This window comes from Cyprinodon tularosa, unplaced genomic scaffold, assembly GCF_016077235.1.
Source record: "Cyprinodon tularosa strain WSP-4 unplaced genomic scaffold, ASM1607723v1 ctg542, whole genome shotgun sequence".
NCBI lineage: Eukaryota > Metazoa > Chordata > Actinopteri > Cyprinodontiformes > Cyprinodontidae > Cyprinodon > Cyprinodon tularosa.
In genome coordinates, this window is record NW_024039277.1 from 1 (window position 1) to 53,441 (window position 53,441).

General features: G+C 35.9%; 4 protein-coding genes across 4 annotated transcripts; 3 read left to right on the forward strand and 1 right to left on the reverse strand.

Annotated features, from left to right (window-relative positions):
- Positions 1-10,151: 10,151 nt before the first annotated feature.
- On the reverse strand, positions 10,152-17,716 carry LOC119796309 (3-mercaptopyruvate sulfurtransferase-like). Its single transcript, XM_038304807.1, has 2 exons — positions 17,026-17,716; positions 10,152-10,744 (listed from the first exon to the last, which is right to left on the reverse strand). The coding sequence occupies exons 1-2, from the start codon at positions 17,603-17,605 to the stop codon at positions 10,446-10,448; spliced, it is 879 nt and encodes a 292-aa protein (XP_038160735.1). The 5' UTR covers positions 17,606-17,716; the 3' UTR covers positions 10,152-10,445.
- Positions 17,717-18,070: 354 nt separating this feature from the next.
- On the forward strand, positions 18,071-24,905 carry rps19bp1 (ribosomal protein S19 binding protein 1). The gene is made up of 4 exons (XM_038304808.1): positions 18,071-18,256; positions 19,504-19,680; positions 19,934-20,031; positions 24,366-24,905. Exons 1-4 carry the CDS (start codon positions 18,202-18,204, stop codon positions 24,513-24,515), a joined length of 480 nt encoding a protein of 159 aa, XP_038160736.1. The 5' UTR covers positions 18,071-18,201; the 3' UTR covers positions 24,516-24,905.
- A 6,117-nt stretch (positions 24,906-31,022) lies between these two features.
- On the forward strand, positions 31,023-37,989 carry LOC119796317 (apolipoprotein L6-like). The gene is made up of 4 exons (XM_038304817.1): positions 31,023-31,088; positions 36,600-36,729; positions 36,836-37,024; positions 37,152-37,989. The coding sequence occupies exons 2-4, from the start codon at positions 36,700-36,702 to the stop codon at positions 37,569-37,571; spliced, it is 639 nt and encodes a 212-aa protein (XP_038160745.1). The 5' UTR covers positions 31,023-31,088; positions 36,600-36,699; the 3' UTR covers positions 37,572-37,989.
- A 9,133-nt stretch (positions 37,990-47,122) lies between these two features.
- LOC119796295 (apolipoprotein L3-like) lies at positions 47,123-50,928 on the forward strand. The gene is made up of 4 exons (XM_038304789.1): positions 47,123-47,228; positions 48,715-48,844; positions 48,993-49,181; positions 50,303-50,928. The coding sequence occupies exons 2-4, from the start codon at positions 48,773-48,775 to the stop codon at positions 50,726-50,728; spliced, it is 687 nt and encodes a 228-aa protein (XP_038160717.1). The 5' UTR covers positions 47,123-47,228; positions 48,715-48,772; the 3' UTR covers positions 50,729-50,928.
- The last annotated feature ends 2,513 nt before the right edge of the window (positions 50,929-53,441 follow it).

Here is a 53,441-nt window from a genome sequence, read left to right on the forward strand (position 1 = left end):
ATTTTTTTTTCAAGCCCTTTCCAGAATAAACAACCAGGGATGGTGAGGCCCCCCGCATTCCACAAGCTGTCTGTGAGAGCTTATCTTGTGTTTTATGACTTTAGGAATTCTAGATGCCAGGACAAGCTTCCGCCTTTCTTGTTAAAACAAAGAAGCAAAATGACCCCAGATGTTTGCAGTAAATAAGGGAAGCCCTAGCAGTGTCAGAGATGGCTTTTGGTTGGAGGACCGAGGGCCAGCCCTTTTTGAATGGATTAGATACAAGAGGATAAAGCTTTCTAAAAGAAGAAAAAGATCAGATTTTGCTCTTGCAAACTCTCCAAAGATGTCTTTAACGTCTTTGCTTTCTTTCCTCCTATGTCAGGTAATGGAATGTATGTCTCTGTTGTTCTGCAGTTTCTGGTGTAGGTTTGTGCATTGTCTTATTTCTAAGTTTATGCATGTCTTATATTGGATTAAAACTCTGTAATTCTGTGATGTCAACACGCCTTGCTGATTTTCATATTACCAAACGCAGCTCGCCGGGTGGACCTGGAGAGGGAAGAAAATGAAAAGCCAACCTTTTTCCAAAGTTAACTATGTTAGAATATTTTCTTCCTTTAGACTAGTTAATGACTTAAATTGTGATAATCAAATTGATTTATGTTGCCTTACAGAAACTTGGCTGCAGCAAGAGGATTATGTGAGCAAAAATGAGGAAACTCCTTCTAGTTATTTAAATGTTCACATATCCAGAAATTCTGGGCGAGGAGGAGGAGTAGCAACAATCTTTCAGTCTGACTTACTGATTACTCCAAAGGCAGTTAATAACTACAACTCTTTTGAACATTTAACCCTTAATCCCTTATCCAAATTGCAAAGCAAGAAAACCTCTTATTTTTGCTACTTTGTATCGCCCACCAGCTTCCTGTTAAATCCAGAATACAATTTGAAATTCTCCTTCTCACATAAAAAGCGTTAAATGGCCAAGCTCCATCTTATATCAGAGATATAATTGTTCCCTATGTTCCTAACAGAGCACCTCACTCTCGATCTGCAGGTTTATTAGTGGTTCATAGAATTTGTAAAAGTAGAATGGGAGGCTGATCTTTTAGTTATCAGACTCCTGTGGAACCAATTATTGTACCAGTTTTAGTCCACGAGAAGACACCCTGCCTACTTTTAAAGGTAGGCTTAAAGCTTTCCTTTTTGATTAAGCTAATATTAAGAGTTGCTCAGGTTATCCTGATGTATCTCTATAGTTATGCTGCTATAGGCTTAGACTTCTGGAGGACATAGGGACCCCTATTTCATCATTCTGCTTCATTCTATCTCTATTCCCTGTCATGATCTGCCCTGATAGCCCACCTAAATCCCTCATGCCTTTCACCTGCTTAACTCTCTCCAGCTCCCAATTGTCACTCATCTCATCCACCTGCAGGTTTCCCTTATATTGGGCTCAGTTCCAGCTATCAGGGCTGGTCATTGTTTGTTTGCTGTTTGTTTGTTCCCTGTTTGATTTCTGTTTCTCCGGTCGGTCAGTTTTAGTTAGTTCAAGGGTTATTGTCCCTTTTCCAGTGAGGAGTTTATTCTTAAGCCAGTGTCCTCAGGCAAGTTATTTCCCTTACCAGTGGTGAGAGCGTTTCAGCATTTCACTAGTGATTCTGTTTTCCTGATTCCGTTCCCTCTCATCCACTGGCCCTGTCTGGTCTGCTCGCCTGAGCCTCTGTTAGACTCCTGCTGGATTTTGCCTCAAAGGTGCATTTTTCTGTCTAAACTGGATGCTCACCACACCGGACCCTGGACCTTGAAAGAATAATTTATCCTTTATGGTACGCCAGCATTCATAACATGTAGGCGAATCACTGTCGAAGTGTGTATGAGAATAAATTATGAACAGTCTAGTTTGTGCCTTCAACTCGTTGCCCATAGTAAGACCATACTTGGAATACAAAACCGAATATCTTCAGAACAGCTCCAAATGACACAAAACTAATATGGGTAAGTAGAACATGATGTAATAACGTAAAATCAAGGGGTCAATGTAAAAAAAAAGGTGTTCCCCTTTAAACATACACCTCCATTCGGTGTATTTGTATGTAATTCGCCTCTTTTGATTGGACAACAATTCAGTCTGTGAAGAAAATTGTCTTTATAGCAAGAAAAGAGAGCAATGGATACTGGTACTGTAAGTCAATAATTACATAAAGAATATGTTTACACAAACTATAAATACATTTGAAGAACTGTCCTGTTAAGTTCACCTACTACGTTATGAACACCATAACTCTGACCTTTAACTAGCTTCTTACTTCCTCCTTTCATGACTTCAAAATGTCTTTGCTGGACTTATAGTTGGCAAGAAAGAAGTTGGCTGTTCCATGTTTAAAAGTAGGGTTTGTTTGCAATGCAATGCAAATTTTAACATGTAGGCAACTTTTTGATGGATATGCAGCTTCATGTCAGGGACGGTTGTTCACATGTGAGTAAAAAAAGCACATTCAGGTTTGGGGTTTTTTTTTTGTTGCGTAAATGTGTAATGCAAAATGAGTCAATGCTTCTCAGTGACGTGTCCTTCCCTTGAAGCTGATAGGGGATAGATTAAGTGTAAAACTCAGACTAAAAAAAAGAGTCCAAAAATAAAACGGAACAGGAAATAAAGAAGGAAGCTCAGCTGAATTAATGTGAACTTTATCACATTGCTCAACTTTGTGATATTCTTTCACTGAAAAAAAAAAATCATAATGACTTTTTAAAACCACCCTTTGTCCAGAATCCGGTTGTGGAACAATCCAACGAGGGAAATTATCTAATGGTCTGGCTCATGTGTGACAATCCCACAAGCTTCAACAGAAAACAACTGTACACATGTCCATCCATCCATCCATCCATCCATCCATCCATCCATCCCTCCCTCCCTCTGGGGAGTTGTGTTGCCCTGATAACAAGAATGAGGAGAATGAAGGTGCTTGTGCAATTAATGTAGAGGAACTTTGATTTAATCTAAAAGCATTTTTTTTTTTCAATTTGTACATTCTAGTGATTCCTAGATTTGAGAATGTATTTAGCTATGGGAAATAATGTCAAGGGATGGATGACGCTGCAATGACTAAAACATCCACCAATAAGTTGGTCATGGATCTGAAAACCCCTTTTTTGTGACAACCAACAGAGAGTTTAAACTATTTTCTAAATAGATATTAGCAGCAGGGCTTCAAGTTCTTCAATGGCATCTCTTTACTAAACAATTGCTGTACCTGTCAACATACAGAGTGAAGAATTGGTCCAATTTGTTTGTTGATAGAATAAGACATAGTGTCATGGTTTTGGTTATATTGTTCTTTACTTTGCTCTATGTTTCCTAGTTTTATTGGTTTAATTCCTTTTTTGTTGTATTTTCTAGATTTATGTTAGTTCTCACGTTTTTCTGTTGTCCTCTGTTGCCCTCTTGTGTGTGTGTGTGTTCCTTTCCCCTTGCTCTCTCGTTGTCTCCTCACACCTGCTTCTTGTCAGCTCGTTAGCCCTCCCTTTGTCTGTCAGCTACATATACTCTCCCTCTGCAGTCACTCCTTGTTGGTTCCTTGTTGTTCCTGGTCAACCCAGTCTCATGGGAAAATGTACCCCCACTACGTTGGTCCACACTGCAAAACGTAGTGGAGGTACATTAATGGCCATTTTTTTGTGGTACTGTTACGTTTCTTCTACCTATACGCTTTCTATTGTTTTACGTCCTAGTCACGTGACTTTCAAGATTCCAGCTGGGAGAAGAAAAAAATATATATAGATGGCCGACATTCGCTCATTTTTTGTGGAAAGATTAATAACTTGAGTTTGTTTTTGCATTAAAATGAGTTTTGATTACATTTCTAGTGAGAAATGTATAGTTTGTTGCCAGAATATTTACTCAGGGAATGTACATATTCACTTGCTTGTTCGTTTCTTGCAAAGATTTTTCAAGATAATGTGAAACTGTAACATTTTGGTATAAACATGGCTGAGATTTCTCTAACTTTTAGTGGGAAAATCAATAATTTCAATCAGTTTCTGCATTTAAATGGGTTTTGATCAAATTTATAGCGAGAAGTGTAGGGTTTATTTACATAATATTTACTTAGTGAACATACATAATCACCCGCTTGCTAGTTTTTGCTACGTTTTTCGGATCTCGTCAGGATTATGTGAAATTGCAACGTTTTGGCTGCTACACATCGCCTAGCATTTAGCTGCCGCCCCGATTCAACATTGAATCCTTTGTGATTTAACTCCATCTGACGGATCAAACCCTCGCCACTGCGTGTGTTGCGTCTGAAGTTGATTTTCAGATGCATTACGTCGTGGCATACGGGAGAAACTAATTAAACTAGTTTAAAAAAAAGGATCATGGGTTAAGATCGGATGTGTTTTATTTGGAAATCTACCGGATCCTTTGTGCATTTCACTTCCTGTTTGGTGCGATCTCATTGATGGGTTTTGACCAGATTTTGACCAAAGAGGAACTAAAAAAAAAATAAAAAACAATTTAAATACACAACCAGCATATCTGGAATGAATGACAGAGAGCATACATAATCACCCGCTTGCTAGTTTTTGCTACGTTTTTCGGATCTCGTCAGGATTATGTGAAATTGCAACGTTTTGGCTGCTACCCATCGCCTAGCATTTAGCTGCCGCCCCGATTCAACATTGAATCCTTTGTGATTTAACTCCATCTGACGGATCAAACCCTCGCCACTGCGGCGTTGCGTCTGAGGTTGATTTTCAGATGCATTACGTCGTGGCATACGGGAGAAACTAATTAAACTAGTTTAAAAAAAGGATCATGGGTTAAGATCGGATGTGTTTTATTTGGAAATCTACCGGATCCTTTGTGCAATTAACTTCCTGTTTGGTGCGATCTCATTGATGGGTTTTGACCAGATTTTGACCAAAGAGGAACTAAAAAAACAAAAAAAACAATTTGAATACACAACCAGCATATCTGGAATCAGTGACAGAGAGCGACTGGGACCAGAAGTTTATTAATTTCTCCCCACTGATTTCCATTCAAAATGTTTTCGATCCCACCGGGCTCTAGGGAAGGGGCGGGCATACCGCCACCTACTGTTCATGAGTGTGTAGCAACATTGTTTTACATCTATTAAATTCTATTTTTTAATTTTGTATTCTGAAGATAAATAAATAATGCTTTCCTTAATCTATAAATATCTTTTATATTTCCTTTATTTCCCAATAATCCTTTAAGACTCCATTCTTGGCCTGTCCTTTCAACTCTTTTCAATTCTTCCTTTCAGGTTCATATGTTTTGCAGTTCATCAATACATCTGCATTTTCTATCTCTCCACATCCTTCACATTTATCATTATTTTTCCTCCCTATTAAGTATAAATTGTCATTTAAATAAGTATGACCTACTCTTAATCTGATCATTATTATTTCTTCCCTTCGGTTTCTCTCATTAATATTTCTATTTAATACTGACTTTTGTACTTTATATAACCTTCTTCCTTTTTATCTTCATTCCACCTTTTTTTTTGCCATTTTTCAATTTCTTTCCTCTTAATAAATGATTTTCCTTCCCCTTTCCCTAAAGGAATTGTAATTGCTATTTGTCTACATTTCATTCCAGCTAACTTTCCATTAATTAGCTTGAAAACAGCACTTTGTAGGCACCCAGTTTCTCTAACAATGGCCCTTTTTGGGTTACCCTCCATGCATTGGGTGTCAGTTCAGTGGCAGTTCCAGAACATTTTCATAGGGTTGACCAGGCAGCACAATAATGTGCATGTGGCCAAAAAGTAATAGGGATCAAATTCGGTTCAGAGTCAAGCTATTGGGATCAGGCATCAGGTTCAATTTGCATATTTTCCTAGCCAAAACAAGGATTTGTTGGGCTACTGTAATTTTGAATTGAAAAACGTCCTGAATGGGAAGTCTTCAAACTTGAAAAACAAAGTCCAAAGTTTTTTTTTTTTTTGGAATGATTATGACCTGGATGTCTAAGAATCTTCACCAGCTTATCAGGGAAATGAATGCCCACAATGTCTATATTCTCCAAAAGAGAATAACAGAACAGACCTTCATGAGGCCCTTGTTAAAGCTATGCATATATTTATGCATCTATGCTCTTCAAATAACTTTCTGGTTCGACGCAACATTTACATTAAATGGGTTGAGAGGTTGTTCTTTACCAGTAAATACATAAAAGATTCCCAGATGACTGCCGATACAAACTCTCCCCTATAAAACCTGAAACTAATTCTTATAAGAGAGTAAAATCTGTATTAGTCTTCATTAAATGTAGCATATTGTTGTAAATAATCGATTGCTTTATTTTTGGTGACAGCTTTTGGTCAATATGCTAACCTTAAAAGGTCAAAGTGGGAAAATGTAGTAGTAGTAGACAAATTAGCAATTAGAGGAGGCAATAACAATTACAATTCCTTTAGGGAAAGGAAAATCATTTATTAAGAGGAAAGAAATTGAAAAATGGCAAAAAAAGGTGGAATGAAGATAAAAATGAAGAAGGTTATATAAAGTACAAAAATCAGTATTAAATAGAAATATTAATGAGAGAAACCGAAGGGAAGAAATAATAATGATCAGATTAAGAGTAGGTCATACTTATTTAAATGACAATTTATACTTAATAGGGAGGAAAAATAATGATAAATATGAAGGATGTGGAGAGAATGGAGAGTGGAGTGGAGAAAATGCAGATGTATTGATGAACTGCAAAACATATGAACCTGAAAGGAAGAAATTGAAAAGAGGACAGGCCAAGAATGGAGTCTTAAAGGATTATTGGGAAATAAAGGAAATATAAAAGATATTTATAGATTAAGGAAAGCATTATTTATTTATCTTCAGAATGCTAAATTAAAAAATAGAATTTAATAGATGTAAAACAATGTTGCTACACACTCATGAACAGTAGGTGGCGGTATGCCCGCCCCTTCCCTAGAGCCCGGTGGGAGCGAAAACATTTTGAATGGAAATCAGTGGGGAGAAATTAATAAACTTCTGGTCCCAGTCGCTCTCTGTCACTGATTCCAGATATGCTGGTTGTGTATTCAATTTTTTTTTTTTTTTTTTTTTTTTTTTTTTTAAGTTCCTCTTTGGTCAAAATCTGGTCAAAACCCATCAATGAGATCGCACCAAACAGGAAGTTAATTGCACAAAGGATCCGGTAGATTTCCAAATAAAACACATCCGATCTTAACCCATGATCCTTTTTTTAACTAGTTTAATTAGTTTCTCCCGTATGCCACGACGTAATGCATTGATCTGAAAATCCACCTCAGACGCAACGCACGCAGTGGCGAGGGTTTGATCCGTCAGATGGAGTTAAATCACAAAGAATTCAATGTTGAATCGGGGCGGCAGCTAAATGCTAGGCGATGGGTAGCAGCCAAAACGTTGCAATTTCACATAATCCTGACGAGATCCGAAAAACCGCAGCAAAAACTAGCAAGCGGGTGATTATGTATGCTCTCTGTCATTGATTCCAGATATGCTGGTTGTGTATTTAAATTGTTTTTTATTTTTTTTTTTAGTTCCTCTTTGGTCAAAATCTGGTCAAAACCCATCAATGAGATCGCACCAAACAGGAAGTGAAATGCACAAAGGATCCGGTAGATTTCCAAATAAAACACATCCGATCTTAACCCATGATCCTTGTTTTAAACTAGTTTAATTAGTTTCTCCCGTATGCCACGACGTAATGCATTGATCTGAAAATCAACCTCAGACGCAACGCACGCAGTGGCGAGGGTTTGATCCATCAGATGGAGTTAAATCACAAAGAATTCAATGTTGAATCGGGGCGGCAGCTAAATGCTAGGCGATGTGTAGCAGCCAAAACGTTGCAATTTCACATAATCCTGACGAGATCCGAAAAATGTAGCAAAAACTAGCAAGCGGGTGATTATGTATGTTCACTAAGTAAATATTATGTAAATAAACCCTACACTTCTCGCTATAAATGTGATCAAAACCCATTTAAATGCAGAAACTGATTGAAATTATTGATTTTCCCACTAAAAGTTAGAGAAATCTCAGCCATGTTTATACCAAAATGTTACAGTTTCACATTATCTTGAAAAATCTTTGCAAGAAACGAACAAGCAAGTGAATATGTACATTCCCTGAGTAAATATTCTGGCAACAAACTATACATTTCTCACTAGAAATGTAATCAAAACTCATTTTAATGCAAAAACAAACTCAAGTTATTAATCTTTCCACAAAAAATGAGCGAATGTCGGCCATCTATATATATTTTTTTCTTCTCCCAGCTGGAATCTTGAAAGTCACGTGACTAGGACGTAAAACAATAGAAAGCGTATAGGTAGAAGAAACATAACAGTACCACAAAAAAATGGCCATTAATGTACCTCCACTACGTTTTGCAGTGTGGACCAACGTAGTGGGGGTACATTTTCCCATGAGACTGGGTTGTCCTGGTCCTGTTGTCGCCGTTGTCCACTCACCTCCTCTCTCCCTGGCTCCTTGTGGGTGTTTCCCTTGATGTCTCTGTGGTTCTGGTCTGAGTTACATTTTAGTTGGATTTTTGGATTTTGCCTCTGTTATTAGTGTTTTCATTAAAACTACAAGAATTCACCTCAGCCTCTCTGCCTCTGCATTTTGGGTCCTCGTAACTACAACCAAGACGTGACATAGGGTGGCAATGCTTCAAAGAAACTCTGTCAGGAGATCTAAAAAAACAAATGAGAGGAAAATAAGGATGATCTTAAGTCAATGGACTGTCATAGGTCATTCAAAACCACCAAAAAGTTGCTAAATATTATCAGAGGGTATTATCATGCAGATACACCCTTCCTCAGACAAAAGCAGCCTACAGCCTAAGAAGCTGCAGATCAGATAATATAATCCTCCCTCACAACACAATGTGATGACGGAAATCTAACAAAAAAAAGAATAAAAAGAGCTGCATAATGTATCTCAGAAGTATTGCTGCAAATTCTCTGCACATGATATGCATATTTTATGAAACTGAGTGGACTGTGCAGATGAAGGCTAATTGCTCAAGTATGGCAACAATATATTTTGTAACATTTTCTTGGGTTTAGTTTGCTACAAACTCAAGTCAAAAATTATATTTTCACTATTTACTTATTTTTCTAGTTCTAGGTTATATCATTTTGGGACATTCTTCTAATATTCTGCAGCCCTAGAATTAATGGGTACAAAATGTTCCTCATTTCAGTCCTATACACATTTCACAAATATATGCAAAATTATCTTTGGGCTGCACAGTTTCGCAATGGGTAGTGCTGTTGCCTTGCAGCAAGAATGGGTTTGATTCTTGACCCGGGGCATTTCGGCATAGACTTTGCATGTTCTCCCTGTGCATCTGTGGGTTCTCTCCAGGTACTCCAGTTTCCTCCCACAATCCATAAACATGACTGTTAGGTTTGTTGGCTTCTCTAAATTAGGTGAGTGCGTGAATATACATGGTTATGTGTCTTTGTGTGTCTCTGTGTTGCCCTGTGACCTGTCCAGGGTGTACCTCGCCTCTTTCCCGGGGAAAGGCACCGGCCACCCTGTAAAGCTGACAAGGACCAATCGGGAGAAGATGGATGGATGAATAAATAGATGGATGGATTATTAACTTTCTGAGAGTTTTGTACATTACATTGATTAATAAATTGTTGCATTTTTTTCTTGTTTATTTAATTCTGCGAAATAATTTTACCCTGAATGTACAAATTGTAAAATAATAATCTAACAAATAAAATACTCAAAAACCTAAATATGTACAACATAGATTGTATAATCTAGAATGTAATACAGGTTATGTCTTTATTTACTTTAGTTGTTTATTTTTCTGTGACTGATTTATAGATGTTCTGCTTTTACAGTGCAAAGACAGTTTCAGCAGTTTACTTTTTTCCTTATGTGCACCAGATGAATTTCTTACTGGAAATACCTTACACTGAAAAAAAACACTCCACAAGCTCTATATGTGCAAATTATCACTGAGAACGAACATATTGTGGGTCAGTTGCACTTTTTAGCGAAGGCTGCAGGCTAAAGTTTGGATCAATGCTGCTTGTTTTCTACAAGCTCAAAGGTCAAAAGAACTAACATCAAAACAGGTTAAATGTAAACATGTAGTTTATTTTCCAACAGTAAACAAACTGAATAAACAGTTTAGTCTTCATATATTAGTTTTTACTAACATATACATTTTGTGAAAAACATACATGACACATTTGGATAGGGGATGAACGAACAAAGACAGAATGTGGTGTGAAGGTGTCCAGTGTTTCATAGCCAATGAAAGACCTTCTTTGATACCTCAGAAAACTAACAAAGACTCTTTATTTCAATGTCTCTATGACAGACTGATACCTGGTTGTAACTTTATATCTTCCAGTGCAAAATGCTGTAATTGTAATCTGGTCTCCGTCTGGTCTGGTTCCACACCGTGTCTTCTCAGTTGATTACAAATGCTTCCCCCTGCCTTCGGATATGACATACTCTGGAAGGGCACGGGTGTACCACTCGGACCATGCACCGTCGTACACGGACACACCCGGATGTCCACACTCATGGGCTGCTAAAGCCAGAGTGCAGGCCGTCACGCCTGAACCACACGACACACAGATGGGACGGCTGAGGTCCACTCCAGCACGGATGAAGAGCTCCTGGAGCTTGTCCTTAGGCAGGAAATGTCCAGAGTCGGACAAGGATGAGTGAAAGGGAATGCTGAAAGAACCAGGGATGTGGCCAGGCTCCGTGTCTGTTAATCAGAAAGAAAAAAGAAAGTGTTGGATCAAATCTTTTATTCTCTAAAACATCTAAGAGGATTTTCTATACCTAAAATGTTGATCATTGCTAAAATGAGACATGAATCTCGATTTTGCTTCAGCCTAAGAGAAACAGAAGGGGTAATGTATGACATTTAAAAAGGCAGTGGAAAATACAGATTTGGTTGCAACACCAACGATTTAGTCTAATTAACTGGTAAGTAAAACAAGGCATACACAACATAAAACATTTACTCTAACACTTTAAAATTTATTATTTTCTAATAAATTTAGAAGATGTTCTTAAATATGTCTTCTGTCCTACTTGTTAGGAGAAGGGTCCAACTGAGAACCTTACAGGATTAGTGTCATCAAGATATGTTTGTGATTGCAGAAAAAAAAGACTTGTTGCCACATTTTCCTAGTTCCATTTGTGTGAAATATAATTAAAAGCCATTTTCTAGTGAGGATTAAATTAGAACATGGCCAATCTTTATTCCCAAACTGGCTGTAATCAGACAGCTCCATTAGGTCCATTGCTCATTAAACCCTCCTCTCAGCATTTTGAAGGTTTGCCCCATCTAAACAAATGACATTCTATATGTTGTGCTCCTGACTTTTAAGGGGAAAGACCAAACCATGGTGAAATCCAAAGAGCTGGCTGAAGCCTTCAGAAAGAAAGACTGTAGATGTGTTCTGGGATTTAAAAAGTACTTTCTAAAGGAAATGTTAAGTCACTCCACCAAATGAAAATAGGTCTAGATTTTATGTCTTAACAAATTCACCCTAAAAGCAGGCCACTGTTTTTGCCTCCGCTGAGGAGGTTATGTTTTTGGGAGCGTTTGTCTTTTTCTCTGCAAAAGATAATTTGAAATGTTATAAACAGATTTTAATGAAATTTTTACCAAAGGTGCACCTCAGTCTAAGAAACAATCCCGTACATTTTGGTTATGATCTGCATTATAATCCGGATACAGAATAATTTTTAATTTAACATTATTTGGAGGAACAAACAGTTACCCAGTAAACTAGAGAGTGGCAGCAGTGACTATTGGCAGCATCAGACTCAAGGAAGTGTAGAAGTATTATCCTACAGGCAAAAACACAAGAAAGGTGATCCATGCCTCACTCCAAGTTTCGATATGCTGATAAACAAGAAAGCAGAGTGAACAAAGAAGGTAAAAGCAGAAGATGTGCTATTGATCCAGACCGTGTGCAAGTTTTAGCTGTAGGTGTAAGCTGGGCAGAGATCTGCACTCCAATTTTCTAGTTTAAAAATGTAATGGTAGCTCTATTTTTTTTCCTAAGATAAGAAGAAATTATTAGTCTAAGCTGTGGCAGGTTTTGAAAACCTAAAGCATATCCTTCTTCTAGGCCCCCCGTTGACATTTATTCAGTTATATTTATTTACATAACATTTAGGGTGAAAATATTTTCAGCAGGAGTTTACTGCATTATACTTATTGCTTTTACTAGAGTAACATTGTGAGCTACTTCACTTTAAAAAGAACAAGATAAGTTAAGATAGACTTTATTGATCTCACAGTGGAGAAATTAACTTGTTACATCGGCTCAATAATCAAAAGAAGGTACCATAAGGAGGAAAGGTGCATAGGGTATATAAAGTATATACAGTATACACAGGGTTATAACACAGGGTATTAAATAGGTATTTATATATAGTTATTGCACAGGGTATTACATATAAATAGGTTTTAATAAACGGTGCAATAACTATACATATATATAACTAACAACGTTTGTTTAAACAAAAATGCACCAGAGAGAAACACACCTACAGTTTATGTTTAAGTGAGCCTTCTTTTCTGCACTCAAATGTTATCTACTGACTATTCCGTGTCATTTAAAGTTCAAGTGAACATAAACTTCATCTTGTTACTCGATAAGGATTGATTTAATACGTTTCCTGGTAATAAAATATACAAAAAATATATTTTGATCAATGTTTTTTTTCCTTTCTGTCTTATTGCGTAATTATCTATGTTATATTGATTTTTTTATCTTATCATTTGAAAAACCAGCAAAATAAAAAAATACTAAAATAAAACCAGCATTTGCACATAAATCTAATCTGTTATAATCTACATAGATTCAGTTACTAAGTACTTGAGTAGCCTGTTTACTCAATACTTTTAAACTCTTACTTGAGTAATTTCTTGGATATCTACTTTTTACTTATAATTGCGTAGACATATGATGACGTCGGGAGGTGGCGGTCTAGTGGTTAGTGAATAGAGCTTGGAATCCTGAGGTTCTGACTTTGAGCCCCACTTCCACAGACTGCCACTCTGGCTCTCTGAGCAAAACCCTTAACCCCACACGGCTCCCCAGGCGCCGCATGATGGCAGCCCACTGCTCCCTAAGGGGATGGGTTAAATGCTGAGGTATATTTTTCCAATGTGAGATCAATAAAGTTGCATCATATCATTATATTATATTATAGTGTTATTCAGTGCAATTTTGAGCGCCCTACCATCATCATTTGTAGGGCTGTGTACTTATGCATCAGTCATCTTGGCAGCGAAATTTTAATGCATTTGAAGCTTTTCAATGCTGTTTTGCTTAAATGAATATATGCTTTCAATCATACAGATAAAAAGAATAATGAATATGCCTCACTATATATGCATATATTCTGAGAAGATCAAAAAGGAGCATTTTTCAAAGTTAATTCCACAGATTTCTACAATAAAATGAACAATGAATGAAGCATGATTGTGGAAAAAAACGATATGGGCAGTTTTAGCAGACTTCAATCATGTAATAAGCATCAATAAATTCAGTGATAAAACTTGTTGGGAAGACTGTTACCATCTTATTTTAAAGATTTGTCCAGCAAGGGTTTGTGATTGTATGTAAATGTGTTTATCTTAGGTTAATGGTAGTATGTAAGAGCGAAGGTCACTGACTGTAGGAATAAATCAATAGATTTGCTTGTTTGAGCTTATCTACCTGCTCTCACATTTTTTTTCTTGTTATTTTGGCATTTTAACTAATTCTTACGTACCTTAAACTGGAAGATTTGAATCTGATGTAATTTCAGACATTAAGAAACAAGGTTGCAGCCAGCTAACTCACTGATTCATCTTGTGTGTAATCCATAAAGCTGTGTTTTACTGTTCCCATTATTGGCTAGCCCATTGCTGGTCCCAACTGTGACAGAATGGCATGTCTAGGGTTGTTACAGCACTGTTTATTTGGGCTATACTTTCCATATGGGTTTATTTCTCCTGCAAATAATATTCTTTTCATGAAATAAGTCAACAGAATAAAAATAAAGTGAAGTCATGTCCCATAAAATGCAATTCTTGTTGAAACAAATTCTTCTCACCAGATATAGTTTAAATAAATAATTGAACCTTATTAATCTCACATTGGAGAAATTTACCTCTGCAGTAGCCTGCCATTGTGCAGCTCCTGGAGAGCAGTGTGGGGTTAAGGGTCTTGCTAAGGGAGCCAGAGTGGCAGTCTGTGGAAGTGGGGCTACAACCCAGAACCTCTAGATTCCAAGCTTTATGCCCTAACCACTAGGCCGACACACCAAATCTTTTGGATTTACAGATACATTTCCATGAAGTACAATATAAGAACCTAAAATAACAAACAAAAAAAAACCTGTAGATTGTTGTTTATTAAAGACAGTAAAAAAAAAAAAAAACTTTAAATGGGTCAATATTATTAACAAAATGTAAAAAACTTTCCTTACTCCTTTTGCTGTTCCCCTGAAAAAAATCCAACACTTCAAATGCACTAAATACCAAATAATAACAATTTCCAGACCACTGCTTTTATATTTTCTGTATTTTTTTTAACACCTGATAAAAAAAAATTTATGCTGTAATAAACATTTAGAGCAAACCTTAACCTCACCTGACTATAGTACCTTCTTCCATATTTTTGGTTCTGTTTCCCTAATGGCTTGTAATAACAGGATGTGCTTTGGACACTTTCATCAGAAGCTTTCTGCTCATCCTACCTACCTCCAAAGAGACCATATTTGTAGAGAGCATAATCTAAAAGTTGTTCTGACAACAGATTTTGTCTTCCGAGCTGTGGGTCCCTTCAATTCAGTTGCAATGGAGTTTAGCCAGTTTGACTAATTAATGCCTTCCTTGGTCTGAGGGGGTTCAAAGCTTGATAGGTTGTTTTAAAACTGAATCCAGATATAAACTTGTCTACAGCGGTTACCTGCAATAGAGTACAGATGGTTGAATAGCACACTACACTTTTCAGACTCATTTGTAAAATAAAAACAATTCCATATTACAACCCTGCTGTCAGTCTAACAGAGCAAATACCAAATAAAATGCTTTGAAGGTTGTGTTGCAACAAAAAGTGAATAAGTTCCAGGAGTAGGCCTATGACTTCTTATTTTTTTATTCACATTGTCGCATCTTTGTCTTAAAACAGAAACTTCAAGCTTCAATTGTCATTAAACCGTCACAAGTACAGAGCAACAAAGTTCACTCTCTGCATTTAACCCATCCCCTTGGGGAGCAGTGGGCTGCCATTGTGCGGCTCCTGAGGAGCAGCGTGGGGTTAAGGGTCTTTGCTCAGGGACCCAGAGTGGCAGTCCGTGGGAGTGGATCTTGAACTCAGAACCTCTGGATTCCAAGCGAATGCTCTGACCACTAGGCCGCCACTCCCCTAACTGTTTGGTGTTTTAGACCTTTTTCGCCCACGAGACCCTTTATCCAAACTTTTCCAGTTAGGGTAAGATGACTAGAAAATATAAAACCAATGTCTAACTGGAATTGTGACATGAACAGAAATTATAACTATTCTAATGAGACACTTGTTTTACACTTGGTATTTTAGTGCACCAGGATATCAAAAGTAGAATGTAGAGCTGAAAAACTAGATAAAGAGTGGTTTTGAAATGCACACTACCAGAGGTGTCAAGTAACAAAGTACAAATACTTATTTATTGTACTTAAGTACACTTTTTAGGTATCTATACTTTACTCCATTACTTATTTTTCTTCCTACTTCTGACTTCTACTCATTACATTTCCACACAAGTATCTGCTTTTTCTATTCCTTACATTTTTAAAACAAATGTTACTCGTTCCTCTTGGCTTCGGTTTAATGTTTATAAATAATTATTTTAGGGATGCACGATATTGGGATTTTGGCCGATTTCCGATATGTCGATATTTTAAAACTCATGTAGCCGATAACCGATATCGATACTGATGTTAAAACTGGACAAAAATAAGTAGTCATTAAAAATAGCAGTTTTGTTATCCATTTCTGACCCTTTGAAAAATAATATACTCAAATATATTATCATATGCTGATTTTAAAAACGCGGAATCGATATACTTTACTTTCAAAATCTCGTGAAATTTCATCGTTCTGTTACAAACTCTCGTGATATTTTGTAAATTCTTGTGAGATTTTGTTAGTAAAATAGATCGATACCGCGTCAATACATCAACATATAAAAATATGGCAAAATTTTGTGAATTTTCGGAGGATTTCGTAGCATAACAATGACATATAGCAATATTTCATTAGTAAAAGAGATTGATATGGTGTTTTTAAATGGCAATATATGTTATATGAAGATATTGTGATATTTTAATGTATCAATATTTTTTCCCTCGTCTTTATAAGTTTTTAAGTCTGTAAAAAATAAGTTTTTGAGGAAGAAGAAGAAGAAGTATTTTGGGGTTTTTTTTAGACTTTAGAAACTCAGAAGCTGATCAAATATCGGGTTAAATATGAGATGGCTGCTCACACTGAGCCTGGTTCTGCAGGATGTTTCTTCCTATTAAAAGGGAGTTTTTCCTCTCCACTGTCGCTACAAGCATGCTTAGTGTGAGGGATTGCATCTGAGTCAATGAGTCGATGCAATCAACTGGCTTTCCTTAGATAGAAAACTCTTAATCAATTTGACTATATGATCTGGTGAATTGTAAACTGCCTTGAGATGACATGTGTTGTGATTTGGTGCTATATAAATAAACTGAATTGAATTGAAAATGTAAGAAATAGAAAGTACAGATATTTGTGTGAAAATGTAATGAGTAGAAGTCTGAAGTAGGAAGAAAAATAAGTAATGGAGTAAAGATTATATACCTAAAAAGTGTACTTAATGAAAGTAACGAAGTATTTTACTTTGTTACTTGACACCGCAGCTGGTATTTAACAAGCCAAGGTGACAATGGAGGACACGGTCACCTTGTCTTAAAATTGTTGCCCTGCTCTCCCTGAGTTAAAAGTAACTTTGGATAAAAATCTTACTCACTATCTCTGGGTTCAGGCTCCAGTCCCCTGAATCTTCCTGCGGGCCTGGCATCCACCACCTGGAACTCCTTAGTGTCCAGGTTATCCAGCAGATCCTCGTAGGTTTTAATCCCAGAGCTCTTCAAATGGGCCTTAAACTCGGCGGGAGGGGGTCTGACATAGCTGTTACTCACAGGTCGACCCTCTAGTTCCCAGTTCCTGAACCCCCCATTTAGCAGAGACACTGCGTTGTGGCCAAACACCCGGAACATCCACCAGACGCGCGGTGCTGAGAACGCACCATAATCGCTGCAGTCGTATACAACCACATGCGTGTCGTTTTCTATTCCTAAATTCCCAACATAATCTGCGAAAACTTTCTCAGACGGCAGCATGTGGTCCAGAGGAGAAGTTTTATCGCAGCATTGGTCTATGTCAAAGAAAGCTGCCCCGGGAATGTGCCTTATCTGGAACTCGCTTTTGGCGTTTCTCTGCAGTTTTGGCAAATACCAAGAACTGTCCAAGATGCGCATTTTCCCCCGAGTCTTCAATGCGTCCGCGAGCCATTTAGTGCTGATCAGAGCTCCAGCTTGCACCGCCATGATCGGTGCTGAAAAGAAAAGTGGATTAAAAGCTGGCTTCCCTCACAAAGGTTGAACACAGCAGAGGGATCGAAGGTAACAGAGTGTAAACAAAGACGTCAGTTCAGCTTAGAGCGAAGGGCTCATTGTTCTACATTAATTCTAATAGCTAAAAAAAGTTCATCCAAACAAATGGTGACAAAAATATTAATCAGATTAATCATTGCATAGAACATCTGCATTGAAAGTATTTCAATTTGACCTAATTATACACCTAGATTAGTAGACCTAATTATAATTCTGACATTCCTGTGATTTATGCATATTATTCACCTCTTTTCATTTACATTTTCGAATAATCGTGAGGAACAGCTTCTGCATCATTAGTGATATTATGCTATTATGTCTTCCTTAATATTATTAGTAGGTAGGTGGGAGCGTTGTTATTTGTTGGGTAGGAACTAAATATATGTCAGCTGTTTACCGCAGGACTGTTTTCAGCAGCGCACTGAAGGAACCTGGCCGACATGCATGTTGTTTCTTAGTGATAATGCGAGTTTATTTAGATGTGAATTGAATTGTAAACAGTATAGCCAATCGTGTATTTTTAAGAAAATATGTCGGTGTCGTTGATCAGGAGAGGTCTGGAGCTGCTAAACGATGATATTAAAGGTCAGTTTTGCCTGTTAGCTCAGTGGAGATCAGTTAAGCTAACTTAAGCTCATATTTAGCGCACGCGCCTTCAGTAGAATTAAGTACTAAGGTTATTTGAGTCATTTCAATGAAATAAAAATAAAAAAACGTTCCATCAATCAGTCCAAAATTCTTAAACTTCGTCTAGAGGGGTGGGGGATCTGAGGCATGGGTGATTATAGACAGGGGCCAACAGTAGAACTGATCCTGGCCCATGTTGTGGCCCCTGTACTGAAAACATTGTGCTATTGGGGGGAAAAAAGAATTAATAATGATATGCGCTGGAACAGAGTTCTCGTAGACCTATTTAATTTTTCTTTACAAATCTGTTTTAATTATACCTTCGAATTAAGGTGATAGCCTCATTCTTATTGAGATTGGATCACAGTTTTCATCTTCTAAATGTTTTGTTTCAAATAAAAAAAATAACTTGTTACAGGTGAATTGATGTTTTACTTAAGTTATAATTCAGATTTGATAAAAAGCTGGTAATAGTATTTAGAACATGTCAAAAATATGTAATATTCCCAAATTAAGAATTTGTTTTAACATACCAATAAAAAGAAGGGCTTTATTTTATCTTTCAGTACATATATCTATTTAGCATCTAATTATTTCAGTTGCCTTGGTAAGGGATTTTAATTTTAACTTTAGGTATATAAAATTAACGTTTTTAATCAAAAAAGAAAAATTCTATTGGAATTACATACCATTTTAATTGGACTAAATTACATGGATTTTTTAACTTCCTTCATTGCAGATCCACAAGTAGAGCTTTGGTTCTCTGGCTCTTTTAATACGTTTTCGTTTCATGCTTTTCTGTGCCTCCACTAAAAACACATTGGTCCCAGCCTGGCCTCCCTAGGCAGAGGTGGGCAATCCAGGTACAGAAAGTAAAAACCCTGTACAGAGATTACTTCCAGCCATTTGCATATCTGCCTCTACAACACAGACTGAGTGCTAATCACCTTATCTGCTTATTTTACCTTCATCATGTGAGCATGATGAAGGTAAAATAGGCAGGGTTTTTATTTTGTGAACTGCGACCCACCTCTACCCCCTGAGTAAATTTCATCGGACTGCTACTGTTCTGAAGTTTCTCTGTGATATAAAGCTTGTGATTACCTATGCGACCAATAAATAACCCACAAAAACTCAAAAGAAGAATTGAAGGCACGTTTTGAAAAGCTTCCATCCTACATTAAAGTTCCCATGTCTTCTCCCAGATGGCAGTGGCGTAAAGAATAAGAAGAAGCAGAAAACCCCTAGTTCAGCTGCAGCAATGGACCTGGTCAGCACCAAGCGGCAGGGGATCACCAGACAAATCAAGAGGTTGCAGGGCCGCCTTGGCCCTGGAAAAAGCAAGGCCACAGTCAAAGACAAGTGGATAAGATCGGCAGTGGGTCAGGACAAAATTCTATATCTTTGTTTATAAAAGCTATTTGTGTCCAGAAATTGGATAAGTTGTGATAAACACAGCTTTCCAGTTGATGTAATTATTTAAAAGATACGAATGAAGCAATGCGTCTTTTTCTTCTCCCATTGTATATGATGCATCAATTTATTAAATGGAAAAGTTGTCAACTTTAAAAAAAAAAAAGCAAATCAGCATTTGTGATTCATTTAGATTTTTCCTCCTTTTTGTGTATATTGCAGAGGATTTTAGGAAAAACCAGCCAAAGAGCCAGATGAGTGCTAATCTGAAGTACTTTCTGGATACCACCTGCAAAGCAACAGCTTCTGATACGATGAAGGTGAGGAAGAGTTTGATGCTGCTTATCATCCTCGTGTTTGTGTCTTAGTTCAACCCTGATGCATACAGATACAAAAATAAAAAGTCAAAAAAGATTAGATTCGATTACATGTTTCTCAGGAGCTTGAACTGAATTTTATGGTCAGAATTAATTTAACTGAACGTTTGGAAATGCATTTCATGTAATGTCAGCAGACAGCAAGAAGCCTCCCAGATCTCCAGATGCATTTGAGATATCAAAAAAGTACTCCAGAGTGTTGTTCAGAATGGGGGAGTAGAAAATGAAGGCTAATCATGTTTTGTGTGTACTATTCCTTTAAGTTTGTGTGTTTTTGGGGCTATGATTACCGTGTAAGTCACTCACAGCTAAACAGTTATGTAAGAACGACTTAAGAGAATCAGTGGAGAGTGTTTATATTCTCCATTTTATTAACGATAACGTTTTAAAATTTTAACGATAATGCCACAAAATATCATAAGATGTTAAAGCCATATTGTCCAGCGCCACTATGGAGTCACGTTTTTCAGAGTCGTGCGAATTAACAAACCGATGTGCATCAAAAAGATGCAAGCCATGAACGTCAAGCACTGGAACTGATGAACCCTGCTGTAGGGAGCGGTGGCCTAGTGCAGTGTTTTTCAACCCTGGTCCTCATGGCACCATGCTCTGCATGTTTTGGATGTTTCTGAGCTTCAGCACACCTGATTCAGATGATTGCAGTTCAGCAAAGCCTGATAATCTGCTATCAATTGATAACAGGTGTGTGAAAGCTGGGAAACATCTAAAACATGCAGGGCAGTGTGCCTTGAGGACCAGGATTGAAAAACACTGGCCTAGTGGTTAGGACATAGGTCTTTGAATCCCAAGGTTGTGACTTCGATCCCCCACTCCCGCAGAATGCCACTCTGGGTCCCTGAGCAAGACCCTTAACCCCGACTGCTCCCCGGGCGTTGCATAATGGCAGCCCACTGCTCCCCAAGGGGATGGGTTAAATGCAGAGTTAATTTCGTTGCTCTGTACTTGTGACAGTGGAATGACAATAAAGTTGAATTCTATTCTATATGATTGCATTTCTTAGACAAATCTATTTACAAAAATTTCTTTTAATTATTTATTGTGCATTTCTTAATTTGATGCTGAATTTAATGGTATGTTTAATAGATTAGTAGATAAATCATGTGTTTAATATTTTAACATTTGTTTATTTCATGGGGAATTCACATTCATTGTGTCCCTTTCAGCCTCCTGTACTACTCAGGGGTTTATTATTTTTCTATTCATATTTTTAGGTAGGGTTTTTTTTCTCTGTTTTATTTTGTACTTTTCCGTTTTTGTTTTTGGGTGTGATAATAGAAATGTCCCACCTGTGGGGCTTTATAAGGCTCATCTTCTGAAAACAATCTCAAGACTCCCTAATGGTTTATTGCCCCTTTTTTTATTAGTTCTCAGTCTGTTCAGATTTGGATTGACTGTGTCAGCTCAACACGTTTAAATTCTTTTTTCATTACATTTGAGTCGTATTTCAAGGGTTGGGGGATCTTTAATGACAAGGAGGCCTCACAGCCTCAAGTGTTGTGATTTGCAGACATCACAATAGCATCCTAGACACACAAATGAGCCTGTGATGGCCTGCTGAAAATTGTATAGTATTGTGATATTTTCAGCTAACAGCCTTGGCTGGGCTTAAAATAAGATAATTGGTTAAATGTGATCTTAACCTGTTTAATTGGTATGTCATTTAATTTATGCTAAAAATAAAGTCTTGATTGATCACATAACTCAGTAATTACAATTGTAAATGAAATAAAGATTTGCTTTAATTAATCACTAAAAATGTATAGTATAAATACTGTTTTTGGCTTCATATGATAAAGCGCTATTGGAGCATACTTAGCAGATCCAAATCGCTGTGACTTTCGACTAGAATTAGTGACTGGTAGACGAGGCATCATTCAGCATTTTGACTCATTGCCAAACTATTGAAACTGAGTCGAAACTGTGTGACTCAATACTGACACCTGCTGGACTTTTATTCTCCCTACAAGCAGCCTTGTTAACAGACAACTGACACTAATAAGAAGACCAAGTACATTAATATAATTAAGTCATTGTATTATACTTTGTATTCTTTTAAGTCTTCATTTACATTTAAAATATCTTTGATATTTTCAGATACAGACAATAAAAAATGTGAAGTTGTATCATAACATGAACATTTAAGTGAACGTGTTGTGGATAAGGATGATTGTGGACTAGGTTTTAGTTTTTTTTATTATAAAAAATGTTTTTTAAACATTTAGAAATATATTAATTTGTGCTTTTTTGACGCAACTTTTCCAGCTGTGTTGCTCACATGGCACAGATGAGGCTGGAGCGCAGAAAAAAATTAAAGAACATAACATACCTGAAAAGGACAGCTGTTGTGAAGACGGTCCCAACTGGGGCTCATTTGTTTGCCTGATTACAGAAAATAATATGAAAAGGAAACTAAGAGTCAAGTGGAAATTAGTTTAAATTCCGATAAATTAAGGGAAAACTGCAAGGAACAAGATGACACAACAAGGAAATTTTGAAAAAGAGATTCCGATGCAAGATCTAAATTATCCCACACAGTTGAAACCTTTCTTTTGTCTTGATGGTGCTCCATAATTCTTCATTATTTTGATGATTAACCTTAAAAGATCTGATTGTTTTGGCAGATTCATCCCATTGATAGATATATTTGCTTATAAACTAGCACCTTAGAGTCTGTTCGAAGCAGCTCCTGTATCAATCACGCGACTCTTTCTCTCTCCATGAGCTCAACACAAGCATCGGTGTTGCGAGACCATGACTAGCACTTATAAGCTAGAGAGATCAAATCCACTCATATCTTCGAAACAAATAATTTAAATGGAAAAAACATTGAAATTATTAATTTAAGATAAAGAGTTTTATTAATATAATGCATCAATATAAAATTACTATGAAAATGTCACATTTGCAAATACACATTTAGCCACCTTTTAATGAATTACTTTATTGGAACTTTTGGATTTCCACACCTGCTGCCGTCCAGTTGTTGTGATTTAAGCTCAAAGTTATGATCAAAACCTTTCCTTAGCAGTTGAGGTTTTACAGCAGGATCCGCTTTATTCATAAAGATCCTGCTGTAAAAAAGGACCCTCGTTTTATTTATTTATTCTCACCTCCAGCCAGATCCCACAGATGCAGCAATAGACCCGCCTCATAGTCACTTCAGTCTTAAATAAGATTAGAAACAGTGCAGCCTAATGCTAACTTCATCTAGCAAAGAGGCAAAACAGTTTCCTGTTACAAACTGGTGAGATTTCAAGCTCCATCAGAGCGACAGAGAGACAAAAGTGTCAGAATTCCAGAGAAGGCTGTTGGCAGATGGATGAAGCCCACCAGATACATAGAGGGGAAGAGAGACCGCAAGGTATTAGATGGAGGGATCAGAACTAAAGCACGTCTGAAATTAAACGTATAGTGGAGGATTTTCGCAAATTTTTGAAAAGACCCACCCTCTCCACTTAAAAAAAATGCACATGCAGAACCGTGTATGCACTCCCGAGAGGGAACGCCTACTAAACCTGTGCAAGAGCGTGCACGAGCCCATATCTACTTGTGCACGCTCTTTAAAAGTTGCTGTTTGCTTACAAGCTTACTTTCCAAAAGAAGATTTGCACATTTTCCACTATGTCAGACTCAGCACTGATAAGTGAAAATGGGAACTAGCAAGTAGGACGGCCTGACGTAAACATATCACCAGAATGACTGAAAATTAGAAGGACCACTTATTTTGATGAACCACCCAGAAAAAGATTGTACCTTCAAGCTAACGTTATAGAAGACTAGCTTGCTATTGTAGTTTTCTCACACAAAAACGCAAACATAAACTGATAAAACACGAAAGATAATGGCTTTTACAGTTTGTTATGGCAAGTAACTCCACCCCCAGATCATCAGTCATCTGACATCAGGTTTTTAATGCAACCTAGGTCATTGGAAGTTTACTTACAAGTATGAAAAATTGAAAAGTTTAAAAAAAACAGCCTCTACTAAAACACTCTGAGTTGGGACTAGTGTAAAGGTGCTACCAGAAAAGTCTTCAATATGATCTGGCAAAAGTCTAGTATTGAAGACATCCTGGTCCAACAATGTGCAAGGTTCTTGGTCTTAGTTCTTTCATAGAAAGTGATTTACTGAGTAGTTTGGTGTTCAGTTGTTCTTAGACACAAAATACAATTTATATTCCTTCACCAAAATAAACAAGCCATCGTTTTTTTGTCATTCCATGTGATCAATCTGTTTTCTGTTTCGGATTGACTCAGATTTTGAACCACAACAAAGGGAGGCAGTCAAGAGATCGCCCAGACAAACCCGTCAAACAGACCAAGGAGCCCGAGTCCGTGTTCACAGAGGAGGAGTTCCAGCAGTTCCAGAAGGAATACTTTGGCAGGACTGTAGAGGACAAGAAATGACACTAAGTTGGGAAACAAAGACTCCAAAACCACCCTTTGTTTTCTGAATCAAATTTATTTTTTAAGTCAGCTCCACTGCAATACTTCCTTTTCGGTAAATGGAGATGGAGCTTCATTAAACCCTATTTCATAACCCACTCTGGAATTCATAGATATTGATTGACAGTGTAACAAATGGACATTTTATGAACTTTTGTATAAATGTTGATGTTTAAGTTACATTAAGGTTCTAATGTTCTACAGTTCTTACCTGCTTTGTGGTCATTCTGTTCCCTTAACATGTGACCTCTGCCTTCCACAGGTCAGACACAGACATAAGTAACTCGGTTTAATTTCATCTTTGTTAATAATATACTGATGACGATCAGTGATAAATGAAGTTCCTCATGGCTAAGTGTGTAACGGGCGGCTCATTATTTGAAAACTACTTTTCCGTCACTTTTCCACTCATCGCTGTATTCCTCAGTTCATCTTATGCCGTGTTTAGGATTCTCTTGGAACTTGAAATCGAAACAGTTTGTTTTTCTTTTTAACTTCAACATTTTCATCAACAAATCGATGCGATCTGTTCTGAGAAAACTTGTGCAGCGAGTCAACAATAGAGATTGTAATGGCCAACGGACCATAGAACAAATGCTGAACATCCTGTCCAACAAGATTTAGCTTTTTTTTTTCTAGTACATCCAGGTTTATTATACTTATGCTTAAAAAACCTAGTTGTTTATGACACCTTTTTTATTTTTTATTGTTGGGGTTTAATGGAAGATCATAAAAGTATGAAGTTATTCAGTATGGAAAGCTCGTTGATGCAAAAGTGAAACCACTAATTGGGGTTGTGTAACTTTGCTAAATGAGAGCAATTTTAGTAACTAATCAGGCCAATCAAAAGCTTATAAAAATAGTTATTAATAAAAGCTAAATTCAGATTTTAAAAACAATAACATTTTGATTTTTCATATTTTGAACATCAGTGCGTTGTCATGGTTTTAAGATGTCATTGAGATCTCTGTTTAAACTTAATTTATGTACAATAAAAATGTTTCACATGAAACAACAAACCTTTACAGCCATGGATTTGAAACAAAAGTTCAGCTCCACTACAAGTTTTAAATCAAGATTATGCTTATTTGCATAATTTTTACCATTTAATTTGTATTAATTAATAATACTTGAAGGAAGCTATAAGAAGCAGCTGTTTTCTTCATCTTCCACAAAATCTGAAATTTAATCCAATTTGTGCGCAACACCATTGTACTTTATTTCAAATGAATTAAACTGAAATTACCTTTGACTAAAAGACAATTGGTAAAAAAAAACAACAACCAGGAGACAGATCTTGCATTATTTTGCATGACAAGTTTTAACTGCAAATTCTGTTTCACATAAACGTGCATTCTTTTCATTTTTTCATGTGCTTGCTTGTTCTCCAGCCATAACAACAAAACCAAAACAAAAGAAATAAAGTAAAGCATTCTGCTTATCCTGTTTTAAGAAATGTAATCATTCAACTTGTTAGCGGTGCTTTCACTATCGAGGTATTATAAAGTATGGCATGTTAATTGCACATGCATTGTATTAAAAGAAAGATATTAGAGGTACACTCCTTTATGACGTTGTTTTGGGTGTGCCGTGCTGTCAGGTCACTTAGTATTTTACTTTACTGGTTATTCTATATCCAAAGTAGATAATTTCATTATACTAAATATACACATATCCTCCATATTTTTTTATTGCTGCATTATATGTTGCAAGGAGCTGAACATAAATCCAGCTTTAACTGTAGTACTCTAATATAAGTACGTTGAAGTAGTTTCGGTTGGGTAATCCCTTAGTTAAAAACTAAATGTTTGGTAATCACAATCAGGAGCAATTGATATAAACTGAAACCTATAAAAAATATTTTATAATGTATCCTATAAAATTGTAAATGCAGCTCATTACATAACATTAGCTTTGCTGCAGCTGCCAATGTTGTACGGGAGGTTGTTGGCATAACCAAGGGCACTGTCACAAATATTGCCCACTGTTCCCTCAGGGTCAAATTACCTTTTAATGCACTTTTGCAGTTACCATTAGTTTATCATCCTTATCTTTATCTATTTATGCACATTAACACTAAAGGAAATGTGTAGATGTTTTTCTCAGGCGTGCAGTCACTATTTTCTGTTTCTGTGGCCGCACCCTTTAACCTGATCAAGGCAGTGCAAGTCATATTTATTTGTAGAACATATTTCAGCAACATCACAACTTAAGATGCCTCACATGATGAAACCAAAGACATTAAAGGGAACAGTGCTAAAGCATAAAGATTACAGAAAAGCTGACCTGCATACTGGAATTATCAGTAAATAGTTAAAGTAGAACCATCAAAGGCAACTCAAAATAATGGGATTTAAACTTTGATTTAAAACATTTCAGGGGTCAGTAATTTAGCTTTTAGTGGAGCACCAGACTTGAATGCTAATTCCTTCTGCTTGGTTGTTATTTTCAGGATGCAGAGTAGATTATAACCTCAATATCTGGCTTCTCTGAACGGCTGATGTTAAGACTGTTTGGTTCTTTAACAACTAAGGTCTAATCTCTGAGATGCAAAGACTCATTGTAAGACATTTAGAGCTAGAGTGATGTTCTACACTTGACATGTTCAGACTTCCCAAGTCTCCTGGAAGTTCCGGAAGTCTCCCTGATATAGATAGTTGTTCATGGATGACTTCAGAAAAGCTTCAGCAGTTCCTGCTATGGTCCACCTGAGTGTGGACCACCTAAACCTGCTGCATAATGACGTGTCTCTGCAGCATTTCCTCCCTGCTGTGTGTAGGTATACAGAGTAGACTTGATCCAGGAAACCTGTGACAACTGGGGGGGCTGGCACACTGACAAGTCTAATGAAGCATCATTAAAATGTTTAAAAGTTAAAGTTAGTGTTAGTCTCATTTTTGTGTTTGCAGGACATTTTGAACCCGTTGTGTAATGACAGTGTTACATCCCTATTCCACAGTAGGTCTCTTTAGTAAGAATAAAACTGCATATATTTACTATATAACAAAAAGACAGAATCAGTCCTCCCCTTGCTTCAGTAATATACCATAATGAACAATGTTGAATGGGGCTCCACGGTGACGCAGTGGTTTGACTCCCGGCTCAGGGTCTTTCTGCATGGAGTTGCATGATCTCCCTGTGCATGCGCAGGTTCTCTCTGGGTACTCCGGCTTTCTATTTCTATGCGTTGCTCTGTGATAGACTTGCGACCTGTCCATAGTATACCCCACCTCTAGGCCATAGAATGCTGGAGATGGGCACCTGCCCCACCACGACCCTGACAAGGACTAAACGAGAGAAGATGAATGGATGAACAATGTTGAATGCTGCACTCCAAGTCCAATATTTCTAATTCTGGGTTCTTACTCTACAGTCTGCACAGATTAACAAGCTGAGTGTCCATTCTCTTTAGAGCACCAAAAGCTGACTAGAAAGATCTGGTCATTGTTGGGAAGGTACCTAACTGTTTAAACAGAGCTTTTTCAATTACCTAGATAAGAATTTTAAAATGGGATTGTACTGCTGCAATGGCAACTTGTCTGAATTGTTCTGTTTCAACAATATTTTAAAAACTGTTGTTTTTAAGGATTGGGGGAAATACACTTGACAAAAGGGTGTCGTTTTTTTTTTCTCTTTTTTTTAATCAAATCCGATGCAATGAAGGACAAAAACCATTGAGCTTTGGGAAAAATATTGGGACAGAAGAAGGAGGAGCTTAATTTAGATATACTTTCCTCTCAGCTTTTGAATTTGAAAGTGAAATTGAGCATGCCTAGACTTGATAAGTAACCAACGGCCACATTTAGTCTAAACTTAAATCAACGAGATACTGCAAGCTCCATCATGTCACAGGTGAGAAAATATTTGTTTAAAAAAATGTTTTTCTGGCTTTTAGAGAAAATAAATATTGATATTTTTTTTTTACTTAATGAAGCACAAGTTAAAACTTTTGGTCTAAATGTGTAATAGTTTTTATCATAAACACGTATAATTGAACCTGGTGCAGTCAGTTTTGGATTCTGTAAATAAAGAAATAAACAATAGTAAAATTCAGATTTTAGCTGTTATTTTTATAAATGCTAATTCAGGAAGAATTTGGCCAAAATCTATTTTATTTTGTATTAAAAATACTATTTAAGGACTATAGATCAAGTCAGTATGATTTTAAGACTTTCATAAATATACTGAAAGTATGGTCCAATTCACGTGCTTTGCAAATAAAGAGTAAAATCATTAACATGATGGATATGTAATAGTGAAAGTAAAATGTGAAAAACAAAACTTATTAAAGTCAGGAAGACCATAATGCATGGACATCTTACCTTTTTAAATCTGTAATTTCTGTTATATTAGGTTGTATATTAGGTTGTTTATATATATATATTCATGCATCAAATAGAAATTCTTCTTAACATATATTTAAAATCACCATCCTTTCAAACTCAACTACTGTTGGCTTTGTTTTTGTTTGTCTCTGTAAAAAAAAAACATGATTTGAAATATTGAAATTATTACTGTTTATTTAACATAACTTTCTAAGAAGTTTTACTTTTCTTGCACAAGTGATAGTTTAAATCTTGATATACTGGGTAAACAATAAATCCTGCTCGACAAGTTAGACAAGATTTTTGTTTTTAGTGGTCATAGATTCTTAAACATCACAGACTGGATTATCTTGAGCATGTTTTAAGAAAATAGACTGTAGTTTTTTTTTTTTTTTTTTTTTTTTTTTTGTTTGTTTGTTTAACATGTTTCCGACTTGTTTTTGATAAAATAATTTCATAAAATATGCAAAGCAAACTGAGATCCTATTATTTCAAGCATCTTTATAAATGCATTTGATAACCTGCAAACAAGTAAACTCCTAAATAGATAGATTATCTTTCATTGTTTAATGACACATAATTTTATATGTTTATCTTAATTCATAACAATAATTAATTATAAGTATTAAGAGTGGCCATAGAATCTGTGACTAGATGAGTCAGAATTTCCTCATTCATAATAAAGACACTAGTTAACAGGCGTCACAAGTGCATGGTTAAAGACAAGCACAGCATTCAATAAAATAACAATAATTACATTACACCTACATTTACCACACCCACATACAACATGTTGATAAATCTGTCTACTACCAGTTTAGATAAAAAAAAAATCCAGAATGAAAAAAATGTTTTGTGACAAATGGTTATTTATTTTCTGTGGGTTAGTTTATTGTCATTGTAACTTAACTGGACCATGAAGAGTTAATCGTGCAGCGCAAGATGATGTGAATCACATTACAAACATTCTTCAATCGTACATTATCACTGCACCTCTGCTTTGCTGACTGTAAAAAGGAAAGAAAAACCAAATGAAAACCGTTTCGTTCCTCCAGGCTTTCATCTCATTCTTTTTCTGTTTTTAGTGTGACTTTATGTCAGTGAAAGGCACTTAACAGCTAAACCTAACCTACTTGTGTAGAACTTTACCTGTACAAATAAAATTGCCCTGCCATGAAATTATATTTGCAGCAAAAGCCTCCTGTTCCTCTTCCAAGAAGAAAGATTAACCATCAAGGGCACTCTGTGGATGAAGAGTGGCTAAGAAGTGACAGCAGCTCTCCTCAGTCTCCAACTGATTCTCCTCAGGTTCATGCAACACAAATCTATGCTCAGATGCGACAGTAGGGCTCATAAAAAAAAAAAAAAAGAGCAAAGTGTTATTAAAATTCTTCCACAGTGACTATTTCTTTTTTATTTATCAACTCCTCAGAGAGGTTCGGAGGAGCCCCCACGGCCTTTTGTCAGAAGACAGCATTCGGAACCAAATTACATTTACATTATTGGAGAACAAGACAAGGTATCAGGATTTCTTGATCAAAACACTTTATCTTTCAAGCTGGTGGAGATTATGCTTATTGGTATCTATAAACATTTACATTTTAATTTCTTTTTCAGCAAACGGCCCAAAAAAAAGTGTTAAAATAGTGATTATCATCCATTAGGAACAGTTGAACATTTAGTCTAGCAAAGACTGGAGAAAAAGACATGCATGAATTGATCCTATGCTAACGGACAAAGTATTTCATAACACACTGAAATGCAATGGAGGATAAAGTAGAAATAATGGATCCAGTTTTAAAACCAGGCTCACTTTCTTTTAAGGTCGACAAGAAGAGTCCATGCCCCCCTCCTCCTTTGCCTGCGAAGCCACCAAGAAAACAGCTGGAGGAACAGCTGGAGGAACAGCTGAAAAAACAGTTAGAGAAAAAGATAAAGGAACAGATAGAGGAAGCTGAGACCCTGGTAATGATTAAACTCTATTATTGCACCATATTAACTTCAGATGCAGCTGAATAACCGAGTAAATTTGTTTTTCTCCTTCCAGGATGACACATCCACACCCGATGAGCAGATTAAAGGTGAGTAAACCTGTCTTTCAGCTGGGATTATGTTACTTACTACCTTCCTGGTTACTGAATTGTAGTTTTGTTGACACAGCATGGAAAGAATATAGAGATCTTCAACTTAGAGGATGCTCAGACGAAAAGCAAGTAGATTTTTTATTATTTCAGTTGAAAAAGAAAACATGCTCAAACTGAAAGGTATATTGTCACCTTGGTTTTGTGTGGGATTTTTGAAAGGGATTGTCTATGGAGTTATCTGCAGTCAATATTTTACTCACAGTAAACACTGACTGACCAAGAGGGTGTTAGGGGGTGTTGGCCACTCTATTTAAGTTCTATTAATTGCAGTCTATGTAAAAAAGAAAATTACTTAATAAAGTCATTGTTTAATCAAATTGCTTAGATTAAAGGAATAGTACACCCAAAACATGATTAGCCTTCATTTTCTACTCACCCCCATGCTGAACAACACTCTGGAGTACTTTTTTGATATCTCAAATGCATCTGGAGATCTGGGAGGCTTCTTGCTGTCTGCTGACATTCAAATAATGGAGGTCTATGGTGCCCGAGACAGAAAGGTCCATAAAAGTCCACAAAAAGCGTGTCAATATTCCTCCATACTGCTCGTCCAATGTATTCCAAGTGTCCTGAGTGGGTAGCATCCAGAATTTACTCGAAACGAAGTCATTTAGAATGTTTTTAGAGCATAAACAGTAGTGTATAGGATTTCCCGAAAGCGCGCACATGCGCGTTCACGACGCTACGGAAGCCGGCAGACCAAACCAGATGAAAGTGCGCATTCAGCGTCTGCTCTGCCAATAATGCAAGCGTAGAAGAAGAAATGTGCTGTTGTGCTTTCAGGAAATCCTATACACTACTGTTTATGCTCTAAAAACATTCTAAATGACTTCGTTTCGCAACCCAGTCTCATGGGAAAATGTACCCCCACTACGTTGGTCCACACTGCAAAACGTAGTGGAGGTACATTAATGGCCATTTTTTTGTGGTACTGTTACGTTTCTTCTACCTATACGCTTTCTATTGTTTTACGTCCTAGTCACGTGACTTTCAAGATTCCAGCTGGGAGAAGGAAAAAAATAAATATAGATGGCCGACATTCGCTCATTTTTTTGTGGAAAGATTAATGACTTGAGTTTGTTTTTGCATTAAAATGAGTTTTGATTACATTTCTAGTGAGAAATGTATAGTTTGTTGCCAGAATATTTACTCAGGGAATGTACATATTCACTTGCTTGTTCGTTTCTTGCAAAGATTTTTCAAGATAATGTGAAACTGTAACATTTTGGTATAAACATGGCTGAGATTTCTCTAACTTTTAGTGGGAAAATCAATAATTTCAATCAGTTTCTGCATTTAAATGGGTTTTGATCACATTTATAGCGAGAAGTGTAGGGTTTATTTACATAATATTTACTTAGTGAACATACATAATCACCCGCTTGCTAGTTTTTGCTACGTTTTTCGGATCTCGTCAGGATTATGTGAAATTGCAACGTTTTGGCTGCTACCCATCGCCTAGCATTTAGCTGCCGCCCCGATTCAACATTGAATCCTTTGTGATTTAACTCCATCTGACGGATCAAACCCTCGCCACTGCGTGTGTTGCGTCTGAGGTTGATTTTCAGATGCATTACGTCGTGGCATACGGGAGAAACTAATTAAACTAGTTTAAAAAAAAGGATCATGGGTTAAGATCGGATGTGTTTTATTTGGAAATCTACCGGATCCTTTGTGCATTTCACTTCCTGTTTGGTGCGATCTCATTGATGGGTTTTGACCAGATTTTGACCAAAGAGGAACTAAAAAAAAAAAAAAAACAATTTAAATACACAACCAGCATATCTGGAATCAATGACAGAGAACATACATAATCACCCGCTTGCTAGTTTTTGCTACGTTTTTCGGATCTCGTCAGGATTATGTGAAATTGCAACGTTTTGGCTGCTACCCATCGCCTAGCATTTAGCTGCCGCCCCGATTCAACATTGAATTCTTTGTGATTTAACTCCATCTGACGGATCAAACCCTCGCCACTGCGTGCGTTGCGTCTGAGGTTGATTTTCAGATCAATGCATTACGTCGTGGCATACGGGAGAAACTAATTAAACTAGTTAAAAAAAGGATCATGGGTTAAGATCGGATGTGTTTTATTTGGAAATCTACCGGATCCTTTGTGCATTTCACTTCCTGTTTGGTGCGATCTCATTGATGGATTTTGACCAGATTTTGACCAAAGAGGAACTAAAAAAAACAAAAAACAATTTAAATACACAACCAGCATATCTGGAATCAGTGACAGAGAGCGACTGGGACCAGAAGTTTATTAATTTCTCCCCACTGATTTCCATTCAAAATGTTTTCGATCCCACCGGGCTCTAGGGAAGGGGCGGGCATACCGCCACCTACTGTTCATGAGTGTGTAGCAACATTGTTTTACATCTATTAAATTCTATTTTTTTATTTTGTATTCTGAAGATAAATAAATAATGCTTTCCTTAATCTATAAATATCTTTTATATTTCCTTTATTTCCCAATAATCCTTTAAGACTCCATTCTTGGCCTGTCCTCTTTTCAATTTCTTCCTTTCAGGTTCATATGTTTTGCAGTTCATCAATACATGTTATACATTTTCTATCTCTCCACATCCTTCACATTTATCATTATTTTTCCTCTCTATTAAGTATAAATTGTCATTTAAATAAGTATGACCTACTCTTAATCTGATCATTATTATTTCTTCCCTTCGGTTTCTCTCATTAATATTTCTATTTAATACTGACTTTTGTACTTTATATAACCTTCTTCCTTTTTATCTTCATTCCACCTTTTTTTTTGCCATTTTTTCAATTTCTTTCCTCTTAATAAATGATTTTCCTTCCCCTTTCCCTAAAGGAATTGTAATTGTTATTTGTCTACTTTTCATTCCACCTAACTTTCCATTAATTAGCTTGAAAACAGCACTTTGTAGGCACCCAGTTTCTCTAACAATGGCCCTTTTTGGGTTACCCTCCATGCATTGGGTGTCAGTTCAGTGGCAGTTCCAGAACATTTTCTTAGGGTTGACCAGGCAGTACAATAATGTGCATGTGGCCAAAAAGTAATAGGGATCAAATTCGGTTCAGAGTCAAGCTATTGGGATCAGGCATCAGGTTCAATTTGCATATTTTCCTAGCCAAAACAAGGATTTGTTGGGCTACTGTAATTTTGAATTGAAAAACGTCCTGAATGGGAAGTCTTCAAACTTGAAAAACAAAGTCCAAAGTTTTTTTTTGTTTGTTTTTTGTTTTTTGTTTTTTTGAATGATTATGACCTTATCAGGGAAATGAATGCCCACAATGTCTGTATTCTCCAAAAGAGAATAACAGAACAGACCTTCATGAGGCCCTTGTTAAAGCTATGCATATATTTATGCATCTATGCTCTTCAAATAACTTTCTGGTTCGACGCAACATTTACATTAAATGGGTTGAGAGGTTGTTCTTTACCAGTAAATACATAAAAGATTCCCAGATGACTGCCGATACAAACTCTCCCCTATAAAACCTGAAACTAATTCTTATAAGAGAGTAAAATCTGTATTAGTCTTCATTAAATGTAGCATATTGTTGTAAATAATCGATTGCTTTATTTTTGGTGTCAGCTTTTGGTCAATATGCTAACCTTAAAAGGTCAAAGTGGGAAAATGTAGTAGTAGTAGACAAATTAGCAATTAGAGGAGGCAATAACAATTACAATTCCTTTAGGGAAAGGGGAAGGAAAATCATTTATTAAGAGGAAAGAAATTGAAAAATGGCAAAAAAAGGTGGAATGAAGATAAAAAGGAAGAAGGTTATATAAAGTACAAAAGTCAGTATTAAATAGAAATATTAATGAGAGAAACCGAAGGGAAGAAATAATAATGATCAGATTAAGAGTAGGTCATACTTATTTAAATGACAATTTATACTTAATAGGGAGGAAAAATAATGATAAATGTGAAGGATGTGGAGAGATAGAAAATGTATAACATGTATTGATGAACTGCAAAACATATGAACCTGAAAGGAAGAAATTGAAAAGAGGACAGGCCAAGAATGGAGTCTTAAAGGATTATTGGGAAATAAAGGAAATATAAAAGATATTGATAGATTAAGGAAAGCATTATTTATTTATCTTCAGAATACAAAATTAAAAAATAGAATTTAATAGATGTAAAACAATGTTGCTACACACTCATGAACAGTAGGTGGCGGTATGCCCGCCCCTTCCCTAGAGCCCGGTGGGATCGAAAACATTTTGAATGGAAATCAATGGGGAGAAATTAATAAACTTTTGGTCCCAGTCGCTCTCTGTCATTGATTCCTGATATGCTGGTTGTGTATTCAAATTGTTTTTTTTTTTTTTTTTTTGTTCCTCTTTGGTCAAAATCTGGTCAAAACCCATCAATGAGATCGCACCAAACAGGAAGTGAAATGCACAAAGGATCCGGTAGATTTCCAAATAAAACACATCCGATCTTAACCCATGATCCTTTTTTTAACTAGTTTAATTAGTTTCTCCCGTATGCCACGACGTAATGCATTGATCTGAAAATCCACCTCAGACGCAACGCACGCAGTGGCGAGGGTTTGATCCGTCAGATGGAGTTAAATCACAAAGAATTCAATGTTGAATCGGGGCGGCAGCCAAATGCTAGGCGATGGGTAGCAGCCAAAACGTTTGCAATTTCACATAATCCTGACGAGATCCGAAAAACGTAGCAAAAACTAGCAAGCGGGTGATTATGTATGTTCACTAAGTAAATATTATGTAAATAAACCCTACACTTCTCGCTATAAATTTGATCAAAACCCATTTAAATGCAGAAACTGATTGAAATTATTGATTTTCCCACTAAAAGTTAGAGAAATCTCAGCCATGTTTATACCAAAATGTTACAGTTTCACATTATCTTGAAAAATCTTTGCAAGAAACGAACAAGCAAGTGAATATGTACATTCCCTGAGTAAATATTCTGGCAACAAACTATACATTTCTCACTAGAAATGTAATCAAAACTCATTTTAATGCAAAAACAAACTCAAGTCATTAATCTTTCCACAAAAAAATGAGCGAATGTCGGCCATCTATATATATTTTTTTCTTCTCCCAGCTGGAATCTTGAAAGTCACGTGACTAGGACGTAAAACAACAGAAAGCGTATAGGTAGAAGAAACGTAACAGTACCACAAAAAAATGGCCATTAATGTACCTCCACTACGTTTTGCAGTGTGGACCAACGTAGTGGGGGTACATTTTCCCATGAGACTGGGTTGCGTTTCGAGTAAATTCTGGATGCTACCCACTCAGGACACTTGGAATACATTGGACGAGCAGTATGGAGGAATATTGACACGTTTTTGTGGACTTTTATGGACCTTTCTGTCTCGGGCACAATAGACCTCCATTATTTGAATGTCAGCAGACAGCAAGAAGCCATTCAGATCTCCAGATGCATTTGAGATATCAAAAAAGTACTCCAGGGTGTTGTTCAGCATGGGGGTGAGTAGAAAATGAAGGCTAATCATGTTTTGGGTGTACTATTCCTTTAAGAGTATGGTAGTTCTAGAGATACATGGAAATCTTTGACTAAAGTTTTCTTTTAAAATCTTAGAATTGTCTATGTTAAAGCTGAAAACCTCTACAAGGCCATTCTGAAGTACATCCAGCTGATAGATGATCATGGAGGGGATCTAAAGTTACTCATCCATGAGATGAATAGCATTTCTGACAACCTGAACAGGGTAAGGTGAATTTTATCTATCTATCTATCTATCTGTCTGTCTGTCTGTCTGTCTGTCTGTCGATTGAGCTGAGTAAAACTTTAAAACTTGCTCTGGATCTTTTAAGTATTCAAAGAACACAAAGATAGCTGGTATCACTGGAGGTGCATCAACAGCAGCAGGAGGGGTCGCAGCGGCTGCTGGGGTGATTCTGGCCCCTTTCACGGGAGGAGCCTCTTTGGCCCTTACGGTGGTTGGTGCTGGCGTCGCTGCAGCCGGCGGTGTCACAGGTGCATCAGCAGCTATTGCGAACAAGGTAACTTACAAACTAGGCAATGATTAACCCTTTGTTTACAATAGATAGTGACAAATAACATTTGAAAAGTAGAAATCAAACTACCATCCATCATCAGTTTAATCTCTTAAAATGTATATTTTTCCAGGCAAACTTAAACCAAGACAAGAAGAAAATTGAAAAGGTATTAAATGATTTTAGTGTCAAGTATGAGGAGATTATCATCTGTCTGAGGTTCATCAATGAAGGCATGGACCTGCTGAAGCGACACGGTGTGGTTTGTCTCAATCAAACCATGATGGAATCAAAGAATGCAGCCTGCGCGGTGAAGCTGACTACAGGAAATGCTAGTGCCATGGCGTCGGAGAAGAGCAGCAACGCTTTTGGAACATTGAAAGGCTTTACAGTTGCCATGGATTTCTATTTCACCCAAGACAAAGATGGACCGAAGGTGAAGAAAGGTCTCCAGTCAAAGCTGGCTAATAAGATCCACAAACTAGCTGAAGACCTTAACAGTGGAGTGGATGAGCTACTGGAAATAAATGAAGTCTTTAATAGGGAATTGTAATAACGATCATTCTTGACCTATTAAAGTAAATTTAATAAAGGCTGAGGTTTAACATATATAATTTTTAATCAGGATAGATAAAGATTATGAAAATCACATTACTGAGCCTTTATTTACTTTACTGACTCCTGATTTAATTCTGAGTGTGAATAATGCTCGTTGTAGTAACCAGGAGAAAGGATTTTCACCAACAAAATCTGTTTTTATTCAAGCACTTTCAAAATACCCTTGATGGATACTTTAGAAAGCCAAATGTCAGACTATTTTATGAATAAGCCTATCTTAACTGATCTGATCCAAGAGGGCAGTGATACAATTGAAATAAACAAATTAACCATTTTGAGAGATATGTGATGTACTAATAGTACTAATGGCAATATTCAATTGCAAAATAAACAATGAAACCTTGAATAACCAATTTTTTTAAAGGTAGTTTTGTGATTTAAAGGAGATTGTTGCTTATTTTATTGTAGCACCTAATGTAAAGCAGTTGACTAGACTAACTTTTGAGCAGGTTGGGGTGGGGATGTGGTGGGATTCAATTAGTTTTAACTATGAATACTGGTGCATGACTGCTAATTATACATAACTAGTGGTAATAAGTGAACATAAGTAATCAGAAAAAACGGCAGATGGGAAAAATGTGTTATGTAAACATCAAAATCCAAATATTTTGGTTGGATTTGGAGGGATCAGAATTAAAACTGTATTTCCACTGAAAAAAACTTTTTGTATCCATTTGTTTCTTATTGGCTGACCCCAAAAAGCGACTAACAGAAAAAGCTATGAGAACTAAATCTGAGTACTCGTTTCACTAACTTACTAGAATCACTTGTCATACTTGTTTTTGTTTCACCGTGTTTTGTTACATTTACTTTAGAAAACCTACTTTGACTTTTGTGAAATTTTATATCATATTGAAAACACATAAATGCATGGATGATGATTGTGGTCTGTTTTCATTTGCACAAACACTCAGATTGTATTTTCAATGTAACGTTGCTTGTGTGCATTGGGCTATACACATGTAATGAAGCAGCATCCACCAAAGTTTTTTTTTAACTTAGTCTTTGGACAAAGACTAAGTAAAAAGTCTGTGGGTTTGGTAGACTTTGACTCTGTGATCATCGGGTCTGAGAGAAGAGACACACTGGTGTTCAGCCACGTTACTTGGTCACCCAAGTCCCCATCCACCTCCACAGAAGAGTACGTTCACTGGCGACCCAGACTAACTCCTGTCTACGATTCAGAGAAAACTGAGTGTAGTGACTTACTTCCTGCGGTTCAAACCAAGTTGAATGATGTATTTTTCAGTGCGAACCTGCCTGCTGAAGCAGATGAGGAAAACTATCCACTTTGCCGTCTGGTTGACCCTCATTTGCTGCCAACGGAACAGTTCAGGCCCGACAGCTGTTTTGCCAAGGTGCAGCTGCAAAGGGGTTAACCAAGCCCACTGGTTCATCCTCTGTTTTGAAGCTGTGCTGCCTGAATACAAAGCTATAAACCGCTACAGGAAAGAGCCATTCTCTCAAAGGTGCTATAAGTGATCAAATTAAGCCCTGCAGATCTGCCTCTTTTGTTATTGCATCGGATTAATCCAAGTGTCTCCGAGAGCTGCCTGTTGGAACGAATGCATGGGGTTCCCGAACTGGACTAAACTAAACTTTACATTTAGCTTGTGCTTATTTTTAATATTGTCTAGGGTTGCATAGTTATTAAATGGGAATTATTAGCCAATAAAGGTACCAATACTTTAACCATGGTTGTCTGTGGTTATTTATGCAGTGAGGGATTTATCAGTCAGAGCCAGATCGACCCTTTTTGATTAACACTTGAAAACAGGCATTTTTGGTTGGTGGTTAATAACTCTGCTGATAGCCATACTCTAATTACTAAATTGGTGAAAGACAACTGGATTTTAACAGATGTACCAGAAGTCCAACCTTGGGTAAAAAACTAAAGAACCTTAATGAGTTATAATCATAAATTGGTTTTATCCTGGATTTTAATGACCTATTAATTAAATACATTTCCAGTTTTAGTTAATCAATATTCTGTTAAATTGCACAAAACCATCAAGCCTCATCAGGGGAGCCGTGTAAAAGTACTTCTTGGCCTTCATGTTAACCACTTGTGGTAAAGTTGAAGCTCTCTGAGGCCCTTGCGTCTCTGTATTTGAGAAGTTTGCCTCAATTTGTGTTTCTCCCACTCAGGTTGTCTCTGAGCTCTTGATTCCTCTACAGCTCATTCTCTGGGTGCTAGGATCAGCTGCATGATTCCAAGTTATCTTCTTGGATGGCAGTTTTCATCTGCTGGTGTGATGGTTCCTCTTCTATCTGGCTCACGTTTGAACCCTGCTCCTCTACATCTGCTTTAGGCTAATCTGCGAGAACCCACATACCGTGCCAAACTCACCTCCATCTTGGAACCTTCCTCCAGACAGTTTGAACCTCATAACTCTCGAACACCACTGATACTTGTGGCAATGATATTTGCTGCATCTTGTTGATGACTCTTCGGCAATCAAACACACAGAGCATGCATGCAGTGACGGTGGAGAGGAAAAACTCCCCTTAACATGAAAAAACTACAGCAGAACCAGGCTCAGTGTGAGGTGATGGAACAATGCATAGAAAAAAGCATGACAAGACTGTGACAATATGTACATATATATATATATATGTATATATATATATATGTATATATATATATATATATATATATATATATATATATATATATATATATATATATATATATATATATATATATGTACATATTGTCACAGTCTTGGTTTTGTTATGTTTATTTAAAGTATTCAGTCTTACTTTGCTCCTTGTTTTAGTGTCTAATTATTATTTTGTTGTTTTTTTGTTAGTTACTGTCCTCCAGGTCTTCCATTTGTTGTCCTCTGCTGCCCTCTTGTGTCCTCTATCCCTAGCTCTGTTTTCTGCTCTGTCCTCCCTTGCTGTTTTCTCTGTCCTGCCAGCACCTGTTGTCAATTTGCTCGTCAGCTCTCTCTTTGTCTCTATCCCCTTTAAAAGCCCTCCCTCTTCAGTTCTTGTTTGCTGGATCCCCGTCTTACATCTCATCAAACCTCTGGTCAGTTCTCTGTCGTCCTTCCTTGTCTCTTCCTGGTTCTTGTATTTTCCCTGATGTCTCCTAGATTCTGGTTCTTAAGATATTTTTGTTGGATTTTTTGACTCCAGATCTCTTAAATTCATCTCAACCAACTCGTCTCTGCATTTGGGTCCTCTAACCAACACCACCAAATCGTGACATATATATATATATATATATATATATATATATAAAACCTCACTTGTTATCTTTCTTTACAGCTATATTCCTCTGTTTATATAAAAAAAAAAAAAAAGTTTTTTCTTTGCCTTTTTCTTCCATCTCTGTCCTGTGTCGTCCTTCCTTCATGTCAAAATTGTAAGTTATGTTCATTTAAAGACTTTTTCCTTTATCTTTCTCTCTGCAGTTCAGCCTGTATTTGGGTCCATCTAAAACTTAACATGGCATGATTAAATGAATACCAGTTTAGCCATATTTTACAAACTCATCTAACTTTCCATCTGGTATGATTTGAGGATAAAAAAAACAACTTTAAATTCACCTGTTTGACGACCAGTGTGAATCCAGAGCAACGGGGTGATAAAAGCTGCATGATGTCCCAGGTAAGAAAATACGATAATAAAATAATTTTAACTTAATTGTTTTTTTGTTTTGTTTTTTGTCAGAGATCAGGGAAAATTTTGCTATTGCATAACACTGCAACATCAAAATTACACAAAAATGTAATGTGCATAATGTTCAAATTTATTGACAAGACTTTTTCATCAAAATTTTGTTCTAAACTGTCTATCTCAAAAAGGAACTAAGCTGCATAATCTTTATGTTGTTGCACATTAAAATATGTTAAAACTAAAGTTATCAGTATTAGTGAGAGAATCTTTCTTTGATACTGCAATTGTAGCAAATCTTTTTTTTTTTTACCACAAAATTGTGTTAACTGTCATTTCTTATACTAAATTCATATCTCAAACATCCTAAAGTATGAAGCATCGGGAAAAAATCTGAGTGAAATGTAGATTTAAGTCCTTCAAAATAAAATTACCATATAGATTTTTGTAAAAAAAAAAAAAAAAAAAAATAGCTTCCTATGGTAAACAATTATTGAATTTCCTAAAAAACACTAAGTAAAATATAATTATTTTTCCCTGTTATGCCCATGTTTTCTGACTTTGACTAACTGTGATTAAATTAAATTGAAATTGTTTAATACCTGATTAACCAGCTTAGCTGCAAAATAATTTTGGACAAAAAGCAAAAAACTTTCTTTTTATTTAATCTTCCTGCACATAAATTAAGCCTGGGATTAAGCATTGGTCATGCAGTTTATTTAAACACCTAACTAGTTCTGTAGCTTACCCTATGTACATAAATGCAAAAACATTCAATTGTTAACCTGCCCACGGTGCACTGTTTTTGTCTTGCTTTAAATCAGGTTTCTATGAGACAAAATATAATCTCATTCTGGCATTATAAGCAGTTCTACATTTAAACAACTTGTAGAACAATAAAATGAAGTGTCAATAGGCCTTTGTTATAAATCTAATTTAACCATCTCTATTTGGTTTTGGTTAAAATACAATTTGTGAATGACATGACGGTGGTTTCTTTTTCTCTTTCAAACAGACCTATCGGTATATAAAGAATTCTACTCCACCACCAGTTCCAATAAAGACATGGTCAAGACAAAATGAAACCACTGATGATGAAAGGGAGGAGAAGGTAAAAGATTTTTCTCATGTGCAAGAAAGTCTGTAAGCTGTATGGTTAATACAGTTGTTTACTTTATGTATGACGTACATCAGAATCAGTTCACAAAATTAGCATCCTATAGTAAACAATTAATGCATACCCTGTTTAAAAACCTGAATTAAATCTTATCCAATTTTTTATGTTATAATGCTCATTAAATTAAAATGACATACAACCTGATTAATCAGCTTAATTGCATAATTTCAGACAAAATGCAACAAAAAATTACTTATCTGAATTTTTTCAGTCTGTATGTAGGTCATACAGATTTATCTTAAAATTTTAAATCAAGCCACATGTGGGTTATACACCTTATTTCTGCACCTAATCAATTCTGTAGCTTTGCTTTATGTCAACAAATGCAAAAACATTTCAACGTTCAGAAAAAAGCGTTTTGAAAAAATTGTCATTCAACTGAAAAGAAGAGAGAATTTGTTGGTTTATTTTATTTCATCAGATGGTTAATCTGGTCACATGCACTATGCATGTTGCATTTATGAATGCAAATCTCTTACATTTTTAGGAGATCTTTTGCTATATTTTTGTTTTAACATACATTACTAAGTTAAAACAGTGTGAAATAAATTTACAATCCAACAAATATGCAAATATGTCTACAGTTTAAGGATTAAATGGAATAACTACTAGATATTATAATAAATAGAATAATGTACTATTGAATCTTTATCTTTAAGCCCATTTTGTTCTAGCTCTCATTAGAGGAAGAACAAATCTTTAACATCAGTATGAATGGAAAGTTATTTAAAGATGAGATACGGTAAGGGGCCCAACACTTAAAACATCTGAACAATGTTTTTTAATTTATCTTTTCCACGCTTGTTAGACCTTTGGATTGCAGTGTGTTGTCTAGAACAGATCCCTGACCTGATTTGAGCTTAACACTATATTGTGCTTTCTAAAAATCCCCAAAGATTCTTCAGATCTTTTTTTCTGAGACTCAAATACCAATCATAGTGTTTAGGTTTAGGTAGGAATATATTTTCTTTAATAAAAATAATAATAGTAATGTCCTCTGTCACCTTCTTCTCTTTGACTATTTGAGCTGATGTAACAAGTAAAATTCTCCACTGTGGGGTCAATAAAGTCAATCGATCAATAATTGTCAAAAACCTTTTTTTAAACAAGCATAGCAACAATATCAAAAAAGGTTTTGCCACTTAAATTATACTTAATGAAAAGTCCTTAATCTAGTTCAATATAGTTTATGAGATCATCAAAGTGTGCAAAAGAAAATGTCTTTCAATGCTTTTTTTGTTTCCTTTTGCAGCCAAAGTGTAATGTGGCAGCTTTGAGGAGCAGGTTTAACCTCCCTACAAACTCTTTGGATGATGAGCTGTTAAATTGTAGCTCCACTCCTCAATCTCCAACTAAATCTTCACAGGTTTGGAATGTCAAAAAAAATTTGTTTTTTTTGCAAACAAAATGTTTCATACAGAAATGACAAAAATCAATTTAAATTTTGTAGTTTTTTTTTTTTCTTAATCAAAGAACTGAATGCTATGGGGGGGGGGGGGAATATTGCATTTCCTGTAAACCACAATTTTGTTCAATATTTCTTATGCAATTGCTGTGTTTTCTTACTTTGACAATGATTAAATTCAAATTGTACTGTTTAAACACTGAATAACCAGCCCAAACGCAAAATGTTTTTTGACTAAATGTAAAAACTTCTTTATTTAGAGTTCAGTAAAACTGCTGTGGGAAAATGATGAACCTGTACGGCAAAGCAGAATTTGTCAGTGATATTCACCAGGATTTTTATTTTACTCTGCCCAGAGGCAGTTTGCATGTACATTTTTTTTCTTGGACTAAGTTTTTACTTAGTAATTGATATTAAAACACAAATTTAGCAGAAGATCTGTGTGGAACACAATCTCAAACAAACAAATATGCACATATATTGGTGATATAAGGTTTAAATAGAACAGCTATATACATCTGCATCTTTAGCTTTAAGCCTATTTTAGCTTTAGCTCTCTTCTGACAAGTCATTAGTTGATGAACAAATCTTTTTCATCAGTCTGCAGTGAATGTTATCTAAAGAGGATATACTGGTAGGTCCACCATTTAAAAATCTGAGCAATCCTCTTAATTTATTTTTTGCACGCTTGTGTGAAAACAAGGTTTTGTCTAGAACAGATCCCTGACCTGATTTGAGCTTAACAAGATAATGTCCTTTGTTAAAAATCCCCAAAGATTCTGAAGATACCAGGGTTTTTCTGTGAGACTCAAATACCAATCATAGTGTTCATGGTTGGATATTCTTTCACTTTTTGAAAGTAGTCTAGAGATCTTAAAAAAAAATAGTTATTTTTTTAATTATTAAAATAAGTTAAGCCACCTACATTATACTAGAATCTAGTTAAAACTGTTTATATGAGAACCCCAATATGTGCAAATAAAAATGTCTTTCTCTTTTGCAGCCAAAACGTCAGCTATCTGCTGGGAGGAGCAGGATTAACCTTCCCACAAACTCTCTGGATGACGAGCTGCTACATTGCAGATCCACTCCCCAATCTCAAACTAAACCTGCACAGGTTTATTTTGTAATGAGATGACTTTTTTTTAAATTAAAATGTTCTATTAAAAACAATGAAAGAAATTAATTCAAATTTTGCTATCTCCATTTTGCTATTCTCTTATATGCTGTGGACTTTGACTACTGTTTTTTTTTTTTTTTTTTTTTTAAGAGAAATTTAGGAGACTCTACTCTGTGGCCAGTTTTACCAAATACATGGTCACGACAAAATTCTGGACAACATGAAGTTGTTGATGACAGAGACAAGAAGGTAGGTATGTCAAAACTTTAGATAGAGAAATTTGACTAACTGCAATTTGCATAATCAATGGGCAACACCATGGAGCCAGCGGCGGATCTGGAGGGGTGGCCTTCCTATGGCCAACCACTGACCAACCCTCTGAATCTTTTAGTTAAATTTGTTTTAGCAAAAAAATAACACTTTTCTATGGATTTGTTTCTAAAACAATCTTTCTAACAATGAAAATTGAAAAAAAAAATAAATAAATTATAAGCGCATACCTGCCAAAAGTTTCACCCTCAGTCGCAGGAAAGGGCCTCTCTTAGATGAGAAAACGGATTGAAATATCTCTGAAGTAGCAACTTTTATCTTGTCCCTTATGTTTTCATATTTTTTTTTATCCATAATGGCATCAAAGGGGGTATTCTTGTTGGCAGATAAATTCAATTAAATACCTTTTTTGACACTGTAACAGAGACCCGTATGAATTGATTTGTTACATTCAGTGTATTACGGATATGTTCTTTTGCTATCAACACTATTCTACATAATTTCTTTTTGATTTAATCCCCTGTCAGGGATTAAAGTTCCCCCCTTACCAGGTAATTTGTTAACCACCAGGATGTAAATCATAACCTCTGGGTGATGCAGTTCTTTTCTAAACCAGAGGATGGCAGCAGTGACACAATCATGTAGAATGTCCTACTTTGACATTTCAAAGTAGATTTAAAAAACATTTGAAAATGTAACTTAACATCATTAGGCCTTTGTTACGATTAGAATTCAATCAGCTCCATTAATTTCTGGTTTCTATTTCTCTTTCAAACAGACCTATCAAGAGAATTCTACTCCACCACCACTTCCGATAAGGACATGGTCAAGACAAAATGAAACCACTGATAATGACAGAGAGAGGGTAATATATGTTTCTGTTAGGGCCAGAAAAATCAGTAAGCTTAAACAGGCCAACTGTATGATTAACAGTTGGCAGACAAAAATTGTTTTCAAGATATACTCTTATTTGTTTACTCTGATCTATGTCAGCATGAGACCAAGTGTATGATCACCTGCAGCTTTAAAGTTGTGCCATAAACATTTTTTTTTTTTTTTTTTTTTTTTTTTTAAACTAGGATGGATCAGCTGTTTCCTACAAGGCAAAAACACGTGAGTGAGACTGAAATACTTGATGTCCTTGATGTAATTTGCCCCTTTGCCATTTCAAAATTTAGCAATTTTTGGATATATATTTTTATATCCAACCTTTGGACAAATTACATTTTGCACTGCCTATTTGTCAGTTTTAAGTTGCCTTGGGCACATTCTGTATCCAATGTGTTTTTTTGTTTTGTTTTTTTTTTGAAATCCTTTAACGTGATTTCAGTAAGTAAAATGTACGAATAGCTGATTAATCATAGTTCTTTCTGTTGGTTAAGTAAGGGATTGTATGAATTATAAGCAATAATTCATTATTTTGAAGGTGGTTTACTATTTTAAATAGAAATGGCTGAAAACAAGTATGGTATGACATCTCTCTGTGTTTTCCTCCATCCAGTTATTTGGTAAAAAGGTGAACTGGTGGCACATCCATGTCAATATCTTTTACTTTGGGCTAAGCCCTGCCCTGCCTCTTGAATGCATCTGCTAAGGCTCTGTGGGAGCACATTCAGCTAATCAAAATGTCACACATCTTGTTTTGGTCGACATATGGTTCTCAACAGTCCACCTAGTGGTGAAATTTCACTCACATGTCCTGCAATGTAAGCTGGCTGACCAAAATTGGAAATACTTTATGCATAAGGTTTTAGCATGTCTATTTCTATCAGTGACTAATTAGAACGCTACCATCAAAAGTATCAAGAGAAATAAACTTTTGCTGATAAGTACGGTTTTAATGTTTTTTGGCTTAAGGAGAAAAATCATTGACATGAATATTCATATCTGGCGAAGGGGCAAATTGGAGGCCTTTGTTACTAAACTGTTTTTGTTAATGTGCAGCATGGAGGGATGTTTTGAGGGATCTCCAGTTGAAAGGATTATCCATAGAACAGTAAGTAAACTATCACTTTAGTTGTTGTCGTTACTTTTTAATAAGATATTTCCTGATAGTTGGTTTTGGAATATAGAACCAGTGATGTCAAAAGAACTAATGTTTATTACTCAAGTAGAACTATAAATCATACTGTTTAAAATACTTTTGTAGGAGTTAGTTTCATATTAAGCTTTTTACTCAAGTAAAATTGTAAAAGTACAATTTTTGAAACTGCCTAAAGTGTAAAAGTAATGCATTTTAAAACGGATGCTTTAAACGTTATACTGGTTACTGAACTACCGTAATAAAGGAACATGTTTCTATAATTCTGGATGATAACTTCCTTATACTTTTCTTTCTTTGTTTTATAACCAATGGTAACACTGTCAAATTTAACTTTGTATCCTTTTAAGAGTATTTAATGTGGTATGTGGTTAACAAGTTTTTGTAGTACCGAGTGCAACTACAATGAAATTGTCTGGATGAAACAAATTATTCTGGTTTTAATTTTTTTTTTTTTTAAATATCAACATGCCATAATAAAAATTGGATCAAATGAAACAGAACTAAAGAGTATATTCTTAAAATTTGATAAGTAGAAAGTAGAGATAATTGCAAAAAATAGAGTAGAAGTAAAAACTTGTCTAAACAATGATTACGCCAGCAAAGTATAGATGGCCAAAATTTCTACTTAAGTGAGGTAATGAAGTATTTGTACTTTGTTACCTCTGTCAAGAACACAATGCAGTGGAATAGTTGGTAGCCCTGTAGCCTTGCAGGAAAAAATACCCAAGGTTCAAGTCTGAGCCTCGGGTCACTGCAGCTCCCTTACACATACATAGCTGTTAAATAGTTATTCTGAATTGCCCTTGGTTAAAAACCAATGGATAAATAGACATTTTGTATTATCCAAGCTTTGTATTTGCCTCTAAGTACATGCTCCAAATCCGTGGCCCTCAAAAATGTCACACTAAGGCTGTCGAAGTATCTTCATATTCGCAGACATTTTTAGAGAAGTCCAATTTGGACTTTTTTCAGAAAAAGAACAACTGACTACTCAACGAGAAAAGGGTGCAAAAACTGCAAATATCAAAATGGATATAAACACAATGTTGACTTCAGATTATTCTGATTGTTCTCAAAATAATCCACACTAGTTTTCTTTTAGAAAGATCAGTTTTGTATTAATGGTCAAAGTATTTGAAAAATGTATATTTAGCTTTCAGTCCACTTAGTTTAATTAGCACTGTAGTTTATTTATAATTGGTCCATAACACCTAACAGTAACCTGAATCTGAACAATGCTAAGACAAAACTATTAGTTTTAATATTATAATCTAAATGTCATTATTTTATAACTTAAATGACTGCAGTATAGAAAATAAACTTTACCCTCATTGGTAACAGTGAGTGTAACTAAAAGGGTACTTTACAGGTAGCTGAAATGTTTTCAACCTTTTTACTCAACTGTTTAAACTACTCGAATATTATTGGTATATTTCAGAGCCGTTACTATCAAAGCTGAGCATCTGTACAAAGCAATCAAAGATTACATTGAGCTGATGGACAGACATGGTGGAGAGCTTAAGGAGCTCATCTTGGAGCTACAGCATATTGCGGACAACTTGGATAAGGTAATGTCACATTATTTAGTTCTACACAACAAATGAAAGTGAATGTCCATATATGCAAATCAGAGGCATGCAGAGTGCAGCGCTGCCTTTCTCTCCTTTGAATGCCGTAGTACCTTTTGCTGAGTCAAGCTCCTTGAATCATTTTAAGGTTTCAAAAGGAACCAAGATTGCTGGTATCACTGGAGGTGCATCATCAGTTGCAGGAGGGGTGGCCGCCGCCGCCGGGGTGATTCTGGCCCCTTGCACAGCGGGAGCCTCACTGGCCCTCATTGTGGTTGGTGCTGGTGTGGCTGCAGCCGGCAGTGCCACTGGTGCATCAGCAGCCATTGCAAACAAGGTAACTTAAAACTGATTGTTAATGGCTTATTTAGATAAAAGACTGCCCCTAATCAGACAATAATACAGCTGCAGAGTGATCGATAGGTTGCAATGATATATTTAAATGAAATCACACATTTTGTGAAAACTTCTCTGTTTTCTGCTCAATTTTTTTTTTTTTTTTTTTTTCTCACAATCTTCAATTTTGTGTTTTATTAAGATTTTTTGATTGGACTGCATGCATTAAAACAGGACTGAAGTTGAGGGGAAATGACCCATAATCAAAAACCTTTTGAGCTTTCATGATCTGGACAATAAGAGTTTTCCATAAAGAGATTTAAAATGGCTCAAGTTCAGAATGACTGGATGAAAAATATCTGAACAGTCATTTTCAAGCCTTCTCAGCTGTATTCCTGGACATTGACTGAACCTTTATAGCACATGTATCTTTTACACATTTCTTTAAATCACACAAATGTTAACTTTGTTTACCAACTAGCTGTGGGTCTTAATATTTTGATAAATAAAAAATATTAAATCCACAACTTTATTTTTCTTTCAATTCACAAATATATACTATTTTGTGTTGCTCTGCAATGCATAAAAAAGAAACCTATTTTTTTTATATATATATATATAAATAAAATTGGTTTCTTTTATATATTATAATATTTTTTGTGTCTTTTGTAACTTGTCAAGTGTAATATTTTGAAAGGTCTGAAAACGTAGACGTAACTGGCAAAATCTGTATTTGGTGTATATAGTGTAAATGGATTGGCAGTAACAGGAGTCCTTTACATTATTAATGTTGCTGTATAATTGCAAATTGAAATGTTGTTGCACTTTTGATTTATACCCTATTGGATTTGAACTTATTTTCATCTATGTTTTCTAAAATGTATACTCTTTAATTTTGTCTTCAGCTGACAAATATACAAAAGTATTAAAGGTTTCCATATTGTCTTACAAATATAGCAAACTTACCTACAACAAAACAGAAAATGGTTCCCAGTTAACAATAAATATGAGGTACAGTTCTTTTCAGATGGATGTAATAATTAGGAACAATAAACCCAAAGCAAAATAGTCCTGATAACATTTTTCTGTGTGTAATTTTTACATTTCTGATGTGTTTTTCAGGCAAATTTAACTCAAGACAATAAGAAAATCGAAAAAACCTTGCAGGAATTTAAGGAACATTATGAAGAAATTCTAACATGCTTGAAGTTCATCAATGAAGGCATGGACCTGCTGAAGCAGCATGGTCTGGCTCTTCTTGAAGACATGGTGGATAAAAAGAGGCTGAATTCGTGGACGGCAGTCTCTGTGGTGCAGCTGACCCTAGGGAAAGCGAGTGCCATAGCATCAGATAAGAGCAGCAATGCTTCTGGAATGCTGGATGGCTTCAGACTTGGCATGGATTACTACTTCACCAAAGATGGGAGGAAAGTGAAGAGAGGTCTCGAGTCAAAGCTCGCAAATAAGCTCCGGAAAATAGCAGAAGACCTTGACCTTGCATTGAAAGAGCTTCATAAAATAAAAGATGTCTTCAGTGAGAGTGCCTAAAGATATTAAGTATTTTACAGAGTAGGGCTTTGGGATTTAGATCCGGTTATGGTTTGATTTGGGTTTCTTATAGAATAAAGTAGAATTTTAAAATGTTAATCATCATAGATTCAATGATTATAAACACTAGATTATGTGCTTGTATCTGTATTTAATCATATCTAGTATATTGGCTGCTTTGAAACACCCTGTGATTTTAATGAATGAGCCCTACATAATAAAGTTCTGCAGACAAGGATCAGCTATTACAGCAAAATAAGTACTGCTATTTGTGTCTATCTTTAGTGTAGCTTTACTGTCTCTTCTTGACATTAAATGTAACTTCAATGCACACAATTACCTCTAGGGGGCAATCCAGTTTAACTCTCTACTAATGACTGGCCTGAACAGACTCAACCCCACTTAACTCTATTTATTCACTGGAATGCTGATTGTCCTTTGATAGTATGGGGTGGAAAAAAGCCACAGGCTTCCATATTGGTACTCCCTAGTTAGACTGGTATCAATGTGAACAATATATGCGCTACATCATCGAACAACGTTGATGTTCTCATGTTTAGTTTTGAAACTTTCAAAATAAAGATAAATCCATCACTTCTCCACACACTTGCTGTTTCATAGTATAAGCAGTTTAATGTAACTTATGGTTAAAAAAAAAGGCACATCACATTGCATAGTCATTATGAAGTCAATGAAATCTATAAATCACTTAATATAAAATATAATGCCAATCACCACAACTAAATGTATGTGTTGATGGAGCACAATAATACAGATGTGGCAAAAGTGCTAAATTTATTATATATATTTGATATACATGTAATATGCATTTATTGATTGCATTGTTATGGTAATAAGGTATTGCATATAATTTCAAGATTTTACATCAAGACTGAATTACAAGTGCATGTCTTTTAATACTATAGTATTTTTCTATTTGCAAATTTTGCATGCATGATGCCATATACTTTTTTGCTGTGTCTATGCATTAGCCTTTAAAAATGTTTGAGTTGGGTTTTTTTTCACCAATATAACATGCAATAGGTTTCAGCACATGACTCGAATGATAAATACAACAAACACCACAAAAACGACAGCGTCATCCACATATACAGAATTACTACATTGACATTTCTCTGTGAATTACTTTCTATTTGCTCTACTTTCAATTTTCTAACATTAGACACAATGTCAATGGCTCAGTCAGTGGAGTCAGTGTGAGAGGCTAATGTTATGTTACATACTATGGTATACATGGCCGTATATATGGATTTTCTTGGTTAGTTAATCCACTGACTGTGAACTTACCTTTGAAATGTCGTCCCACAGCTGGCAAACTGTTTTTTTTTGCAGCCAAATGTTACACACATAGGCCTTTTTACTGTGCATGCCCGTGGGAGTGGGAAGTACCAATATGCCGGCCCGTTGCTTCACTTTGTTCGGGCAAACAGCAATCTAGTAAAAAATAGAGATCAGTGCTCAACCCCCAGAGACCAACAGCAGACAAGAGCATATGCTGCACAGAAGAAAGAATATGTATCTAACCAAACATCTTTACCTAAACATGTAAGGCAAGGCAAGGCAAGGCAAATGTATTTGTATAACACAATTCAGTGCTTTACATTAATAAAATATAGGAAAATAAAACAGAATCAAAGCAAGTAGGAAAAAAAATTTAAAAAAACGCAGAAACAAAAAAAAACAAAAACAGCTGGACTAAAGAAAATAAAAAAGTTGAACTAATGATTTTTCAGGTGAACTGTTTAACTAGAACAGTCAAAGGCAATCCTAAACAAATGTGTTCGTCCAAATGTACAGGTACATCTGAACAGATTTGAGTTTTGTTGAAGATTATTTCAAAGCTTGATTGTTTCGGTAAATAATTTAAAAAACAACAACAGAACAATAATATATTCCAGGCAGTTATTGTGTGTAAATAATTATGACTTACCGTTACCAAAACTGAAAATGTGTTTTTTACAAGTTTATCAAAATTAAAAGCTGGAGTTTTTTTTAAATACTGATGTGGTCCAAACCAGAGCTGTCCTACTCATGTGTTTGGGGATCATTCACTTGAATATTTTAAATTGATTATTCCTGCATAGTTAAGTTCAATTTGGAAGAAAATGAATCTAATTGAAATCAGACCAAGATTGGGATGAGCCTGCTAATGACTCGGGTGTGGTAAACGTGTAACGTCTAAACAATACAACACACTGGTCTCTAAGGGCTGGCTTTTGGGTACCACTGACCTTTCCATTCAATGGGAAGACTGTTTGCCTCTTTAAAATGTTGCTGGAGTCCTTTCCTAAGAAGACATTTGCCCCTAAACCTCTGAAGACTTCTGACTTACATTTGAAGATGTCCGGCTGACCCTTCACAAGGAAGGAAGGCCACAATAAGTTGTTTCTAAAGAGGAAGGCTCACAGAATGCCGTATTCAATCATATTATCGGAAAGCTGAGTGGAAGGAAAATAATTGGTAGATAACTCTGCTAAACCTAGGTTTAAAATGAATATGAAGCAAAGCTCATTATAGAGTTTTAAAGAGAATTTGCAGATTGTGGAGATAGGTATAGGCTGTGAATGCTCAAGGACAACTTCAAAAGTCTCATATCAGATAGAAAGTGAACATATAGGGACACCAAATAAAAAAATTAAAAAAACATTTTACAAACAGAACACCACTCAGCTTAAAAAAAGACTCAAACAAA

Excerpts from the sequence above, each read along its gene's own strand:
- LOC119796309 (XM_038304807.1), bottom strand. The coding sequence starts at position 17,605 with ATGGCGGTGCAAGCTGGAGCTCTGATCAGCACTAAATGGCTCGCGGAC. Across the intron at positions 10,745-17,025 it reads GGAGCCTGAACCCAGAGATA|ACACGGAGCCTGGCCACATC; the intron begins GTGAGTAAGATT and ends TCTGATTAACAG.
- rps19bp1 (XM_038304808.1), top strand. The coding sequence starts at position 18,202 with ATGTCGGTGTCGTTGATCAGGAGAGGTCTGGAGCTGCTAAACGATGAT. Across the intron at positions 18,257-19,503 it reads GCTAAACGATGATATTAAAG|ATGGCAGTGGCGTAAAGAAT; the intron begins GTCAGTTTTGCC and ends GTCTTCTCCCAG. Across the intron at positions 19,681-19,933 it reads GTGGATAAGATCGGCAGTGG|AGGATTTTAGGAAAAACCAG; the intron begins GTCAGGACAAAA and ends TGTATATTGCAG.
- LOC119796317 (XM_038304817.1), top strand. The coding sequence starts at position 36,700 with ATGAATAGCATTTCTGACAACCTGAACAGG. Across the intron at positions 36,730-36,835 it reads TTTCTGACAACCTGAACAGG|TATTCAAAGAACACAAAGAT; the intron begins GTAAGGTGAATT and ends GGATCTTTTAAG. Across the intron at positions 37,025-37,151 it reads CAGCAGCTATTGCGAACAAG|GCAAACTTAAACCAAGACAA; the intron begins GTAACTTACAAA and ends ATATTTTTCCAG.
- LOC119796295 (XM_038304789.1), top strand. The coding sequence starts at position 48,773 with ATGGACAGACATGGTGGAGAGCTTAAGGAGCTCATCTTGGAGCTACAG. Across the intron at positions 48,845-48,992 it reads TTGCGGACAACTTGGATAAG|GTTTCAAAAGGAACCAAGAT; the intron begins GTAATGTCACAT and ends AATCATTTTAAG. Across the intron at positions 49,182-50,302 it reads CAGCAGCCATTGCAAACAAG|GCAAATTTAACTCAAGACAA; the intron begins GTAACTTAAAAC and ends TGTGTTTTTCAG.